This window comes from Bidens hawaiensis, unplaced genomic scaffold (assembly GCF_021521415.1).
Source record: "Bidens hawaiensis isolate Kalapana, Puna unplaced genomic scaffold, B.hawaiensis_p1.1 tig00012782_1, whole genome shotgun sequence".
In the NCBI taxonomy this organism is placed as follows: Eukaryota; Viridiplantae; Streptophyta; class Magnoliopsida; order Asterales; family Asteraceae; genus Bidens; species Bidens hawaiensis.
Genome location: NW_027492059.1, coordinates 367,303 through 439,391, shown reverse-complemented (window position 1 = coordinate 439,391; position 72,089 = coordinate 367,303).

Here is a 72,089-nt window from a genome sequence, read left to right as displayed (position 1 = left end):
GAAGGAAGAGGGATCAGACCCTAATAATATCTAAGATAGAGAAGAAAGGGATCAGACCCTAATAATATCTAAGATAGAGAAGTAAAAAGGGATCGAACCCTAATAATATATGAGATAGACAAGAAAGGGATCAGACCATAATAAGATCTGAGATAGACAAGAAAGGGATCAGACCCTAATAATATCTGAGATAGACAAGGAAAGAGGGGTCAGACCTTAATAATATCTGAGATAGAAAAGTAAGGGATCAGACCCTAATAATATCTGAGATAGAAAGGACAGTAGTTATACAGTATGAAAGTAATAAAGTATGAATGTACGTATGAAATTATGTACTGAAAGTAAATTAGTAAAGTGATTATTATGCGTCTTCGGATGCATAATTGAAGGTAAGCGTATGTATTGTATGATATGTGATTAACTAGAACTCACTCAGCGTAGCTGACTTTTAGTATGCACGCATGTGGTGCCACAAGACGAGACGATGCAAGAGACGTAACCCGAGAAGGTGACACAGCCCGGTTCGAGCAAACTAAAATAGTTGGGCAAGCGTGCTCACATAAAAAGAAAGACGTGGGCAAAACTCGGACTAAAAAATAACTTTGTCGTGGATACAAGACGAGTATTACACGCTTGCCTGTCGTGGACCGCGATCTCAGAAGATCCCGAATGTGCTAGGTGTTTAAAATTAATTTTTTTATCTTATTAGTTTTTCCTTTAAAAATAATATTGATCGTTACTAATATGTTTTCTAACCTTTTATTACAGCCAACTTTCAAGAATTAAGTATAAATTTGGGCCAAAGTTCGGGAAATATTTTTCCAACTAATGGGCAAAGGGGATGAATACTGAAAGAATGATTCTATATCGGGAAAATGGTCCGATATAAACGCCAAATTCCAACTCCTTCAACAGGTTTACCAACGAATTTTTAGTGGGTGGGTTAGTGGTATGAATGATGCAGACATTATTGCGACGACGTTGGTAGAGTACCAGAGTAATTTAGGCTCTTTATTTACATGAAATGTTGGCAACATCTTCGTGATCACCCTAAGTGGGGAGTCGTATTCCCCATCGGGTCTGGAAGTAACGGCGACCAAAAGGTTCAAAACCTCGTCCTCGATTGATCCAGAAACACTGAAATCCGATGCTCAAAACTTCGACTTAAACGATGATGATTTCGGTGATATCAAGGATATCACAATCCACCGGTATCCTTGCACTCTTGGATTTCCATTACCCATTACGCTACAAACGGAAAACTGTTTGCTATAGCTGACCCAACAAAACTATATGAGATTACAATCATCACCAATCAGTTGGGATGTGCCTACCTAATGTATTAGTTTACCAATGAAAATGGGGCAATCTTCCCTAAGACCCTTGTCTCTCCTACTATATTAGTTTAACAATGTCGTATGGTTTTCTGAATTCCCATCACATTCCTACTTGTCAGTTTGTAATGCCCCCAATATTTTTTTTCTGCAAGTTCAGTACCAATCACTTTAAAACCCCACTAATATGCATGTTTTAACATCCTACTTTTGGTTATAATAATAAAATAAATTTCGTTTATTTTATATTGTGTCGTTTATTGGTTTAGATAATAAACTGTACATGGTTGGGCTTGGACTTTAGAAGATAGAATAAAAGATGTAATGAGCCTTAGGTCCATGGGCTTAAGGGAGTATAAATACCCCTTAAACCCTAATCCTTTCCATTTTATCCATCTCTACACCATAGCCTACACCTTGGAAAACACACACAAACACTATCGTTTAACCCGAACCAAGATCTGAAGGAGAAAACCCGAGCTTGTTGGTGCTAGATCGTTGTGAAGAACCAAAACAACATCAAAGACCAGCTCGTGTTCGTAGTTCAACTCGTTTAAGGTACGTTTATAACTAGAAATCGTTCATTTAGGTTCGGATTCATTTAGATAATCACAGATCTGTGTTAGTATGTTGAAAATGAATCTAACCAAACAAACATTACTGAAATGGATTAACATTTGATAGGTTAATTGATAACCTAAAAGAACCCGTAATCTATAGACCTAAATCGCACCCCTTAAACATTGATGTTTGGCAGGTTTGATGGTTAGGGTTTGTAGGCGCTGCAATTCCGAATCCGTTGATACCTAAATCGGGTTATTTGGTTAAGAAACGAAGGTTTAATTGCAGATTGGGTAACTGTTGACCAATTCGTGTTCTTGAAAATTTTGACTTTGACTCTACGTCAAAGCCTTGATAAGAACAGGGATGATTCGTTAAGATTGATGCAGTTCGTCATGTCCAGGTAGCGAATTAGCTCACCCAGTTCGTTACCTCAAGTTAACGAAGTAGACTAACGAACTAGGATAGCGAACCAGGTAACGAATCAGATGATTCGTTACTCACCAGTTCGCTAAGCTCCAATAACGAATTAGACCACGAATCAAGTCATGTCCAGATAGCGAATTGGAATAACGAATCAGAGGATGAGATGACGAATCTGGATAACGAACCAAGGAAGATTATATAACGAATTAGACAGTGTTGTGATAACGAATTAGGCTTAATTCGTTATAGCAAACAAGTGGGCGAATTAAATAATAAAATAAAATCGTTGTGGAAAATGTGATAAGACAGTGAATGGAAATAAAATTTTTCCAAGCTGACCTGGCAGCTCGACCCAAGCCAGGGGCTCTGCTGCTTGGACCTTGCTAGGGGCTGCCGCCCCTAGACCTCGCTGCCAGAGGCGCTGCCCCCGGACCCCCGTTCGTTGTGGGTTACATATAAGATAGAAATGTGATATGAATAGTATAGTTAATTGATACATGTAAATATTATACAGTTAGCCGTGCACATCTTAAGAAGGGAATAACTATTAACGGTGAACGTGACCGCATTCAGGTGTGTTTCTAGCCCCATTTCCTTTTTATGTTTTCAGGGCTGTGTGCATACTCGATGTGATAGTTAATACACTTACCTTAACTGGTAAGTGTATGACTTGCGTGGTTTATATGTTATGTATGCATATCTTAAATGTGAATGAAAGCTTGTCGGTACGTGAACGATCTTCGGATATTGCTCGTGCTATCAAGGGAGGTAGTTATATGATAGATGAATGTGTATGATAGATATATGTACAATATATGAATATGTATGAATGATTAAAGAAAGTATTTATTTTATGGGTATGTAAAGACAGTATGCACGAAGATGAAGAAAGAGGGATCAGACCCTAATAATATCTGTGACACTCGTCAATTTCAGGTTAACTCCGTTAATCCAAACTCCGTCAATTCAAACTTAAGATCACTTGATCTATAACGCGCATCTCATTACATTTAAACTAGGGTTTTAAATGACGCTTGACAATCACTACACATGTAGTCTTTCGGGATTGCACCGAAACGCAAACGAGTTGACGCCAACCATTGGTGAATAAACGAAAAACATCCAAACAATAATTATTTGATAATTATGTGTTAGGCTTATGTGTTATGTGATAATATTGTGTAGAACATTAACTCAAGATGCAAAAAGCTACTTTATGCTAGAAAAGTAATAACTAAAAGTTGAGGGGCCTTTGTGTAACATATTATTATTAATAATAATAAAAACCCTAATCCCCACCCCTCGCTCCTCAAACCCGATCGGCCCTCACCCCCCCTTGCGACGGCAGCCACCACCAACACCATATTACTTCCGTTTTGGCCTTGTTTTTCATAATCGGAGCATCCCGCACTTGTTTCTAGGCATCTCTCACTTTCCTCTTGCTCGTTTATGCGTTTTTAAGGTATAAACATAAAACCCTAATTTTGTAAATCATGTGTTAAGTGTTCATATGCTTTGTTTTGATTAGATGATGCTTGATTATGCTTCGGTTATTGATTTAGATGATCATGTGTGATTTTGAACGGTGAAAGATTGTTAGATCATTGATTGTTCGTAAACCCTAGAGGGTTTACTACTGATTTTTATGGATAATTATGTTTATTGCATGATTGGAGATATGTCGTATGCTTAGGATGCATGCTAAACGATTGTGTGTGCTTGCTGATTTTTGACAGCAGTGATAGTTAAACTTGAACGAGGCGTAACTTGTTAAATATAAAACCAAACTGGAATATTTATGAGTCTAAAAGGTAGTGCTCTGAGTCTAGTTTTCAGAAAACCCAACCACGCCTGATTTGGAGGTGTTTTGGTTGCTCAAACGATTTAAATGTGATCAAAGGTCAAAACTGGTACTGGACAGATTGTAAGTTATGTTTAGACAACTGTAACTGAATGTTAATGTGGTAATTGGTAGATATTGTTAACACTAAAGTGTACTAGGTAGAGTCTAGTTTCTATAAAGTCCAAGTTTGTAACTTTTGGACGGGTAAAAGTTAACTTTTATTATTTTACAAAACTGAAGTGCAAGTCTGAATTGTGAGACCTGCTGTTAGGCTGTTTTGTAATTATCATATCTCATGAACTACAAGACCAAATGGGTTGGTTCCACTTCTGGAAGTTAACATGTTGAGTTAAGAACCTAACCTAATTGGTCTTGAATTAATTAGAATTACCATTTAACGGGAATAACAAATATCATTCTGTTGCGCATGATTTTGACTGCCGTGAGTTTACTGTAATGTTTTGGTATTTGTGAGTAAACTATGTGGAATAAAAATACAATAAAAATAGTTCTGGAAACCTAACTCATGTGTGCTTTTGTAACGATTTTTGGTGAATTAATAGATATGTTGTGATCTGTTGAATAGAGTAATCTTTCAAGTAGAAATCTGTCTTGATAAAACTAGCTGTTGAATTATGCGAAAATACATGAAACGTACTTGTTGTTAGATAATTGCCATGATTTTGACTAAATTTCCCTTGTGGGGAATAATTGCTAGTAATATACAATATTAATACTTGACACGTAAGTAGTTGTTCACACATGTAACGTATCACCAATGTGTTTGTTGAGTCACACACAATTCACAAACGAAACACGAAACGTATCTCACGCATAGGTATTATGTGCCGAGTCTAGAGACTCAATAATAGTTCCAACACTTAGAAAATCTCATTCTTGTTATAGAACGCTAGTGAGGATTTTCTGTGAAGCGCATCTCTTGGTTGACTTGTTTTTGAATTCTTCGCAAACAGTGAGTTTCATGTTCCCCTTTTACTCTTTTAAACGCTTTTTACTTGGAGGAGATAACATACTCCAAAACGCTTTAGATTTTGTTATTAGTTATATATCACTTGTAAAGGCAAAGTGGCAAACGAAACAACTAAAGTCCTTTATAACATCGCACCGTTTAGTATTTGTATAATAGCGAGTCATTGTTGAGTAGTATTACTGGGTTTGACAAACCCCACCCAACGCTAAACTCGACTGGAGGTCGAGTGGGTGTATTTTTGGCTAACACATTTTCCATGGCCATGGTAGACATGGTGGCAAGGCAATTGATAAACAGTCAGCTTCGGTGTCGAACACTTAGTAATACTTTTTGTATAGGATAGCTACCTACCGATATATAATTGACATAACATTATCTGGTAACGCAAAACGCAAACGCAAACGCAAAACGCAAACGCATAACGCAAACACTTAAACGCAAACATTTTCTTTATTTATATATGTGAACTCACCAACCCTGTGTTGACACTTTTAGTATGTTATTCTCAGGTAGCCGAGGCGGGCGCGCGGTATAGGAACATGCATTACATTGAACTCTATTGTTTTTGCAAACTCGTTTTTAAACTATTATTAATTGGGTTTTAAGTCGTCCTGCGTGACGCAACACTTGGTTTATGATTTTACGCTTTCGCACTTATTTACACTTAAATGTTTCGTGGTTTGAAAACTTTACTTATGATGTTTGATTATAACTAATGATTCCGATCCTGTTAGTTCACACCTTCTGACGGTAAAACTCCGTTAGTGGATTTTGAGGGTGTAACAGATTGGTATCAGAGCCATTGGTTATAGCGAACTAGAACTGCATGCATACTAGACTATAACCGCAACGACCCATTAGTTATAATTATACGCACTGCATATATATTTTGTTTAGTCTTTCGTTATCTTATCTCTTTACCTTATCCACTCATACGCGCGCATACACGACTTATCCTGTAGGGATGTCGACGCCAACATCATCATCATCCGACCAGATGACTCATGCTCATGGAAAGGAACCGCAACTACCTACCTCATCGCCACCCCGAGTAGTCCCGGCACTAGCAGCCCCCGCACCGAAGAGGTATCGCCCATCTGGAGACGTGTACGAGGACAATGGTCACTGGAGTTGGTACCTCGAGTCTAGTCAAGCGGATCGTTTACTGTGTGCAAGTTCCACCACTACCTCTCCCAGGTTGTCTTACATCCTTCAAAACGCTACCACCCCTGACACTCCTGATGGAGCGCGCTTTCGCAGCCCTCGTTTCTTGTTTAGAGCGTGAGGTTGACATTATGCACTCGACTAGAGCAAACGTGAGAGAATTGAAAGAGAATCTAATCGATGTCCGAGAGAGAATTTCCTTCCTGACCGAAGCCATGAAGGAAGTTCAGGATCTCATGTTCAGCAAATGGAGATAATGAATAAAATGCAAGCAGAGATGATAGATTTGCGTGACCAAATTTTTAGTGCAAGAGCCCTTGCAGCGACAGCTCTAGCCCGCTGCGACACACTAGGGGTGCAGATTGCCCCGGATGCAGAAGAACCTGAGGAAGAACCCGAGGAAGATACTTAGGAGAATGCACACTCGGACGTGTTCTCAGGCGACGACATCTCAGGATGATAACACCTAGATGTCTGGAAGAAACGCTGGTCATGGTTGCGGTAACATTAACCTAACCGCAGCAGAACTCCAAACCCTACTGAATGACCATGCGGCGGCAGCTCTAGCTGCGCACGTTCAGAATCAAGCCAGAGGTCAAGCCGGAGCCTGTACCTTCAAGAACTACCTGGATTGCAAGCCCAATTCGTTTAAGGGAACTGAGGGAGCCATAGGTTTCCTGCGTTGGGCTGAGAAGGCAGAGTCAGCTTTCGAGGTGTGTAACTGTCCACCCGCCAGTAGGATCAAATTTGCTGCTGGAACACTGGAAGATTCTGCTCTCACTTGGTGGAACTCCAATGTGCAAATTATTGGGTTGGAATTGGCGAACGCTATGAACTGGGAAGAGTTCAAGAATATGATGCGGGAAGAGTATTGTCATAGAGAGGAAATCGCGAAGTTGGAATCTGAGTTTTGGTTGTTGAAAATGGTGGGTTCCGAGATTGAAGCCTACACCACCCGTTCCTACGAGCTAGCAGTAATGTGTCCACGGATGGTAGACCGGCCGAGTAAGAGAATCGAGATGTATATCGATGGGCTGGTACCACAAATTCAGGGTTTGGTGACGTCTTCCAAACCGGCTACAATTCAAAAAGCGATCCGGTTAGCTTACAAACTGACGGACCAGGCAGTGACACAAGGTGCGTTACCACCTAGAGGTTCAACCTCTAAAACCCGTGACAACCCGAGCACTGACAACAACAACAACAACAACCCGAGCAATGGAAAAAGGAAATTCGACAACACCAGGTCCTCATCATCGAACCCCCAACATCAACAACACCACCGTAAACCCGAACTCGCTCGGAACTTCAATAATATAGGTTCCAACAATAACAAAAATGGTGGCGGGCAAGGTTTCGAGTGGCTATGCTGGGAAGTACCCGAAATGCAACAAGTGCAACTATCACCATGCTGGGCCATGCAACCGTATCAAATGTCTGAGATGCGGAAAAATGGGTCATCGGACTAAGGAATGTAGGGGAGACCTAGCGGCAAGGGGTGCTCCTAAACAACCTACGACGACTAAAGGGTGTTTCGAGTGTGGTCAAGAGGGTCATTTCAAGAAGGATTTCCCCAAACTAAAGCAGAATGAGAACAATGGAGGCAGCAGCGGTGGCGGAAACAATGGTAAAGGTAGAGCTTTCGTCATTGCGTCGGGCCAGGCCCGCAACGATCCGAATGTGGTTACTGGTAAGTTTCCTGTGAACGACTGTTTTGCTTCTGTTTTGTTTGACACTGGAGCTGATAGGAGTTTTGTATCAAAAGCCTTTAGTAAACTCTTAGACTTAACTCCAACCCCGTTAGATGCTAAGTTTCCTGTCGAATTAGCTGACGGTAAGTCTATAGAAACAACTCATGTACTTGCGGGATGTAAGTTGAAACTGTCGGGTCATACTTTTGATATCGACCTCATACCTTTTACACTTGGTAGTTTTGATGTCGTTGTCGGCATGGACTGGCTATCCGAGAACCGGGCGGAGATTATATGTCACGACAAGATAGTCCACATCACTACCCCTTCCGGCGAGATCATTTCGATCCAGGGCGAGAAGAGCGGCATGACCACCAGCGTCATCACCCTCATTAAGGCGCAAAAATATTTACGAAAGGGTCATCCGGCAATTTTAGCCCATATTGTCGAGAAACCCGCGGAGGAGAAGCGAATCGAAGACATACCGATTGTGCGAGATTTTCCGGAAGTCTTCCCGGAGGATTTGCCTGGACTCCCACCTATTCAACAAGTCGAGTTCCAAATCGAATTGACCCCCGGTGCAGCACCCATAGCACGAGCCCCGTATCGGCTCGCACCGGCAGAGCTTTAGGAGTTGTCCACTCAATTGCAAGATTTGTTGGATAAAGGTTTTATCCGACCTAGCTCATCACCATGGGGAGCCCCTGTCTTATTTGTCTGAAAGAAGGACGGGACTTTCCGCATGTGCATCGACTACCGTGAGCTGAACAAGGTGACGATCAAGAACCGTTATCCCTTACCCCGAATTGATGATCTGTTCGACCAACTCCAAGGATCGAGTTACTACTCGAAGATCGATCTGAGATCTGGTTACCATCAATTAAGAGTGCGCGAAGAAGATATTTCAAAGACGGCATTCAGAACTCAGTCGGTCACTATGAGTTTTCGGTTATGCCTTTTGGCTTAACCAACACACCAGCCGTATTTATGGATCTCATGAACAGAGTATGCAAGGTTTACCTCGACAAGTTTGTGATTGTTTTCATTGATGATATCCTCGTCTACTCCAAGAACAAGACCGACCACGAAGAACACCTGAGATTGATCTTAGAATTGCTAAAGAAGGAACAAATGTACGCTAAACTCTCGAAATGCGAATTTTGGCTTCGCGAGGTTCACTTCTTAGGACATGTGATCAATGAGAATGGTATCCTTGTCGATCCCGGTAAAGTTGAGGGCATAAAAAACTGGGAAGCACCTAAGACTCCGACTGAGGTGTGACAATTCCTAGGACTGGCCGGCTACTACCGGCGTTTTATGGAGGGATTATCAAAGATTGCTCAACCCCTCACCGCTTTGACTCACAAGGGTACTAAGTACAATTGGGGTGACGCGCAAGAATCCGCTTTCCAACTGTTGAAAACCAAACTCTATAGCGCCCCTATCCTAGCCCTTCCCGAGGGAACAGAAAATTTTTAGGTACATTGTGACGCATCGATACAAGGTCTCGGTTGCGTGCTGATGCAACTCGAGAAAGTTATAGCCTATGCCTCTCGACAACTACGGATTCACGAGAAGAATTACACGACCCATGACTTGGAACTCGGAGTTGTGGTGTTTGCTCTTAAGATATGGAGGCATTACTTGTACGGTACCAAGTTTACCATTTACACCGACCACAAAAGTCTCCAACATATCTACGATCAGAAGGAGCTGAACATGCGACAGCGTCGTTGGGTCGAGCTGCTTAAGGATTATGATTGTGCCATCAAGTACCACCCTGGCAAGGCCAATGTAGTGGCCAATGCTCTCAGCAGGAAAGAAACCGATAAACCTAGGCGAGTGCGAGCATTACAACTCACGATTCACGCCAACTTACCCGATCAGATTCGCGATGCGCAAATCGAAGCCTTGAAAGACGATAATCTCCCATCAGAACTCATGCGAGGCATGAACAAGCAACTTGAAACCAAATCGGACGGGGTCCGATATTTCGAAAACCGGATTTGGGTCTCTCGATACGAAGAGTTGAGAACTCTAGTGATGGACGAAGCACACAAGTCCCGATATTCCATCCACCCTGGCTCAGATAAAATGTACCATGACCTCAAAGCACTTTACTGGTGGCCAAACATAAAAGCCGACATTGCCACCTACGTGAGCAAATGCTTGACTTGTGAAAGAGTCAAAGTGGAATATCAGAAACCATCTGGTCTGCTACAGCAACCGGAACTCCCAACGTGAAAATGGGAACACATTTCCATGGATTTCATCACGGAATTACCCAAAACACCGACGGGATGCGATACCATCTGGGTGATCGTTGACCGGTTGACTAAGTCTGCACACTTCTTAGCAATCAAGGAATCGGACAAGATGGAAAGACTGACTCGCATCTACATGAAAGAAGTAGTGTCTAGACACGAAGTGCCTGTCTCAATCATATCTGATCGAGATTCCCGTTTCACTTCGCACTTCTGGAAGTCACTACAGAGCGCACTAGGAACCCGCCTTGATATGAGCACAGCATACCATCCTCAGACGGATGGGCAAAGTGAGCGCACCATTCAGACCTTGGAGGACATGTTGCGTGCATGCGTGTTGGATTTCAGAAAAGGTTGGGAACCTCACTTACCTTTGGTAGAGTTTTCGTATAATAATAGCTACCACGCAAGCATTAAAGCAGCGCCGTTTGAAGCGTTGTACGGACGGAAGTGTCGATCACCTCTTTGCTGGGCAGAGGTGGGTGATAGCCAAATCACCGGTCCAGAACTAGTACTTGAAACCTCTGAAAAGATTGTCCAAATCCGAAACCGCATGGCAGCAGCACGAGATCGCCAAAAGAGTTACGCCGACAAGCGCCAAAAGCCTCTTGAATTTCAATGAACGACCAAGTATTACTCAAAGTCTCATCTTGGAAAGGTGTGGTTCGCTTCGGAAAGCAAAACAAACTCAATCCACGATACGTTGGCCCCTACCGGATAACTGAGCGCATTGGTCCGATGGCGTACCGACTGGATCTACCAACGGAACTCAGTAGCGTACACAATGTATTCCATGGATCCAATTTGAAGAAATGCCTTTCCGATGAAACCCAAGCAGTTCCTTTGGACGAGTTGCAGGTTGATGAACAGCTACGCTTCATAGAAGAACCAGTCGAAGTTTTGGATTGGGAAACCAAAACACTCAAGCACAACAAAATTCCAATTGTTAAGGTTCATTGGAACTCGAAACGTGGACCGGAGTTAACGTGGGAACGCGAGGATCAAATGATGAAAAAGTATCCTCACCTTTTTAAAGGGTTGACCAAAAACCGAAAACCGTGAAAGCAGTCAAACCGTCAGAAATCACCAGAGGTATGAATTAAATTTCGGGACGAAATTTCTTTCTACTAGGGGATGATATGACAAACTGAAAAAAAAATTTTCTTGCTTTTTCAGACACCCATCGCGACTTAACTCAAATTTTCGGGACGAAAATTCTTCCAACATGGGAATGATGTGACACTCGTCAATTTCAGGTTAACTCCGTTAATCCAAACTCCGTTAATTCAAACTTAAGATCACTTGATCTATAACGCGCATCTCATTACATTTAAACTAGGGTTTTAAATTAGGCTTGACAATCACTACACATGTAGTCTTTCGGGATTGCACCGAAACGCAAACGAGTTGACGCGAACCATTGGTGAATAAACGACAAACATCCAAACAATAATTATTTGATAATTATGTGTTAGGCTTATGTGTTATGTGATAATATTGTGTAGAACATTAACTCAAGATGCAAAAAGCTACTTTATGCTAGAAAAGTAATAACTAAAAGTTGAGGGGCCTTTGTGTAACAAATTATTATTAATAATAATAAAAACCCTAATCCCCACCCCTCGCTCCTCAAACCCGATCGGCCCTCACCCCCCCTTGCGACGGCAGCCACCACCAACACCATATTACTTCCGTTTTGGCCTTGTTTTTCATAATCGGAGCATCCCGCACTTGTTTCTAGGCATCTCTCACTTTCCTCTTGCTCGTTTATGCGTTTTTAAGGTATAAACATAAAACCCTAATTTTGTAAATCATGTGTTAAGTGTTCATATGCTTTGTTTTGATTAGATGATGCTTGATTATGCTTTGGTTATTGATTTAGATGATCATGTGTGATTTTGAACGGTGAAAGATTGTTAGATCATTGATTGTTCGTAAACCCTAGAGGGTTTACTACTGATTTTTATGGATAATTATGTTTATTGCATGATTGGAGATATGTCGTATGCTTAGGATGCATGCTAGACGATTGTGTGTGCTTGCTGATTTTTGACAGCAGTGATAGTTAAACTTGAACGAGGCGTAACTTGTTAAATATAAAACCAAACTGGAATATTTATGAGTCTAAAAGGTAGTGCTCTGAGTCTAGTTTTCAGAAAACCCAACCACTCTTGATTTGGAGGTGTTTTGGTTGCTCAAACGATTTAAATGTGATCAAAGGTCAAAACTGGTACTGGACAGATTGTAAGTTATGTTTAGACAACTGTAACTGAATGTTAATGTGGTAATTGGTCGATATTGTTAACACTAAAGTGTACTAGGTTGAGTCTAGTTTCTATAAAGTCCAAGTTTGTAACTTTTGGACGGGTAAAAGTTAACTTTTATTATTTTATAAAACTGAAGTGCAAGTCTGAATTGTGAGACCTGCTGTTAGGCTGTTTTGTAATTATCATATCTCATGAACTACAAGACCAAATGGGTTGGTTCCACTTCTGGAAGTTAAAATGTTGAGATAAGAACCTAACCCAATTGGTCTTGAATTAATTAGAATTACCATTTAACGGGAATAACAAATATCATTATGTTGCGCATGATTTTGACTGCTGTGAGTTTACTGTAATGTTTTGGTATTTGTGAGTAAACTATGTGGAATAAAAATACAATAAAAATAGTTCTGGAAACATAACTCATGTGTGCTTTTGTGACGATTTTTGGTGAATTAATAGATATGTTGTGATCTGTTGAATAGAGTAATCTTTCAAGTAGAAATCTGTATTGATAAAACTAGCTGCTGAATTATGCGAAAATACATGAAACGTACTTGTTGTTAGATAATTGCCATGATTTTGACTAAATTGCCCTTGTGGGGAATAATTGCTAGTAATATACAATATTAATACTTGACACGTAAGTAGTTGTTCACACATGTAACGTATCACCAATGTGTTTGTTGAGTCACACACAATTCACAAACGAAACACGAAACGTATCTCACGCATAGGTATTATGTGCCGAGTCTAGAGACTCAATAATAGTTCCAACACTTAGAAAATCTCATTCTTGTTTTAGAACGCTAGTGAGGATTTTCAGTGACGCGCATCTCTTGGTTGACTTGTTTTTGAATTCTTCGCAAACAGTGAGTTTCATGTTCCCCTTTTACTCTTTTAAACGCTTTTTACTTGGGGGAGATAACATACTCCAAAACGCCTTAGATTTTGTTAGTAGTTATATATCACTTGTAAAGGCTAAGTGGCAAACGAAACAACTAAAGTCCTTTATAACATCGCACCGTTTAGTATTTGTATAATAGCGAGTCATTGTTGAGTAGTACTACTGGGTTTGACAAACCCCACCCAACGCTAAACTCGACTGGAGGTCGAGTGGGTGTAATTTTGGCTAACACATTTTCCATAGCCGTGGTAGACATGGTGGCAAGGCAATTGATAAACAGTCAGCTTCGGTGTCGAACACTTAGTAATACTTGTTGTATAGGCTAGCTACCTATCGATATATAATTGACATAACATTATCTGGTAATGCTAAACGCAAACGCAAAACACAAACGCATAACGCATAACGCAAACATTTTCTTTATTTATATATGTGAACTCACCAACCCCGTGTTGACACTTTTAGTATGTTATTCTCAGGTAGCCGAGGCGGGCGCGCGGTATAGGAACATGCATTACATTGAACTCTATCGTTTTTGCAAACTCGTTTTTAAACTGTTATTAATTGGGTTTTAAGTCGTTCTGCGTGACGCAACACTTGGTTTATGATTTTACGCTTCCGCACTTATTTACACTTAAATGTTTCGTGGTTTGAAAACTTTACTTATGATGTTTGATTATAACTAATGATTCCGATCCTGTTAGTTCACACCTTCTGACGGTAAAACTCCGTTAGTAGATTTTGAGGGTGTGACAATATCTCAGACAGAGAAGAAAGAGATCAGACCCTAATAATATCTGAGATAGAAAAGTAAAAAGGGATCAGACCCTATAATATCTGAGATAGACAAGAAAGGGATCAGACCCTAATAATCTCTGAGATAGACAAAGGAAAGAGGGATCAGACCCTAATAATATATGAGATAGAAAAAGAAGGGATCAGATCTTAATAATATCTGAGATAGAAAAGGACAGTAATTTATATAGTATGAAAGTAATAAAGTATGAACGTATGTATGAACTTTCAATGTAAGTAAATTAGTAAAGTAATGATTATGTGTCTTCGGATTCATAATTGAAGGCAAGTGAATGTATGGTATAATGTGTGATTAACTAGAACTCACTCAGCGTAGCTGACTTTTTGTATACACGCAGGTTAACAGATTGAGACAACTGGTTTGAGATGGACACATGGCAGGATTGAAGAGGCTGGCATCTGAAGATTGTCATGATGTTTTGAACGATATAATTTATGTTATGTTTTAAAAGACAAATTATGGATAATTGTAATGAATGGTTGATGTTTTATATTATTCCGCGAAAGTTTTAATTAACTCTGATATTTAGAACTGCGTTTATGAGTAAATCCAACACCAAATGTAGGGCACCGGTAACGGGGCCTTACAAGTTGGTATCAGAGAAAAGTTCGAGAGATTTAAGCACCCTACATGCTTAGACTCGAACAGCGAATGGGATTTAAGTAAGAAAATAAAGAAGATGCCAGTTCAAGATAGCCATGTGTCACTCAAGCAAGCATAGCAAAGGTAAAGTGTATGGTTAAATATGTATGTTAACGTTAGCTTAATTGCTAAATAAAGGATACGTGATTGTTAGGGATAGGATTAATTGATTGCTTGATTGATTAACTGTTTAAGGTAGAACCAGCACAAATAGACTCATAAGGGGAAGTGTGTAGGATACGGAAAGTAACGTGATCAGCTAATCACAACTGGCCACTGTTATGACCTGTTAGCATTACTATCCTTGTACTAAATAGTTCCTTAAGTTATGACGCTTTTGTTTTCCTTTCCATAATACGATGGCTGGATCTAGGGTAGTTGTTGGAGCAGGAGGCCGCACTGGACGTCGTGGCAGGCCTCGTCGCGTCCAACGACCTTCGGTAGAAACAGCTTCCAACACCGAAGAAGAAGGAAGTGCAGTTGGAGGAAACCTTAACAACAATGAAGGGGTTCAGCTAGATCCCTTAATCCAAGCAGCTATTGTACAAGCTGTAGCCACTGCAGTGAAGAACATGAACCCAGAGGGATCTGCTGGAGGCCGTGAAAGAACTGCTGAAGGAGCGGGAGGAGGCGGTAGGAAGGATGATGAAGGAGAAAGGGAGGCTTCTAGTGTGGTAAGGTCTGTTAAAGTTGATGAGAGGAAGAGGGGCCGAGGTGGCTGCAACTATAAGTCCTTTAAGGGTTGTGACCTGCCGAAGCTGACTGGTTTGGGAGACGCAATCGCTACCCTTCAATGGATAACCGCCATGGATAAAATTATCCGCATTAGCGTGTGTCGTCCCGATCAAGCTGTCGGTTATGCCACCCAATCGTTTGAAGAGGAGGCGATGTATTGGTGGGAAAGTGTGGAGCAGAGGAAGACTCGGGACGAGATTAAGGCCATGAAGTAGGAGGATCGGAAGGAGTTAGTGATGAAGAGGTTCTGTGCTGATGCCGAGGTTGAGAGGGCGGAGATGAAGTTTCTGAACTTGAAAGCTGGAATGATGACACATCGTGAGTATACCACTGAGTTTAACTGAATGTCTAGGTTGGTACCCGATATGGTTAACACTGAGGCTAAAAGGATCAAGTGCTATGTGAGAGGATTGTCACAGAGAGTCCGCACGCTATTCAGGACGAGTAAACCTGCTACCTTTGACTCTGCTGTCGAGCTCGCAGAGATGGTTTATGCAGACCTGGCTGCGGATGATGTTGTGGTGGAAGAAGAGAAGAAAGATAAGAAGTGGGTCAATCATGCTAAGCGACCCGGTACTCAGTTATGGAACTCCAAAGACAAGAAACAGAAGGTGTGGGAAAAGAGGTCGTGTAAGATCTACGGAAAGATGCACAGTGGTGAGTGCAAGTGGGGTAAAGGATCTGATGTTTGTCATAAGTGTGGTAAGGCTCATGGTGGGGAATGCAGGCTAGGATCGAATGCCTGTTAGAAGTGTGGAAAAGTGGGACATTATGCTCCCGATTGTACTACAAAACCTGCATGCTACAAGTGCGGAAAGCCTAGCCATTTTGCCAAGGAATGCACCGATGGTGGAGCTGGAGGGAGTGGAAAGAATGATGCCGATCAGACTAGGCCGAGGACCACAGCTTACATGTTAACCCAGGAACAAGCCAAGCAGATTCCAGATGTTGTCACAGGTACGTTTCTAGTAAACTGTATATCCGCTTCAGTATTATTCGATTCAGGTGCGAACAAAATTTTCGTAGCCACGTCATTTAGTAAGCTAGCTAAAATGAAATGTTGCCGAGTGTCAGAAACTTTTATAGTAGAAACCGCTAGTGACGCCCCGGTTAAAATAATGAGAATGGTTAAGGACTGTAAGGTAGAGTTAGAGGGACATGAGTTCCCTGTTACATTGTATGTTATAACCTTAGGAGGGTTCGATGTAGTTTTGGGAATGGATTGGTTGTCTGAGTATGAAGCTCAGATAGTGTGTAAGAGTTGGATAATAAGGTTAAATTCCTTGGATGGTAGTGCAGTGACGGTTTATGGTGATAAGGAGAGTTCTAGGCTTAACGTCATTTCGATGATAAAAGCCGAGGGTTTGTTAAGGCGAGGGTGGGGTGCCTACCTGGCGTATGTTGTCAACGCTATGGCTGAAACAAAAGAAATGAAAGATGTTCCTATTGTGCGCGACTACCCAGAAGTATTCCCAGAGGATCTTCCGGGGTTGCCACCGGAGCGAGAGATAGAATTCTAGATAGATTTAGTACCAGGAGCCCATCCCGTCGCGAAAGCGCCTTACCGTCTAGCACCGTCTGAGATGAAAGAATTGATGTCCCACCAGCAAGAAGTCCTCGATAAGGGTTTTATTAGACCAAGTGTTTCCCCGTGGGGCGCACCAATGTTATTCGTGAAGAAGAAGGATGGAAGCATGAGAATGTGCATAGACTATCGCGAGTTGAATAAGCTTACGATAAAGAATAAATATCCTTTGCCAAGGATTGATGATCTGTTCGACCAACTGCAAGGTTCAAGTTGGTTCTCACGAATAGATCTTTGATCAGGCTATCATCAATTGAAGGTGAAGGAGGCAGAAAACCCTAAGACAGCGTTCCGAACGCGGTATGGACACTACGAGTTCCTCGTGATGTCATTCGGTCTAACAAATGCTCCTGCAGCATTTATGGACATGATGAATAGGGTGTGTCGTCCAATGTTGGATTAATCGGTTATTGTCTTCATCGACGATATATTGATTTATTCAAAGAGCGAGTTTGATCATGTTGAGCACCTGAAAGAGGTATTGCAGACTCTTAAGAAAGAGAATTTGTATGCTAAGTTTTCGAAATGCGCGTTCTGGTTACGAGAAGTGCAATTTCTAGGTCACGTGATTAATCCTGAAGGGATTACCGTTGACCCAGCTAAGATTGAAGCGATAACAAATTGGAAGACTCCACAGAATCCGACTGATATACGAAGCTTCCTAGGGTTAGCTGGCTACTATAGGAGATTAATCGAAGGTTTCTCCAAGATAGCCGCACCGTTAACCGGTATGACCCGAAAGTCGATAGTATTCAGTTGGGGTAAGTTTCAAGAAGAGGCTTTCCAGGAGTTAAAGAAGAGACTCACGCAAGCTCCAATCCTTGCTTTACCCGATGGTGACGAGGATTTGGTCGTTTGTACTGATGCTTCGCATCGTGGGTTAGGTTGCGTTTTGATGCAACGAGGAAGGGTGATAGCTTACGAGTCTAGACAGTTGAAAGTCCATGAGAGTACTTATCCGACGCATGATTTAGAGCTAGCAGCAGTAGTGCATGCTCTCAAGATATGGAGACATTATCTGTATGGTACTAAGTGTACCATTTACACGGATCATAAGAGTTTAAAGTACTTCTTCGAGCAGAAGGAATTGAACATGAGACAGAGGAGATGGTTGGAGTTGATTAAGGATTACGACTGCGACATTAAGTACTATCCTGGTAAAGCTAATGTGGTCACCGACGCGCTAAGTCGTAAGAACGAGGAAGTCATTGCAACAGTGAAGTCATAGCAGTTGATTATGAATTCAAGTCTGTTTGATGAAATCATCAAAGTACAGTCGGAAGTGTTGGTAGATGAAGGGCTAGTGAAGAAAGAAAGGATTTTCGGTCAGAAAGACGAGTTTATGGAAAACACTCATGGTGTTAAGACTAGGTTTGACCGTATGTGGATCCCACGCCATGGAGATTTCAGAGGTCGAATCTTAGATGAAGCTCATAAGTCAAGGTATTCGATTCATCCAGGAGCTACGAAGATGTACCAAGATTTGAAAAGAGATTACCGGTGGCCAGGCATGAAGAATGATGTAGTAGATTATGTCAGTAAGTGCCTAACTTGCTTGCAAGTCAAGGCAGAGCACCAGAAACTTTATGGAAAGATGCAGCCTCTAGAGATACCAGAATGGAAATGGGAACACATCACCATGGATTTCATAACTAAGCTACCTCGTACAGCTAAGCATCATGATACCATCTGGGTGATAGTGGACCGTTTTACCAAAAGTGCTCACTTTCTGCCCATACGAGAGGCCATCTCGTCAGAAACGTTAGCGAATTTGTTCATAAAAGAGGTTGTGGCCAAGCATGGAGTGTCGTTATCGATCGTGTCTGATAGAGATACTCGATTCACTTCGAGGTTTTGGAAGCAGTTTCATGAAGCTATGGGAACGAGATTGAACATCAGTACGGCGTATCATCCTCAAACCGATGGACAATCTGAAAGGACGATCCAAACCCTTGAGGATATGCTACGTGCTTGTGTTTTAGACTTTGGTGGAAGTTGGGATGATCACCTGCATCTAGCAGAGTTCTCATATAACAACAATTACCATTCAAGTATTGGTATGCCACCATTTGAAATGCTTTATGGTAGACGATGTAGAACCCCGGTGTGTTGGGGGGAGATTGGTCAGAAAGAAATGGGAAGCCTAGAAGTGGTTCAAGAAACGTCTTCAAAGTTCGATCAGATTAAGGCTAGGATGAAAGCTGCTCAAGACAGACAGAAGTCGTATGCTGATAGCGGCGACGACCGATTGAGTTTAACGTTGGTGACAATGTGATGCTCAAGGTCTCGCCTTGGAAGGGAATTATCCGTTTTAGGAAAAGAGGAAAGTTGAGTCCAAGGTTCATTGGACCATTTAAGATTATAGATCGTGTAGGTGAAGTGGCTTATAAGCTGGATTTGCCAGAAGAGTTAGATTTCATTCAACCTTCCATGTTTCTCATCTCAGAAAATGTCTAGCCGAAGACACGTCTCACGTGCCATTAATGGATATTGAGGTTGATGAACAGTTGAACTACATTGAGCAACCGATTGAGATAGTTAACCACATGGAAAAGCAACTCCGTCACAAGGTTATACCTTTAGTGAAAGTGATATGGAAGCATCACAAGGGTTCAGATGCTACTTGGGAAGCTGAGGATGAGATGCGCAAATTTTACCCGAATTTGTTTATGTAATAGTTAGGTTTCGGGGACGAAATCTCTTTAAGGAGGGAAGACTTGTAACATCCTACTTTTGGTTATAATAATAAAATAAATTTCGTTTATTTTATATTGTGTCGTTTATCGGTTTAGATAATAAACTGTACACGGTTGGGCTTGGACTTTAGAAGATAGAATAAAAGATGGAATGGGCCTTAGGTCCATGGGCTTAAGGGAGTATAAATACCCCTTAAACCCTAATCATTTCCATTTTATCCATCTCTACACCATAGCCTACACATTGGAAAACACACACAAACACTATCGTTTAACCCGAACCAAGATCCGAATGCGAAACCCGAGCTTGTTGGTGCTAGATCGTTGTGAAGAACGAAAACAACATCAAAGACCAGCTCGTGTTCGTAGTTCGACTCGTTTAAGGTACATTTATAACTAGAAATTGTTCATTTAGGTTCGGATTCATTTAGATAATCACATATCTGTGTTAGTATGTTGAAAACGAATCTAACCAAACAAACATTGCTGAAATGGATTAGCATTTGATAGGTTAATTGATAACCTAAAAGAACCCGTAACCTATAGAACTAAATCGCACCCCTTAAACATTGATGTTTGGCCGGTTTGATGGTTAGGGTTTGTAGGCGCTGCAATTCCGAATCCGTTGATACCTAAATCGGGTTATTTGGTTAAGAAACGAAGGTTTAATTGCAGATTGGGTAACTGTTGACCAATTCGTGTTCTTGGAAATTTTGACTTTGACTCTACGTCAAAGCCTTGATAAGAACAGGGATGATTCGTTAAGATTGATGCAATTCGTCATGTCCAGGTAGCGAATTAGCTCACCCAGTTCGTTACCTCAAGTTAACGAAGTAGACTAACGAACTAGGATAGCGAACCAGGTAACGAATCAGGTGATTCATTACTCACCAGTTCGCTAAGCTCCAATAACGAATTAGACCACGAATCAATTCATGTCCAGATAGCGAATTGGAATAACGAATTAGAGGATGAGATGACGAATCTGGATAACAAACCAAGGAAGATTATATAACAAATTAGACAGTGTTGTGATAACGAATTAGGCTTAATTCGTTATAGCAAACAAGTGGGCGAATTAAATAATAATTTAAAATCGTAGTGGAAAATGTGATAAGACAGTTAATGTAAATAAATTTTTTCCAAGCTGACCTGGCAGCTCGACCCAAGCCAGGGGCTCTGCCCCTTGGACCCTGCTAGGGGCTGCCGCCCCTAGACCTCGCTGCCAGAGGCGCTGCCCCCGGACCCCCGTTCGTTGTGGGTTACATATAAGATAGAAATGCGATATGAATAGTATAGTTAATTGATACATGTAAATATTACACAGTTAGCCGTGCACATCTTAAAAAGGGAATAACTATTAACGGTGAACGTTACCGCATTCAGGTGAGTTTCTAGCCCCATTTCCTTGTTATGCTTTCAGGGCTGTGTGCATACTCGATGTGATAGTTAATACACTTACCTTAACTGGTAAGTGTATGCCTTGCATGGTTTATATGTTATGTATGCATATCTTAAATGTGAATGAAAGCTTGTCGGTACGTGAACGATCTTCGGATATTGCACGTGCTGTCAAGGGAGGTAGTTATATGATAGATGAATGTGTATGATAGATATATGTACAATATATGAATATGTATGAATGATTAAAGAAAGTATTTATGTTATGGGTATGTAAAGACAATATGCACGAAGATGAAGAAAGAGGGATCAAACCCTAATAATACCTGAGATAGAGAAGAAATGGATCAGACCCTAATAATATCTGAGATAGAGAAGTAAAAAGGGATCAGACCCTAATAATATATGAGATAGACAAGAAAGGGATCAGACCCTAATAATCTCTGAGATAGACAAAGGAAAGAGGGATCAGACCCTAATAATATCTGAGATAGAAAAGGAAGGGATCGGACCCTAATAATACCCGAGATAGAAAAGGACAGTAATTTATATAGTATGAAAGTAATAAAGTATGAACGTATGTATGAACTTGCAACGTAAGTAAATTAGTAAAGTAATGACTATGTGTCTTCGGATGCATAACTGAAGGCAAGTGAATGCATGGTATAATGTGTGATTAACTAGAACTCACTCAGCGTAGCTGACTTTTAGTATGCACGCAGGTTAACAGATTGAGATAACTGGTTTGAGATGGACACATGGCAGGATTGAAGAGGCTGGCATCTGAATATTGTCATGATGTTTTGAACAATATAATTTATGTTATGTTTTAAAAGACAAATTATGGATAATTGTAATGAATGGTTAATGTTTTATATTATTCCGCGAAAGTTTTAATTAACTCTGATATTTAGAACTGCATTTATGAGTAAATCCAACACCAAATATAGGGCACCGGTAACGGGGCCTTACACATGTGGACAATCAAATCACGTGTACCAATTACTTTTCCCTTTTTACAATTCGTTGACCGACAACTTTGTGCATTTGAGTATTTTTTTTCATCTCCTAATTGAATTTCATCTCTAATTACTCACTTGTTAGCATACATTTATTCCTTTATGTTAATTAAAAAAAATACAAAACTCATAAATCTACTTAATTAATAAATATTTCACAAAACACGATGTGTCCAATATATATGCACAATATTTTAGTAAGAACCCCTAAAAAAACTACTCAACAAACCATATGCATATGTTGCAGCACGCTCTCACTGATAACTCATTACACACCACACCAAACACTACAAGCCAATAAGAAGGGATATAATAACCCGCAGCAATGCGCGGGCAATGCGCGGACACTTTTGCTAGTAATAAATGAAGGGCTGAAAAACATATATTTAAATGAATAAATTTATTAACCATTAATAGTTTAATACCTAAAAATGCCATGCATAATGTAGAAATAAATTAAGAAGCGTTGTTTAATACTTTTAAAAATAAAAAATGGTTTTAAAAAAGGTTTGTTTATTTTTATATGAAAATATTGTTAACGTCGTAAAAGTGATTCCAGTTGTGAAGTTGAGACTATCTATTTAGATTGAAGTAGTGATTGTAACACTACAGTCGATTGTGGATGCCTAGTGCGGCTCTCAATGACTTTCGATTGTTGAACGCATAACAAACTCAAGGAATTTAATTTAAGTTGCAGTGGGTCGTAACATCCACGATGATATGAGAGGTGAGTGAAAGGTACCATGTTAGAATATGGTTGGTGGTTTTGAATATGTGTGGAAGGCGATTAGATTATATGGGAGAGTGCATTTTCTTACTGAAAACGTAAAACAAATAAAAGGGAATTAATGGTAGAAAACGGATTCTCTTCATTAGAGAGCCATTAAAAGAACTAGACGTTTTTAAAGAAAATGACAATTTTAGCGTGACTTGTTTGACCATGTTACAAGAACTAACCATTTTTAAAAATTAAATGCTATGCCCCTCTTTTTATAATGACAGTTTGGATCATTAACGGATTACTGGCACACCCGATCTATCTTCTTTCTTATTAAATTACAAAAATATTAAAACATGATTTCTGAAGCCAGTTTTCTAGAAAACTAATATACAAATTTAAAAAAAAAATATAATTAAATAAATATAATGCTCAAAAGTCAAAACTAGTTAGTTTGGGTTCACCGGCTCCAGGTAGTTTTTGCCTCATGCAAACACTGAATTGAGTCCCTCCGGCCCATTATGTGTAACAAATTTTGGCCCAATAAATACCACAATGTTGTTAGATGTGTACATTCCAGTTAACCGATAAGCGGTTAATTTTCTAACCAGTTAGTTATTTGGCGGGAAATAATATTGGGTCGGGTACTAACCGGTTTTGAGACAAAAAAACCCCTCCCCAGTATAACCGGTTTCAAATATAACCAAATCGATTAACCAGAAAAAAGCCGGTTTTTATGGAAAAAAATCGGTTAACCGGTTTATAACCGGTTTCGAAATTCAATAATATAAACCGGTTAGTGGTGGACCAGTTACTAACCAGTTAGGCTTTCGGTTAGAAACTGGTTAGAAATTGGTTAACTGGTTAGCTTGTGCACCTCTAGTGTTGTTAGTTTATCTGGTTTTATCTATTTTACTTGTTCATAACTCGTAAATATTGGTATTATGATAGGGTTATGCTTTGTTTTGTTTAAAAAGGTAATGTAAACCCGGTTATGAATGCGTAAAGTTATTGTTAATAGAGAAAACATGATTTAAAACATGTTTAATCATATAGCTTGTGATATAAAATCAGTTTTACTGATCGTATAGTTTGTGGTATAAAATCAATTTGTACTACAAGCTTTACAATTGAAAACATGATATCTATCTCCGTATGATTGTAAAATTAAATTTGAAGTAAATAAAAATGCTAATTTTGTGAGGTCATCTTTATTTCAGTATCGCAAGAACCTAGTGGAGGATAAGAGGAGTACAATGGTTGACTATTATTGTTAGATTAAAATATCTAACATTCTAATTAAATATAGATTAATATAATTAGTTTTCTTTCTTTTTTTTTTTTGAATGGTTAATTTGGATTGCTAATGGTTCATTTGCTCTCTTGATCATCTTTATTTCTCTGAATACCGGATAAAATTAAATCTAAAAAGAACAATACTGTAACACCACAAATGAGATCAAACAGCCTTTATTTTGTTTTGTTCGAGGGTACAAGTACAACCAACAGGCGGAGGCTGATTCCTTGCAATTTGCATGCATCTTCATTATTTGTTTCATAAAATTATTAATATATTATAATCGACGGTCACCGTCAAGAGTTCCAACTACAAACGAAAAAGAAATACTTATAAATTACAAGGAAATTCTATAGTATTTTCTTTGTGGAAAAGCATATTCAATACATTTAATTAGTTATACACCTTACTATAATTGACGCAAGCTTTTATAAACCCAACTATCTAATAGTTTATGGTTTAGAGACGAAAGAATCGATGAATATAATTATAAAATACATTAAGCGGCTCTCATTTCTATTGGTATGTTAATAGAAGGTTTGGATTGGGATACATGGTGCACGTTCTTGTTCCGAGTGTATGTAACTTAGTGTGTATTTATGTTGGCGTGTTATATTTGACTTGACGTTTGTAATTTGAAAGGATAGCTACTTGCTACTTTGTTTTTGTTAATGAAATTTAGTTGTTAAAAAAAATCAAATGGTTTATGGGATAAAGCGATAATATTAAAGAAATGACACTCATTTTTGTCACTTGGCGATTTATATTGTTAGGTTTGTGAAGGCTTTCAGGCGGGTTTAGGTTTAAATTGGTGACAAGGAGAACATGGGCCCGGGCCCATAATTGTTTCTTATAAATTAAGATGTTAACCCTAATTTTATATCTTTATACACCATTAGGGTGGAGCGTGTGGAGCTCGAGTAGTGATGACGTGTATGGTAGGTTCACAGGGAACACCGGCGCCAGCCCCATGAAATACCCGGAGGGTAGTTGAGACGGGTAGTAGTCACCTATTCTCGCTCCCTCTTCTATTTTGTGATAATTACCCTTCGTTTTTGTTTTTATTTTCCTTCTCATTTAATTAAAAAGAAGAGAAGAGTGGGTTGAGATGAAGAAGATAGGTAGAATAGAAAAGGTGGATTTTGTTTGTTTGTTTGTTTGTTGATATTTATCTTTTTTCTACTTCTACAGTATTTTTTTCTTTAAATATGTAATTTATTAAATAAATATTTTATAATTTAGTATTACTAACTAACTAAACTAAGTAAATGTATAACTTAAGTTCAGTTAAGAAAAATAATAATAATAATTTTTTAATTTATGTTTTTCAGTTTATATTTTGTAAATATTTATTTATGTTTAATTATATAATTAATTTTAAAATTAAAATCAAATTTTTTTGGGTAGTTCGGAATGTGCCATAAGCCCTTAAGGTAGTCAGTGTAACAATTAAATGGCAGTACAGTATTGGTCGAGGTTTACGCCTTGTTTTTGAGCTTTTTAACTAAGGGAAGAAAATGAAATGAGAGGGAATGATAAGAAAGGGAAGAGAAGAAATTTTTTTTTAATTAGGTATGCTCTTGAGTTGGAAGGAAATTAGAGGAAAGGAAATTAGAGGAAAGGAAATGATAACTATGTTATCCTTAGTAATCAGCCCATTTTATAGAGGATAATTTATTGGAAAGAAACATCAATTTAATCTCTCCTAACTCCTCCTACTCCTTTCCTTTCCATCCTAAAAAAACTCAAGAACACCCATTTTTTAACTATCCTTAGTTTCCCTTTCTTTTCCTTTCATTAAAAAAACTCAAGAACATGGTGTAAGGGTTGTACATCCAACACCCTTACTATGTGTCACACCCCGATCAAAGGCGGTGGAACATGCCGGGGTACAACGATTGTCTATAAGCGCATGACACTATTTAAAGCCCTAACCCTAACATAAACATACTAGCCACCCCATCTTCTTCCTATCTTTTTCCGGGCGCCGGCAGGGGTCCGGCCACCACCTCCGACGCACCACCACCACTTCCCTCCTCTCTCTCGGTTTCTGGGCGGTCCGCGAGCCTTGACGCACCACCACCCACCACCGACCCCCGATTCCCCCTCTCCTCTCCCCTGCGTTTTTCTGGCGAACCCCTCACCCTCAGCCACCTCTCTTTCCCTCCACAGTCGCTTTTCAGCGACCGAAAAACCATCTCTCTCTGCCTCTCTCTCTCACGGTCTCTCTCTCTCTCATAGTCTTCCCCTCTCTCTCTCTCACCGTCTCACTCACTCTCTCCCACGGTCTCTCTCTGGTGGGAACAGTTTCTCCGATGACCTTTGTTCGGCTCCGACAATTGTTCCCGGCCAAGCATCATATGGTAAGGAGATTTAGAGTTTTAATCGTATTTATATCTAACAATTAACCGGTAATCGAGTCACAAGTCTGATTCCCCCTTAAGCCGACTTTAGAGTGTATTTTTGGTATCATTATTATCAATAGCATAAATCATTATAAAACTTATTAGTGTTATTATTATTATTATGTTATTATTATTATAATTATTATTATAAATATTAAAGTTGTTAATATTATTATTAAAGATCATATTATGATTATTTATTAAAATTATATTTTTATCATTGACGTGGAGAAGTAGACCTAAACCTCTCCGAGGACGACCTAAATTGACGTGGGATGAGAGGATTAAGCATGATTTGATAGACCTGAACCTCTTCGAGGACATGGTTGAGGATAGGAATTCGTGGAGAAGTAGAATTAAAGTTAAGGATTTTTAAGAGAAAAGAATACCTTAGGGCTTCTATTGACTGTATTTTGGTCACACACCATAATAGTATATTGTTTCCATATATTATTATTATTATTATTATTGTTGTTGTTGTTGTTATTATTGTTGTTGTTGTTGTTGTTGTTGTTATTATTATTATTATTATACAGTTGAACTTTGATTTTCTTTGTATTACTTCATACATATGTATTTTAGAGCTGAGGGTCTCTCTGAAAGCCACCTCTTTATCCCTTTAGATAGAGGTACGGTGTGCCTACATCCCACCCTCCCCAAACCCTACATATAGCTTTGCTTTTGGTGGGACTTCACTGGATATGATTGATTGGTTGATTTATTGATATTTTTATCATTTATTATTAGCAATAATATTATTATATTTATTTTGTGAACTCGTTTAGAAATCGAACCCACGTCGAGTATGATATCATTATTACTACCTGTTAGTGTACAGAAATTTGACACTGTGGATATGTTATCCTGGCAAATAATATTGATCGATTATCCTTAGAATATGTTGCAGACCCATTCAGGATCAATGATCCTCAGCACTTATTATTTATTAACGATTTTCCTTTGTTATCTTGATATTTTGGTAGGTATAAAGGCTAGTTACTAAGTCTAACCCATAATCTCACAATCAAGTCAACAAACCGCGTGGATAATTAAGGAAACAATTACAATTAAGGAATGGCTTGATTGGCGGCTTAAATTAGGGATATTTGTTATTATTTTTTTGTATATAATGAAGATATGATCAGCTAGGTAAAAAACATGTATTCTCACACACACTAATGCAGAACCATATATCTCTCTACACACTAGTTTACTTTGTAATCTCGATCATATACTCCACAACACTTGTAATCACCTTTTATTATCAATATAATGGGACGGTGATAGTTTTCACCGTCCGGGGGTTTTTTGTGCCGGAGACCACGATAATCATATACTTATCGACCAAATGTTACCTTGTTGATCATTGACTAAAGTAATTCGACCAAAGATTATCTTATTAATCCTTGACCGAAGTTATTTTACCAAAGATTACCTTGATAAGTTTTGACCGAAGTAAGACTATTTTGTTTAAGGGCTTTTTCCCTCGTGATCAAATCATTGTGTACATCAAGATTTCGATTACATATTCGTTATTATCAACATAGCACTATACCTCACTTTTACATATTTGGATACTTGATCCTTAGCTGATTTTTATCCAAAACAATTTGGCGCCCACCGTGGGGCAATTGGTTCTATAATCCAGAAAATACCTTATCAATATTCAACCTTTCTTACCCATATTACTATCAATGGCCTCTCAATCAACTTCTGCTTCATCAACCATGCCATCTTCGGTTTCTCTCTCATCAAAGACTTTGTCGCCGATGCCTCCTCCAATCACGGGAGCATCACGGGCTGCTGCTGCTGGTAACAAGACCCAAATTCCAGTCTTCCAGAGCTCAAAGACCACTACTGCCACATCGGTGGTTAACTCTAACAATGATGTTTCTGCTATGTTTTCACAGGTTAAAGCATACATGGAGCAGCAGAACAAGACTAATCAGAAGATCCTTCGTGAAATTGAAGATCTCAAGAAAAGAAAGAGGCCACAGGAGGATGAGACTCCTTTGATGCAAAGGATTCTGGATTTCACTACTACATGATCTGTGGCTCAACAGACTCAAGGATCCTCCATCTACCAGCAAGGATCATCTATCCTTCAACTAGGATCTATGGGTCAGAAAACTCAAGGATCCTCGTTCCTTCAACAAGGATCATCTATCCTTCAACAGGGATCCATGGGTCAGCAAACTCAAGGATCCTCGTTCCTTCAACAAGGATCCTTTGGGATGTATCACCAAGGATTCTTCAGCTCCCAACCTCAAGGATCCTTATGGCAAAATCAAGGATCCTCAGGGGTGCAACATTAAAGATCCTCAGAGGTTTATGAAGAAGATATAATCCCCATGCAAACCATTGCCTCTGGTGGACCAGCTACCATGTAGATGCTTCTTACATTGGCTACACTTCTGGGATGCCAACGTTCAATCAACCGAGAGGTAACATGTATAATCATATATCCTTAGACACTAACCTTGGCTCTATGCAGGATACAGGTATCAACCAGGCTATGGCTAAGGAACTTCAGAAGCTTAAGGATATGATATCCAGCGTGCCAGGAGTGGTCCGTCCGATTCCTGAAATACCAGAAGGAAACCACAAGTTGTCCAGATTTGCTCCACCTATTTGTGATGCTGAAGTCCCAAAACGATTTCAGACCCTCAATATGAAGGTGTATGATGGAACAACTGATCCTGAAGAGCATGTGGCTCAATACAGGGAGAGAATGAAAATCAATCCATTTCCCGAAAAACTCAAGGAGGCTTGTCTATGCAAGGGTTTTGGATCCACACTAACAGGATCTGCATTGAAATGGCTGCTAAGTCTTCCTCCCTTTTCTGTTACTTCTTTTTCACATTTAGTTAACTTGTTCAACAGCCAATTTTCTTGTAGTAGGAAATTTGAGAAGTTAACTAGTGATTTGTATAGAGTTGTCCAACCTTATAATGAATCCCTTAGGGATTTTGTTACAAGGTTTGGCAGGGAGGACCTAAAGATCCCTATTCTTGATATGGCTACGGCTGTTGAAGCATTCAAGATGGGACTTCAAATGGGCTCCCCATTTTATGACGATCTTGTGATGACCCCATGCAGGACTTTAGATGAAGTCAGAAACAGGGCACTCAGATTTATAAGGCTAGAAGATGACAAGAAGATCCAAGAATGGTTAGGAGCTCCAACGAAACAAGAGTCACCTAACCAGAAACAAGGATCCTCATTCAGGAACAACGAATCAAAGCCGTACTCCAAATTCAACAATCAAAATGTTCAGGCAGTTGAAGAAGGAGAAGATGATGAGGACTACCCAAGTATTTCCGAGTATTGCTTCTCTGTTGATACCCATGGTTTGATTTGTGCCATGAAGGATCTTGGAGAGAAAGCAAGGTGGCCTCGAAAAAATGAGAAAACAACATCCTTCAAAGACAAGTCCAAGTGGTGTGCATTCCATGAAGACTTTGGCCATCAGACAGAAGGTTGTATTGGTTTAAGGAGGGAAATTGGATACCTCCTAAGCAAGGGTCATTTCAAAGAGCTCTTGGGAAGAAAAAAGTCTAGGATCCAAGATCCTGAAGATATACCACAGAAAGCAACTCCGCCCGCACCAGACGCACAAGTAATCAACTTCATCTTCGGTGGCTCAGATATATGCGGTACTTTTTTCTCCTCAGCAAAAGACACGCCAAAGAAACAAAGTTGGAGAACGGAGAACGACCAGTCATATCCACTACTTTGACGACTGACAAAAGAATCTTCTTTGACGAAGAAGATAAGACAAGCATCCAGGATCCTCACCACGACGGTTTGATTATAACTTTATTTATTGCTAACCATTATGTGCGTAAGATCCTAGTCGATGGTGGAAGCTCGGTCAATATCATCCAGCATGACGTACTACAGAAAATGAACATCCCGAACTAGGAAATCATCCCGAGAACGTCGGTGATAGTGGGTTTCAGCGGTGAAACTAAGAAAACATTGGGGGACATCAAACTCCCAATATACATCGAAGGGTTAAACTCTTACCAAAAGTTTTGTGTTATTGACAGTCTTTCTTGTTGCAATGTTATTCTTGGCAGGCCTTGGATACATGGAATGAAGGCTGTAGCCTCTACATACCATCAGTGCATCAAACTACCAACTCCTTCGGAGTAGTAAGGATAGATGGTGACCAAGTGGAAGCCAAGAATTATTATTCTTCATCAATGAAGCCGACAGCTAAACAAACGGTAGCATAGCAATTACAGCAACATCCTAGGGACGTGCTGGAAGCTCGGGAGCGAGGTGTAAAAGAAGTGTCTTTTGATCCTGAAGATCCAGATATGAAGGTGTTCCTAGGATCCTGTATCCCTGACGAGATCAAGGAGGATATGGTATCCTTCCTAAAGCGACAAAAATCCACATTTGCTTCAGACATTCAGACATGACAAGTATTTCTAAGGAGGTAATTACTCATAAATTGGGCCTTGATCATTTTATTAAACTCGTACATCAGAAGCGAAGGAAATTCGCTCCTGAAAGGAACGCGATCATACAAGAAGAAGTTGAAAAACTTCTTAAGGCCGGTATGATCAGAGAGGTTAAGTATCCTCGATGGTTAGCTAATATGGTTGTTGTTTCTAAAAAGAATGGAAAGTGGAGGGTGTGTGTCGATTTTACTAATTTCAACAAGGCATGCCCCAAGGATCCTTTCTCGTTACCACATATAGACTCCATGGTGGATGCAACGGCAGGACATGAAATGCTTACCTTTATGGATGCTTCATCTGGATTTCAACAAATTCATATGGAACCATCTGATCAAGAGGATACTGCATTCATGACTCCTACCGGCATATATTGTTATATTGCTATGTCGTTCGGACTAAGAAATGCAGGGGCAACATATCAAAGATTGGTCAACATGATGTTCAAGGATCAGTTAGGCAAAACCATGGAAGTCTACATAGATGATATGGTGGTGAAGTCAAAGAGAGCTGAGGATCACCTCAGAGATCTTGAAGAAGCATTCAATATCCTTGACCAATATAACATGAAACTGAATCCGTCAAAATGCCATTTTGGTGTTAAGGCTGGAAAGTTTCTAGGATATATGGTGACCAAAAGAGGGATAGAAGCAAGCCCCGAGCAGATAGAAGCCATTATCAACTTAAAGTCTTCTGTGAATGCTAAAGATGTCCAAAGACTAACAGGAAGAATAGCTGCTCTCAACAGATTCATTTCAAGATCCTCAGAAAAGTGCAAAGACTTCTATGATATCTTGAGAAAAAATAAAAAGTTTGAATGGACTCAAAGGCACGAAGATGCACTAAAGGCTCTTAAGGATTATCTATCCTCAGCGCCTGCTTTGATGAAGCCAATAGATGGTGAGCCGCTGTCCCTGTACTTAGCTGTGTCAGGGAATGCAATCAGTGCTGTTCTGGCCAAGGACCATGAAGGACAACAACACCCGGTATATTATGTAAGTAAAAGCCTGTTAAATGCAGAGGTCAGGTATTCTCACCTTGAAAAATTAATTCTCACCGTAATTCTGCCAAACAGAGGAAGGATCGAATTTCCATGGGAGTCGTTAGAGTTTTCCAATCCTTAAGGGCCTCAATTTTAGCGGGATCAACATGAATACCTTTGTCGTTTACGATGTGTCCTAAAAATTGAACTTCCTCGAGCCAAAATTCACATTTGGAGAATTTGGCTTAGAGTCGTTTGTTTTTAAGGAGTTCGAGAATGGAACGCAAATGATGTTCATGTTCGCCTTTGGTTTTGGAAAAGATAAGGATGTCATCAATAAAGACAATAACGAATTTGTCAAGAATGGTTTGCAAACGTGGTTCATGAGGTCCATAAATACCGCGGGTGTATTTGTTAACCCGAACGGCATAACCAACAATTCGAAATGTCTATATCGAGTACGGAAAGCGGTTTTCGGAATGTCTTCTTCGTGAACACGCAATTGATGGTAACCCGATCGAAAATCGATTTTGGAGAAACAAGTTGCTCCTTGAAGTTGTTCGAATAAATCGTCGATTTTAATAGTTAGTTTGTTAAGTTCTCGATAATCAGTGCACATACAAAACGAACCATCCTTCTTTTTCCCGTAGAGAACGGGAGCGCCCCAAGGAGAAGAGCTTGGATGATTGAAACCCTTATCAGAAAGTTCTTCGAGTTGGTTTGATAATTCTTGCATTTCCGACGGGGCTAAACGATAAGGAGCCTTGGCCACGGGCATCGCGTCGGGCACCAGATTGATACGAAATTCAATCGGACGAACGGGAGGAAGACCGGTGACATCATCGGGAAAGACATCAAGGAAGTCACGAACAATGAAAATATCTTGGATTTTCCTTTCCTTGTCTTTTATTACCGCGAGAGTTAAAAACGGAACGTAATTTTGGCGTAAGTACTTTTGCGTTTGTGCACACGACATGAGATTTAACCTTCGAGAAATAGTGTTGCCGAAGACCTTGAGATTTTTTCGTTGACAAGCGGAATGCGAATGAATTTATCGAAACAAACGACTTCGATACGGTGCAAAGATAACCAATCCATGCCTACTATGACATCGAAACTTTGCATTTGCATCTGTATGAGACGGTGGAGAATTTATGCTTGGAAAGGATGAGAGTACAATCGCGGACGACGGAACTGATGGTAATAGAGTTGCCATTGGAGACTTCAACGGAGAACGGCCGGGGAAGCTTAGTTCGAGGCATCGCAAGTTTCGACTCAAATTTCAAAGAAATAAAACTTCTATCGGAACCGGTATCAAATAAAATAGAATCCAAATGATAGTTCACCAAAAACATACCGTTGACGACATCGTTTGCCACTTGAGCTTGATTTGCATTCATCATGAAAGCTCGCCCTTGTTGGGGATGTGGAGGTGGTGCTTGGATTGCTTGGATAGGTTGGATGGCTTGCACGGGTTGGATGAGGGGTGCATTGAGTTAGGGAAGTTGGGGTTGGTAGGTTTGGACTTGGTAAGCTTGGGTTTGGTAGTAGGGTACTGTCATGGTTTGGGCTCGGTTACCAAAGGTCAAGCGAGGACAATTTTTGCGGAAATGATTAAGATCACCACAATTAAAGCAAGCTCTTGGTTGTTGGGGTTGGTTTGGTGGGTAGGGTGAATAACGGTTTTGGGCATTTTGGGGAGCGGTTCTTGGTTGGTTGGCTTGGGTTAGTTGTGCGGATCGACATGAGGTATTGAGATGACTAAAACGGTTACAAATTGTGCATTGGCGACATGGCAAATGTGATGGATGATGACGTTGGCAATTGTTGCAAAGTGGAAAGGTACCGGTGTAGGGTTTTCGGATTTGAGGTGGGGCTTGGTTTGTTGTTGTGGTTCGGTTACGGCAAAGTTTCGGTAGTTGGATTTGGGTTTCTTGTTGTTGTTGTTGTGACGGATGAGTTGGAGTAGTTAATGGCTTGTGGTGCGGGTTCAACCTTGGCTTGAGGTGCGAGCTTGGGCTTGGCTTTCTCACTCGGTTTCTTGAGGGTTAGAGTACCCGCCTTCACATGATTTTCTGATAGCGCACCGGCTAAAGTGATGGCGTCCTCAAGATTCACGGGTTTGCTACTCATGACGGAGTCACGTATTTGCATCGGTAAACCCCCTATGTATTTATCAATTTCACGTTCGGTTGGGGTAACCAAATGAGGAACAAGGATGCTCAACTCATGGAAGCGGAGTGAGTAAGCGGCGTTATCACCACTTTCTTGTTTTAGGTTCCAAAATTCTTCCTCAAGCTTTTGGAGCTCATGTTTGGGACAAAATTTCTTCATCATAAGCGCCTTGAAATCGGTCCATGGAAGAGCCATAGCCGTATCCGAACCTTGGAGGTTCATAACACTACCCCAATATGTTAGAGCGGTTTCTCAAAACATGCTTGACGCGAAATTTGTCTTTTTCGCGTCGGGGCATTCGCTGTGTCGGAACACACTCTCGGTTGATTCGAACCATTGTAACAAGGTAGTCGCACAATTGGTTCCATGGAACTCGGACGGGTTGGCACTAGTAAATTGCTTGTACAAGTAAGCTGCGGGTTGAGTGGCTTGGATTCGGGTTATAAGTTCGGGAATCACAGCGGCCATTTGTTTGGCGACGAGAGAGGCCATACGTCGGGTGGAGTTCTTGCGCGGTTGGCGTCTTAGCGGAGGCATGCTAAAATTTATAAAGAAAATGGGATAAGTTTTGGGTAAAAGAAATGAATATAAAGGTGTACAAAATAAAATAAGGTTTTGTTTTTGATTTGATTGTGAATTCTAGAGTTAGTGAGGAGAAGATGTTGGTGTTAGATAAAATATAAAACTTTGTATATAAATGACAATCCAAAAACAAAACGTACATGATTTTGAGAAGTTATAACTTGAAAATTGAGATTTTGAGGTTTGTAGAGTCGGAAAAATCGTACATGAACCACCATAATTTTGATATTCCGACACTAAAAAGTTTTATAGCGTACCACGTTGGAGTCTAAACATGTGCACGAACCACCGCGATTTTTTCATGTTTTTTACTCAAATAACGATAATAACACAATAAATCGAGATACAACGTCATGTCAAAACCCTAGTCCACAAACCACCGTAGTTCTATTGTTTTAACACCGAAAATAAGGATGGCGATCGGAACGCTCGCATTCGACTACTTAAAGTATTGACAAGTATAACAGGGTTTGTAGCTTAGAAAACAAGCACTATGATGTGCGAAAATATATATATAAATAAAACACGAATCGCAACTAAGCTTTAAAAAAAACCAAACAATCTATCCTAGTTCACACAAACGGCAAGTGTACCGGTCGCGTATAGCAAAGATGAGGAAAGCCCGGATATCGAACTCGAAGACACGTGAGAACGGCTCAGATTATAAATCCAAATACAAGTCCTACCTTAAAATATTTAATTGATTTTATTATTATTTTTTTTATATTTTATTTTAATTACTTTACTAACTTACTTAAATTAATGAAACTGACAAGAAAAAATTAACGGCACTAACGGAGCTCTGAAATATGATGAAGGTGAACCACCTAGGGAAGGTATCTTGACGAATATCAACGACGCTCGGGTGACAACGAACACACAAAACTGGGTTCAAAAGATAATCTAACTAGACAATAATAAGGGAAAATAGGTCCTCACGGTCAGTTTTACTAAAGACCCCCAAAAACGTTTAGAAAGAATAATAAAGCACGGTTGATTTTCTAAGTACCCAATTGATTTATTACTTGGTCTGTATCAAAATCACAAATTCCTCTAAAGCTCGTAATCGTAACAAACCTCGGGAATAAGGGGTAATACAATATTAAAGATTAAATAATTTGGCTTACAAATTAACCTAATCAACGGCTAGAAAACCGCACGTGGTCACGCAACGGCAAACTAAATGTAACATCCCGAAATTTCTAAAGTAATATTTATTATATTATTTTGTCGGGTGAAATAAACGAGTTAGTGGAACGATAATAATAATAGCAAAATATGAAGACTTAGTAGGATAATTAGATGGGATTAGATATGGACCAAAAGGAAATATGGGCCTTCGGTCCATGGGCTTATGGGAGTATAAATACCCCCTTAAACCCCAATCCTTTCCATTCCATCCATTTATCCATCCTAATCTCTACACACTCCAAAACACACACAACCCGAACCAAGATCCAAAGGCGAGGACCCGAGCTCGTTGGTGCTAGATCGTCGTGACGAACCAAAGCAACAAGACCAGCTCGTGTTCGTAGTTCGACTCATTTACGGTACGTTTATATCGAGAACTTGTTCGTTTAGGTTTGGATTAGTATAGAAATGATAGATCTGTGTTTGTATGGTAAAAACGAATCCAACAAAGCTAAACTTACTGAAAATGGATATGATTTGATGGGTTAATCGATTGATAAAAGAACCCATAACCTATATGCCTAAATCGCACCCTTTAAACATCGATGTTAGGTCGATTTGATGGTTGGGGTTTGTAGGCGCTGGTCAGACGATTCCGTGGATACCTAAATCGAGTTATTTGGTTAAGAAACGAAGATGATTAAGGAATTTAAGGACGAACAATACCTGCAGCTGGACAACTTCGCCTGCAAGCTAAGTTCGCCTGATGACAACTTCGCCTGCAGGCTAAGTTCGCCTGATGAACTTCGCCTGCAAAGCTAAGTTCGCCTGATGACAACTTCGCTGCAAAGCTAAGTTCGCCTGATGACAACTTCGCCTGCAAAGCTAAGTTCGCCTGATGAACTTCGCCTGCAAAGCTAAGTTCGCCTGATGACAACTTCGCCTGCAAAGCTAAGTTCGCCTAAGGTTTAACTTCACCTAAAGTCAAGTTCGATTAGAAAATAAATTAAAAACGATAAGTAAAAGTAAGCTAATACTAGGCCACCAGATTAAATCAGGCGAGTATTGATACGTGTAACTTATACAGTCAGCCGAGCTCAGTTAAAGAAGGGATTTACAACTATCAGAGGAAGAAGCAGAGTTCAGGTGAGTTCTAGCCCCATTTATGTGTTATGTTTTCGGGGCTGTGTGCATACTCGATATGTTTGTTAATACGCATATCCTAAGAGATAAGTGTATGCCTTATGTGAATGATGTGATATGTATGAATGATTGCTTGATGGTACGTGAACGATCTTCGGATATTGCATGTACTGTCAGGTTGTAACGCTATGTATAAGGTAAGTATGATATGTATGCTTATGTGTATGAACGTGATAAAGTTAATAAAAGAAGGAAATGATGGTTGTATGGTTGTATGGTTACGAAAAGGGTACCGAGCCCTAATAATACTCGAGGTATGATGTATGGTTGTATGGTAACGAAGAGGGAATCGAACCCTACTAATATTCGAGAACTAGGGAACCGAACCCTACTAATATTCGAGGAAAGAGGGTACCGAGCCTTAATAATACTCGAGGAAAGAGGGTACTGAGCCCTAATAATACTCGAGGAAGGAGGGTACCGAGCCCTAATAATACTCGAGGTATGATGTATGGTTGTATGGTAACGAAGAGGGAATCGAACCCTACTAATATTCGAGAACTAGGGAACCGAACCCTACTAATATTCGAGGAAAGAGGGTACCGAGCCCTAATAATACTCGAGGAAAGAGGGTACCGAGCCCTAATAATACTCGAGGAAGGAGGGTACCGAGCCCTAATAATACTCGAGGAATGTAGGGCGTAATGCTCTTTATAACGTAAGATATGAAAGTAAGTTAATACAAAAGAAAGTATGAAAGTATGAATGAAAGAATATAAGTTTATGTGTATTGTATAGTGTATGATTAACTAGAACTCACTCAGCGTAGCTGACTTTTAGTATGCACGCAGGTGAGTAGAATGAGACAGCTAGCTTGAGCGGGCACATGGTTGGCGAATAGGAGACTGGCATCTGAAGACTCAAGATGTTTTAATGTAATTGACGTTTATTTTGAAAGACAAGAATGTTTAATTGAGGCAAGTTTTGGATTGCTGTAACGTTTCATGAAAGTTTTTATATTCCGCGAAAGTTTTAATGAACTCTGATTTGTACGAACTGTGTTTATGAGTAAATCCGACGCTAAAGTAGGGCTACCGGGTTCGGGGCCTTACACTAAATTGAATAGACCAAAGAGACAAACCAACTCCTAATGTCTTGGTCCAACTAAAAGGAGATGAACCATCGAGATGAACAACTTTAACCAATCAAACCCTATGGTGACGTCTACCACAAATAACCAAAAACACCAAGTAATTAGTCTAACATGCAATCCTAAACAAAACACGAAACTAATTCATGTAAAGATAAAATCACACAGGGTTTAATTAATATAAAATTGAACAACTCACTAGCAATCATAGAATAAAATCATAATAATATGAACTTGACAATAGAAAATCAATTATATGTTCGTTAATGAACCCAAAACAATCGTCAAAACATCGTTAATCAACCAAACCTAGGTAGTTCTAATAAATTTAGCTACTCATATTCAATGGAAAACAATAAAATAATAATATGCAAATCATGTTTTTTTTATTCTTCGAAAATAATAAAAACCTGAAACAATAATAATAATACGAGTCGCCTGTTACTTTGTTTCTTGATTCTGTGCTGCTGCTACCTTGCAATTAGTTCTGCTCTCTGCCACAAAAATCCGCCGCCACTGTGCACTAATAATATAATATATATGTTGTTCTTTTATTGTGCTGCTGTGCTCCACCCAATTTTCTCCTAGAGTTCTTGTCCTTTTTATTTGTTTGGTGAAAGTCGGTTCAAACTCCCAGACCATTATCATGTGGACTTCAAAAAATAACAATAATATAAGTCCAACAAATTAGTTTAGTAGCCCCTGCCTCCTCTCGTTTTTCTCCATTTTCTTTTAGAATGATGGGCCCTACCAATCTTTCTAACTCCAACATCTTGAACAAGCCAAATTAATAATTGTTAGAATTCATTTAAACACCTGTTTATAATTAATATTACATAGTAATAATTATACTACATTATAACTATTAATTCAAATAAGCTTCAATATCAATTTTAAATATTAAGTACGAGCCAACTAGGTTGTATAATTCAATAAAAAGTATCCCAAACTAATAAAAAAATATAGGAAATATTAATATAAAATATGTATATTTTACACCATATCAAATATCCTCACACTTAAACATTTTTCGTCCCTGAAAAAGAAAATCTACACAGGATCATAACCAAGTGAAAACAAAAAACTCACAGATTATTTATCATTATTAATGTACAAGAAACAGCTCGACATATTGAAAGCGATTGCCGGTATTGTTGTCCACTTAAACCCAGCCACTAACCTATCAAGCCCCCCTTTTGCATTAAACGTTTTAAGTCCAAAATCAAGGCTACGCCTACCCCATCTCAGACAAAGAGTGCTAAAAGAACTAGAGTCGAAGCAAGCTGGCTCGACAAATCACCATAAGCCAAAGACTCGTTGATGGTATTAATTAGATGCACTCGGTGAATTTTGATGGATGAATGGTCATGTGGAGGTCGTACGAGCTATTCCTAAATATTATTGGACTTTTTCCTATAAATTCCTAATTTGATATTTATTGACTAAGAACCTTCGAGCCCCAATAGTGTATCCTCAGAGTCACCATCCCCAAGGTAACTCGTAAACTCTAAGTCCCGTCTAGTATGTGCATCTTTGGCCTCTTTTACTAACTTTAAAGAATGATTCTTTGGCATTTTACAATACATAACTTTCTTCACAAGCATTTTGCTTTTTCTTGAACAACTTTTGAGAATATACAAACATAACTTTCAATACATACTTTTTTTCTTTTTCTTTTCTTTTTTTTCTTTTCTTTTTCTTTTCTCTTTTTTCTTTATTTTTCGATCTTTTATATCACCCTAAAATATATAACTATTTCTAAGCTCGTAAAAAGATGGACATGTGATGGTGTGTGCTGGTTTTGAGTACATCTAAGTATAACCATCTCAAAGTTTTCATATTATGGTAATCCTCCCTAAGCATCGAAATTCGGTTTCACCGTTTTTCAAATTATTATATATATAAAAACTGCAAAACTGGACTATTAAAGCTAGTTGGGCCTACCGACACATCCCTAATCAGATATGCAAACCATCCCTTCTTTTATTATTATATTACATATTTCAAAAGTTCTGAGAGTTCGTTAGCACATTGGTAGTAATATCATTTCATGTTTAACGTAGAACAAAAACAATTTTCAAGGGACATTTTTCTTTAAAACTTGTTTTTTTTTCATATTCAGTCGCCCCAACCACTTTCAGTTTTCGGGTTAATGGCTATCCCATATGTCTACAGGTAGATAACAGGACCAAACATATACAAGTATATGTCCCTCGAACTTATGTAGCCGACATAATTTTCAGCGAAAGAACAAAACAACTTTTTTTATTTTTTTATTATATATATTTATTTTATATTTTTTAATTTTTTTTCTACAACTAAGTAAAATAAATTATCATCCCCACACTTAGAACGAAATAGTCCTCGATGAGAACAAGGAAAAGAAATAAAAATAGAATTAAAACTTAAAATAGCAAAAAGTAAAACAGAGAACGGGTTACTCCCCTGGTTTATATGCAGAATCTTCATCAGCTGTGTATCAATCAAGCGATCGTATAACATTTCATTCGCGGCCGCAACCCCGGGAGAACCAGTTCCAAAACGTCATCAGATCTACCATGCGAATAATAATACCTGGAATAACTCAAACTCGCTCGCATGTAGCGGCGTACACAACAGAATACAAAAAACATAAGAAATAAACATATTTTTGTGTTTTTGTATTTTTTTTATATTTTTTTGGATTTTGTTGGTTTTATATATTTTTTTATTTTTTATTTTTTTATTTATAAATGAAAAGACAAACAGAATACCCACAAAATCAGCTGCTCGATTGGAGATTGAGTATGAGCGGCTTCAATCGGGAGGATCCTTAAAAACAAAAATAAAAACAGATAAACAAAACTCGGGCTGCCTCTCGAGAGCGCTTGGTTTAACGGGTCCTCAGCCTGACCTCTCTCTCACTTCTAACCCAAATATACTGTAAGGCGCAAAACCTCGCCTTCCTCCATGCTCACATTCTCACCAATGTAGTGCTTCAGACGGTGACCATTAACTTTGAAGCTCCCATTCTTGTCTTCAATTTCTATCGCTCCATACGGGAAGACTTCCTTGATCGTGTACGGTCCATACCATCGGGACTTAAGCTTTCCCGGAAATAATTTGAGTCGGGAATTAAACAAGAGTACGACGTCCCCGCACTTGAACTTTTTGTCACCTCTCAACTTCCTATCATGCAGCTCTTTGGTCTTCAGCTTATAATTATACGAATGTGCATAGGCATGATCGTGGAGCTCCTCTAACTCATGTATCTGATGGAAACGATGCTCCAACTCAACAGGCAAATGGCAGTCTTTCCCATAAATCATCCGAAACGGTGTGGAACCGGTTGGAGTTTTATACGCTGTACGGAAAGCCCACAAAGCATCATCTAATTTGTCGGACCAATCCTTTCGGTTCAGCCCAACCGTCTTCTCAAGAATGCGTTTAATGCCCCGATTACTCACCTCCACCTGTCCGCTAGTCTATGGGTGGTAGGCAGTCGCAAGCCAATGGGTGACCCCATAGCGTTGCAACTCCTTCTCCATCTGCGCGTTGCAGAAGTGAGTACCTCGATCGCTGTTCAAGGCTTTCGGTACACCAAAACGAGAGAAAAGATTTTTTAGAAATCTCACTACAACTCGGGCGTCGTTAGTGGGCAAGGCCTTGGCTTCGACCCACTTGGAGACGTAATCAACCGCCACGAGTATGTACTTGTTCCCTCTTGAAGACGGGAACGGGCCCATAAAATCAATACCCCAAATGTCAAAAACCTCGCAAACCTGAATAGCAGTTTTGGGCATCTCATTTCGGGATGAGATGTTACCGACACGCTGGCATCGGTCATAGCTTTTAACAAACGCATGAGCATCTTTGAAAATCGAAGGCCAATAGAATCCTGAATCGAAGACCTTCTTAGCAGTAAGAACAGCACCATGGTGACCTCCTGTCGGTCCCTCATGACAGTGGCTCAAAATCCGCCACCCCTCATCAACATCCACACATCTCCTCACCAGCTGATCAGCACCTATACGAAAAATAAACGGGTCGTCCCAGATGTAGAACTTTACGTCAGCAAAGAATTTCTTCTTTTGCTGGTGAGACATCCTCCTAGGGAGGGAACCATCGACGAGAAAGTTAGTGAAATCGGCAAACCACGGGTAGCCGTCATCCTGGGCTTTAACAAACGTAAGATTCTCTATCGGGAAATGGTCATTGATGATGACCCCAACATCTCCAATCTCGGCTCTCTCAAGACGTGACAAGTGATCGGCCGCTACATTCTTGGCCCCCTTTTTATCACGGATTTCAATGTCAAACCCCTGAAGCAGAAGAATCCATTGGATGAGACGTGGTTTAGCATCCTGCTTGCTGAAAAGATAACGAATGGCAGCATGATCCGTGTAGACGACTGCTTTGGACAGAAAAAGATAGGACCTAAACTTATCGAATTCAAACACTACAGCTAACAATTCTTTCTCTGTGGTAGTGTAATTCTCCTGAGCACTGTATAGGGTCCGGCTCGCATAGTATATTGGGTGGAAATGCTTCTCCTTACGCTGTCCAAGCACGGCTCCAACGACATAGTCGCTCGCGTCGCACATCAATTCGAATGGCACAGACCAGTCGGGAGCAATCATGATCGGGGCATTAACGAGTTTGTCTTTTAAAAGATCAAACGCCTCGATACACTGTTCAGAGAAGACGAATGGAGTGTCTTTCTCTAGTAGCTTCGTCATCGGTCTCGCAATTTTTGAGAAATCTTTGATGAACCGGCGATAGAAACCAGCATGACCTAAAAAGCTACGTATGGATCTCACAGAAGTGGGCGGGGGAAGATTAGAAATGGTTTCAATTTTAGCTCGATCTACCTCGATCCCCGCACTCGAGATCCTATGTCCTAAAACAATGCCCTCGCGTACCATGAAGTGACACTTCTCCCAGTTTAGGACAAGGTTGGTGTCGACGCAACGAGCCATCATCCTATCAAGGTTGGAGAGACAATGATCGACAGAATTCCCGAAGACAGAAAAATCGTCCATGAAGACCTCCATGGAATCCTCGATCATGTCATGAAAGATCGCAACCATACATCGCTGGAAAGTAGCTGGAGCGTTACAGAGTCCAAAGGGCATGCGTTTATAGGAAAACGTGCCGTAGGGGCAGGTGAAAGTGGTTTTCTCCTGATTATCGGGAGAGATCAGGATTTGGAAATACCCGGAGAAACCATCCAGAAAACATTAGTACTGCTGACCTGCCAAATGCTAAAGCATCTGATCAATGAAGGGTAAAGGAAAGTGATCTTTCCTAGTGGAATCATTCAGTCTGCGGTAGTCGATGCAGACTCTCCAACCGGTCACGGTCCTAGTGGGAATAAGCTCGTTCCTTTCATTGGTGACGACAGTCATGCCACCCTTCTTGGGAACCACTTGGACCGGACTCACCCAGGCGCTATCAGAAATGGGAAAAATGATTCCCGCATCAAGGAGTTTAATGATTTCTTTCTTAACAACCTCTAGCATTTTCGGATTAAGCCTCCATTGAGGCTGAACGACGGATTTGAAATTATCCTCCATGAGGATTTTATAAGTACCGAACGAGGGATTAATCCCTTTTATGTCGATAATCTTCCATGCTATTGCCTCCTTATGCGCTTTCAGCACCTTCAACAACTTCAACTTCTCGACCTCCGTTAAGGCAGACGCGATGATGACGGGTAGCTTCCTCTCTTCGTCTAGAAATGCATACTCCAGATGATCGGGTAGATCCTTAAGTTCTAAGGAAGGAGGAGGGCTCTCAACGGAAAGTCGGTCTCTCGGATCGTCTCGCACGATCTCAACAGCTAACTCTGAATCTAGGGGTGGTGACACGGTGTCATCCATCAATGGTGGAGTGGTCATAGCAACCATCTCTACCTCTGAAATCTCCTTATCGAGAATCTGTGGGTCCAAGGTAGGTCCTCCACAGATGTCAGTGAAAAACTCCCGCACATGCGATACGATGGTGTTAACAAAATACAGGGAGTTGTTCGCCGACTTGGGGTGCTTAAGTGATTGTCTTACGTCAAAGGTGGCGTTATCATCCCCAACTTTTAGAATCAATTTGCCCTCACGGACGTCGATCAACGCCTGTGCGGTGGCAAGGAATGGTCGGCCTAAAATGAGTGGGACACTATCATCCTCATTCATATCTAGAATGACAAAGTCCACCGGGAAGATGAACTTGTCGATAAGAACAAGCATGTTCTTGACCACCCCTCGCGGGTATTTCACGGAACGATCAGCAAGCTGGATACTCATTCGGGTTGGCCTCGGGTTGCCAAGACCCAACTTACTGAACACAGAATACGGCATGAGATTGATGCTGGCCCCAAGGTCGGCCAAAGCATGTCGAACCGTATCGTCACCTAAGATGCAGGGAATTGTGAAACTCCCAGGATCGGCCATCTTTTCAGGCAACTTGCTCTGCAAAACTGCAGAGCACCCAACACTTAACGGAATAGAAGAGACCTCAGCTAGCTTCTCCTTATTGGAAAGAATGTCCTTAAGGAATTTGGCATATTTAGGCATTTGAGTAAGCCTTAAGGAAAGGAATGTTCAGGTGAAGCTGTTTGAGAAGTTCAAGGAACTTGGAGTTTTGCTCCTCGTCTCTGTCCGGTCGGAGTCTCCCAGGGTAAGGCAGTTTGGGTTTATAGACTCTCAGAGATGGGTTTGATGATGATGAAGGTTTATTGGACGGCTTCGTACTCGCTGAAATAGTCTGCTGGTGTGCCTCGGTCGGAGGAGGCTCCATCTGGATCTCCTCGTCCACCTGCTCTTCTTCATCAACCGCAGGTGTGACAACTCTTGAAGGACCAGCCTCTCTTTCTCTTCTAGCAACGCTCCTAGTAGTCACTGCTTTGGCGAACCCTCTTGGTTTTTTCTTAGTATTACTTGGTAGTGAACCTGGAGCTCTCTCGGATAACTGGCTGGCAATCTCTCCGACGTGACGCTCAAGATTAGCTAGAGATGTGGCTTGGTTCTTCAGCATAGCATCGTGTTCCGCAAATTTTGCCTCATTTGTCTCTCGGTTCCTCTCATCTCGCTTCAACAGCTCAGCCATCATCTCCTCCAGTGAGGCTTTCTTCTCCTCACGCCCCACTTGTTCCAAACTTTCCTGACCTGAACTCCCCTGCCCAAATAAATTCTCTCGACGCTGGTTTTGGTATTGGGCTTGGTAGCCACTCGCTTGTCCCCCTCGATAGTTATTCTGATTTCTCCAGCCAGTATTCCCGCCAAAGGCGGGGTTTTGATATCTCAAGGGGTTGTTGACGAAGTCAACTTCCTCCTGATTGCTACCCGGCTTAACAGGACAGTCAATGGTGTCGTGACCCCCTCGGAAAACCTCACACTTCGCGACGCTCTTAACAGTAAGATCTATAACGTGTTTGTTCAAAGAATCAATCTGCGCCTGCATGCTAGTGTTTGAATCGACCTGAAGTACTCCTCTCGATGACGTGGAAGAATTTCTGCCCCCGTGGCCCTCGTAGCTCGCTGCTAGATCATCAAAAAGGACGACACACACATCGGGATCTTCATTCTTAAGGAGGTTCCCATTAGCAGTCTGGTTTAACATATCTCTCACGTGTTGTGTGGCTCCATTGTAGAATTTCTCGATGAGCATCCACTTGTCTAAACCGTGGTGAGGACAACTAAGAAGGAGATCCTTGAATCTTTCCCAAACTTCTCCGAAAGACTCGTCGGACCTCATGCAGAAGGAACAAATCTCCTCACGGAGTCGAACGGATTTAGATGGCGGAAAGAATTTGGTCATGAATTTCTCTTGAAGGCCCGCCCAAGTGGTGATGGATCCAGCAGGTAGTGACTTCAGCCATTTGTAGGCTTTGCCAGTGAGTGAGAAGGGAAAAAGACGGAGATAGATGGCTTCATCGTTCATGTTGCCAATATTGAAAGTTTCGCAGATTTGTACAAACATGTCGATGTGGTTTGAAGGATCTTCACTCTCTAGCCCTTCGAATTGGAGTGCGGTTTTGATGAGTTGCATGACGTGGGCAGGAATGGACCAGTTGACAGCGGCGGCACCGTTCGGTAAAGTGATGCTTGAATGAGGATTCGTTGTCGGCCTACCATAGTCAGCTACTACTCTCCTAGGCGGTTGGTCACCCATGTTCCTATCCCTAGAAGAAGTGGAAGAAACAGAAGAAGAGGAATCAGAACCTGTCGGTGAAACAGAACGCTCTCTCTCGGGCTGGACTTTCTCGATATCGTCAGACGTTTCAAGCTTCGGCGGTCCTTGTGAGCGGGTATGACGCATACGACTAAACAGAAAAACTAAAATTAACTAGGCTAAAATTAAACTAAAAAGAAATAAAAATAAATAAACAAGTAAAAAGAAAGAAACAGGGTAAGTTCCCAAACTCGGGTCGTTCTCTAATCGCCTCAAACCGTGTCCCCGGCAGCGGCGCCAAAAACTTGATGTGCGAAAAAATATATATAAATAAAACACGAATCGCAACTAAGCTTTAAAAAAACCAAACAATCTATCCTAGTTCACACAAACGGCAAGTGTACCGGTCGCGTATAGCAAAGATGAGGAAAGCCCGGATATCGAACTCGAAGACACGTGAGAACGGCTCAGATTATAAACCCCAATACAAGTCCTACCTTAAAATATTTAATTGATTTTATTATTATTTTTTTTATATTTTATTTTAATTACTTTACTAACTTACTTAAATTAACAAAACTGACAAGAAAAATTTAACGGCACTAACGGAGCTCTCAAATATGATGAAGGTGAACCACCTAGGGAAAGTATCTTGACGAATATCAACGACGCTCGGGTGACAACGAACACATAAAACCGGGTTCAAAAGATAATCTAACTAGACAATAATAAGGGAAAATAGGTCCCCACGGTCAGTTTTACTAAAGATCCCCAAAAACGTTTAGAAAGAATAATAAAGCACGGTTGATTTTCTAAGTACCCAATTGATTTATTACTTGGTCCGTATCAAAATCACAAATTCCTCTAAAGATCATAATCGTAACAAACCTCGGGAATAAGGGGTAATTCAATATTAAAGATTAAATAATTCGGCTTACAAATTAACCTAATCAACAGCTAGAAAACCGCACGTGGTCACGCAACGGCAAACTAAATTGAATAGACCAAAGAGACAAACCAACTCCTAATGTCTTGGTCCAACTAAAAGGAGATGAACCATCGAGATGAACAACTTTAACCAATCAAACCCTATGGTGACGTCTACCACAAATAACCAAAAACACCAAGTAATTAGTCTAACATGCAATCCTAAACAATACACGAAACTAATTCATGTAAAGATAAAATCACTGGGTTTAATTAATATAAAATTGAACAACTCACTAGCAATCATAGAATAAAATCATAATAATATGAACTTGACAATAGAAAATCAATTATATGTTCGTTAATGAACCCAAAACAATCGTCAAAACATCGTTAATCAACCAAACCTAGCTAGTTCTAATAAATTTAGCTACTCATATTCAATGGAAAACAATAAAATAATAATATGCAAATCATGTTTTTTTAATCTTCGAAATTAAGAAAAACCTGAAACAATAATAATGATACGAGCCGCTTGTTACTTTGTTTCTTGATTCTGTGCGGCTGCTACCTTGTAATTAGTTCTGCCCTCCGCCACAAAAATCCGCCGCCACTATGCACTAATAAGATAATATATATGTTGTTCTTTTATTGTGCTGCTGTGCTCCACCCAATTTTCTCCTAGGGTTCTTGTCCTTTGTATTTGTTTGGTGAATGTCGGTTCAAACTCCCAGACCATTATCATGTGGGCTTCAAAAAATAACAATAATATAAGGCTGAGGGGTGTGGGCCGCTAACCGGGGCGCTAGAGCCCCTCCGCTCGCACCCCGGGGCGCTAACCCCACACCACCGGGGCGCGAGCAGGGGCGCGAGCGGGGCGCGAGCGCAGAAATCCAGGCAGGCGTGAGGCTGGTCGCGGGAGAAGAGAGAGAAAATGGACGTTGGGAAGGTAAAAAGAGCCGTTGGGAAGGGATTAAATTAAAAAAAAAATATTTTTTCCCTAAATAATACCCCATTTCATCTATAAAATACCTCATTTCACCCATATCAATCACCACAACTTCAAAATAAAACCCAAAATCAACCCATCTTCCCAACTTTTTTTTTAAAAAAAATGTCGTCGTACTCGATGATCTTGTATTAGATTAGTGTTATTATTAAGTATTATTGTTTGTTTAATTTTTAGTATGTTTTTTTTTGTAATTTGAATTTTAAAAAAATGTGTGTTTTTTTAATAATTTATAGGTTTTTTTAATAATACGTTGTTTGAATATATTTATAAAAAAATAAAAAAAAATTCGCTGGAGCCCCTGCTGGAGCCCCTCCACACCAGGGCCAGGGGCTCCAACGGGGGCTCCAACACACCCCTTATCCAGTTTCTCTCTCTGCCACACGTCATAATATTATTGGCTGGAGCCCCCACTGGAGCCCCCATTAGAGCCCCCCACACCCCTTAGCCTAAGTCCAACAAATTAGTTTAGTAGCCCCTGCCTCCTCTCGTTTTTCTCCATTTTCTTTTAGAATAATGGGCCCCACCAATCTTTCTAACTCCAACATCTTGAACAAGCCAAATTAATAATTGTTAGAATTCATTTAAACACCTGTTTATAATTAATATTACATAGTAATAATTATACTACATTATAACTATTAATTCAAATAAGCTTCAATATCAATTTTAAATATTAAGTACGAGCCAACTAGGTGTATAATTCAATAAAAAGTATCCCAAACTAATCAAAAAAATGTAGGAAATATTAATATAAAAATATGTATATTTTACACCATATCACACTATAATCCAACCATCCCAGGTAAGTATATCACCTTCGATTCTTGGAATCTTTTTGTCAAAAGGTCATTTTATAATGTCTCGTTTCCTATGATGACTACAAACCCGATATAAACGCAACCTTTAAGGGATTTGAAATAACGGGATCCAAGTTAATCTTGTAATCCATAAAATACAATGAAAATCTACTTTTTGCGTTTTGAGGTAAGGATACCTCGAGTATACTATAAAAGTGTGTGTATGTGAACAATTAGGATATTGGTGAATTTTAAACAAGTTTATAAATAACATGCGATATGAACAATCAATTATAGAGTAAACACGTATAAGCACACGTATGGGACCCTAAGCATAACAATACTAGGTCGTTACGTCTAACCACCTATCCTATTGAGAAGGCTCTGATACCAATCTGTCACACCCTGACCAAAGGCGGCGGAACATGCCGGGGTGCAACGATTGCCCATATGCGCATGACACTATTTAAAGCGACAATATTTAACAAACTCATTTCATTTCACAACATCGAAAATGTCACATAACCAAATATTCATAAGTCATATACAACAACATATAACAAAATATAGCAAATCAAATATTGTTCGTTTTGGTAATATCCTAGAGGTATTTGGGACGTTTTCTTCTCGTAACTCCATAATCAACCTAGATGCAAACCTGTAACATTTCATAAAATAAAGTTTATCAACACAAAGGTTGGCGAGCAATTCATAGGTTTTGAATAATATGTATACAATAAGAAAAGCCACAATCTTGTATACAAAACAACAAATAAATAACAATAATTTGGATAATATGAGGTCGCTAATAAGAATACATTAGCGGCACCGTCTATAAGAGAATACCAAATAGATTCGGATTTCATGAGGTCGTTAATAAGAATACAATAATGGCACCGTGCTATAAGAGAATACCATATAGTTCACGAATTTAAGATTTCAACCCTCCAAAAGCGGTAAACACATAAGCATATAATCATGTAAGCATAGAACATCAAATCGAACATTTATTTAAGTATAGTATACAATAACGTTTGTGGTTTAAGACTCAACTATAAAGCATTTAATTTGAATAAATATGAAATGTCACCCCCAAAACAGAAGATGGGAATGTACTCACGTTCAAGTAATAAACTTGAAAGGTTGGTAATTTGAAGATTTGCCGGAACGACGGGTTTAACGTATGAAGCCTAAATAAGGGAAAGTCTTGGATTTAGAAAGGTTGTCTTGAAGATCTTTAAATAAAATAATTGTTGCAAAAAGTAAACAATTAAAGTTCAAGGTTTAAAATGTAACTATTTGAGAATTTATAACAATAACTCTTTAAAAATGTAAGTTTGCTCAAAACCGGGTTAAAGTATCGAACCTTAATATATACTTAACCAATGTTAAGTAATAAGGTGAGAAAATGCTAAATGAAAGTTCATTTGGGTCAAAGATACTTAAACGGGTCTTTAATGAGTGTTCGGGTTGTTGGTTCGGGTCTTGATAATTGGTCAAACCCAAAGTCAACTTTCAAAAATAATGAATGTATGAGATATCTCAATAAAACTATATAAAACATAACCAAGTATGTAGATCTATTGTTTTAGAACTAACAACGTACGTTAAGCGAGTGTTCGGTTTTGTAGGTCCAAACTATGTCATGATTTCAAGTTGGATCCAACATTTCCAAGTACTTAAGAAAATAATTAAAATAGTTTGTAAACTATTTTTAAGGAAATATACAAATCTTGATAACTAAAAACACACTTGTGTGTCTTAAGCGAGTAAAAATCGGATTGGTTCGGTTTCCATCTCACAATACGTTCCTTGATGGTTTCCATATACCCAAATAACCAAGAGCTTGTATAATAATGTACAAATGAAAATTGTGACATTTGTCAAATCGGGTATCGAGTTGTATTAGTTTTATAAACTTTTATTTTGTAAAACCGACTCAACACTTTTTTATAACCTTATTTAATTATTATATAATATTATTATAGACCTAGATCTTCAATAAATCGATGTTTGTCATATTATATTGTCGTTAGGAAAAATATAAAGGGTTCAAACTGATTTTCGTAAATACGTTATAAGTTTTAGGAACCTTTAAACTCCTTTTAAACTTTGATTGAAACTTAGAGGGGGTGTTTTCAAAATATGTAACATGTATATATAGGCCAAAAACCCACCCTAACCCTAACCCTAACATAAACATACTAGCCGCCCCATCTTCTTCCTCTCTTTTTCCGGCCGCCGCCGCCACCCCTGTCGGCGCCACCTCCGACGCACCACCACCATTGCCCTCCTCTCTCTCGGTTTCTTCGACGGTCCGGCGAGCCCTGACGCACCACCACCGACCCCCGATTCCCCCTCTCCACTCCCCTGCATTTTTTCCGGCGAACCCCTCACCCTCAGCCTAGTCTCTTTCCTTCTCCGGTCGCTCTTCCGGCGACCGGAAAACCATCTCTCTTTGCCTCTCTCTCTATCTCTCACCGTCTCACTCTCTCTCTCACGGTCTCTCTCTCTCTATCTCTCTGGTGGGAACAGTTTCTCCGACGACCTTTGTTCGGCTCCGACAATTGTTCTCGGCCAAGCATCATATGGCAAGGAGATTTAGAGTTTTAATCGTCTTTATATCTAACAATTAACCGGTAATCGAGTCACAAGTCCGATTCCCCCATAAACCGACTTTGGAGTGTATTTTTGGTATCATTATTATTAATAACATAAATCATTATAAAACTCATTAGTGTTATTATTATTATTATTAATGTTATTATTATTATCATTATTATTATTATAAATATTAAAGTTGTTAATATTGTTATTAAAGAACATATTATGATTATTTATTAAAGTTATATTTTTATCATTTATTATTAGCAATAATATTATTATATTTATTTTGTGAACTCGTTTAGAAATCAAACCCACATCGAGTATGATATCATTATTACTACCAATATTATTTACTATTATTATCATTTTTATCAACAACACTTTAATTAATACCAAGATTTTTATTCTATAACTATGAATATTAGTATTATTAATAATAATTATTGTTATAATTATTATACTATATTAGTATTATTAAAAATAATAATTGTTATTATTATCATTATTATATATTCATTTTTATAAAACCGAACTCTTGAATTAAACCGTCTTGTTTCTATTTAATATTGGTTTAGTTATTTAAAAGTCCAATAAAATAATATTATTTTATTTTAAATTATCAATTAGGTATGAGTCCCTAATCGTTAGAAAATTAATCGGTAACATGACTAACAACTGAACCTTCTCATTCAATGTTTCAAATGTAGTTTCAACTAAAGTTCAAGTTCACTAATATATTTTATTTATTCGATTTCAATTAACTTTCAAGTCGATTCGTTCGTTTCGTTCACAAGCTTTCTATATGTCGATCAGTTTTTAGTTCTCAATTCGTCAATCGAGGTGAGTACTTTCAACCCCGTTTTCCATCTTTCGTTTTGGGGTGACATTTCATACTTATCAAACTAAATGCTTTATTTACTTGAATCTTAAATCCACAAACGTGATTGTATAGATTACTTAAATACTTGCTCGATTTGGTGTTCTATGATTATATGCTTACGTGTTTATCGCTTTTGGTTGGTGGAAGTCTATAAATCCGTGAACTATCTGGTATTCTCTTATAGCACAGTGTCGTTAACATAATGCAATTAACGATAACTATAAAATCCTAGACTACTTGGAAACCCCTTGTAGCTAGGTGGCGCTAATGTGTTTAGCGATTGTCTATTTATCCAAATCTAGTGCTTTTATCTATTGTTTTGTATAGAAGTTTTGTGGCTTTTCTTACTATATACTATTATTGCTCAAACTTATGAATTGCTCACCAACCTTTGTGTTGACAAACTGAATTTTATGAAATGTTACAGGTTTGACTTTTGTTGATTCGAGGACTTGACGAAAAACGTTACCAAGACCATTAGGGTATTAGTAAAACAAATAATATAAATGTTACTTGTATTCAATTTGTTTGCGTGAACGAGATGTGTTGATTATTGATTTATAAAATTAATGAGCTGATTAAATATTGTCATTTTAAATAGTGTCTTGTGTTTTTGGGCAATCCGTTGCACCCCGGCATGTTCCGCCGCCTTTGGTCGGGGTGTGACAAAAATTCTTAAGTTTTAGAACTAAAAATTTAACAAACAAGTCTTTTAAACGAAAGTTCTGTTTGGTTCGGATTCCATCTCAAAATATGTTCCTTGATGGGTTCCACATGCCCAAATATTAAACAACTTGTAAAAATGATTTTTGAAACTCAAATCTAACATAAAGCATGTTTAAAACAATTATTTAACAAAAACTAGTAAACAAGTTCGGTTCACGGTTTGGACAATTTACGGTTAAACCGAGGTTAGTCTCTACAAACCCCCACCATGGAACTTCATAAATATGACAAACAAACTAAAAAAGAGCATAAGTTAAACAAGATTAATATGTGCAACAAGTTATATAAGTGTATATATATCAAGGACCACGAAAGTCCTACATGAAGCCTTGCCTTACGAAGTCCGAAGCTTAACCAACCGGAGTCGGTGAAGCAACTACCAAAGGTAACAAGGGGTGTGTATTATATATATGTTGAACCACCATAAACAAGTATTAATAATACTACATAAGCTAAATAGAATGAAAGATTAAACTTGGTTTGACATTTGGAAGTCAAACCTTCAAGAACACAAAGAAATAACAACCTTGAATCTATGGAGTTTTAAGAGAGAATTGAAGTAAGAGCAAGTGTAAAAATGAAGGAGATGGGTGTGTATATATAGGTAGGTCAAGGATTTTTTACAAGGTTCTCTTTTATGTTTGCATGAGAATAGGTTGGTTAAACAAACAAGCAAAGCACAAAACAACAAACAAAAAACGAAATAGTGTGTAGATGCCAGGAGGTGCCGCGAGCTCTCCTTGGCCCTTGGTCGCGCGGCGTGTAACACCCTGGCTAAAGCAGAAACGCCTGAGTGTGACGTAAAGATTGCTCAAAACACATGTGACACTATTAAGTGACAATATTATCATTAATTAATTTAAGCATCAAGTACACAAATTTGCAGCAAGAAATACAAGGGAATATACAAAAACAATTAATACTTGTCCATTTAATAATATAACCTAAGTTCTGGTGTCTTCGTCACGGCAGCATACTCTACATATGGTACCTGTAGCATATATATAAAATAAAGGTCAACCATATGAATAGTTGGTGAGTTCACACAAGTTCTGATATAAGTACATAAAAATCTACAATTCCATGAACAAGTGAAAAACACAGAAGGGTTCTTTACACTAGAATCAATGGTCCATGAGTGTAAGGAATAAATGAAGGTCTTTTCCAGTTGGGATTGTGCACCAACGTACTAAGATCGGAGTCCCTTTTCCACTAGAAACAATGGTCCTGAGTGCAAAGGGGGGCGTATGATCATACTTATCAAAGAAATCCATGCACGTAATATTTGAGCAAGTAGAAAGTAAACACACAAGTCAATGATGCGAATTGTAGTTTGTAAATAATAAATAAACAAAATTGAATTTTGATAGGATATATATGCTACCCCCAAAATAGTAAAAACGTAAAAAGGGGGTGTGAGAAACTCACCTTGAAGTTGAAGACAAACTTGAAATAAAACTGAAAGCGCGTAAATGAAACCGAAGCAATTGAACTTCACGAACTAGAATTAAAAGTACAAAATCACATATTAACTAACGACTTAAATAAATAAATCGGTTTGACAGATTTTAGAAATGTTGAATGTATCATTCTATTTTTATTGTATCTTTTATAGCAATTGGTATTATAGTATTATTTAAAGTTGTAACAGTAATTTAACGATTGCATTTATTTTAATATTATCTAAATATTAATTTAACACGAGATTGAGGATTATAAAGTTTGTGGAATATTGTTTTTAGTGGGAACTATAACTTCAAAACTATTGCATTAGCGTGTTATAAAGTTAACGAAATGATAGTTAATAATATAGTTTTTAATAGGATATTCACAAAACTTTAATGAAAAAAAAAGTCGGTTTTTTAGGTGAAAAGTGGTGCATATAATTACAACTTATTTTATTTAACATAAAATGATATTATTTAATTTATAATGATTTTTAATATATTTATTTGATTTATAAGAAAATAAAAGAAATGTTTAAAAATAAAATACCAAAAATATGCTCTGACCCGGGTTCGAACCCGGGTCCTTCTGTCTGTACTCAATTGTTTTAACCACTAGGCCAAATGGATATTTGATTAACTATTGAAAACAGTTAATTATATAGAATATGTTTAAAGTTCATCATCATCACACAAACCCTAGAAATTCAAAAGTGTTAATATGATTCTTGTTTGCTATAATTGAGTTAGGGATTTTGTTAGACGGCTCAAGGTGATTCAAATCCATATAAACATTACCTGGTATGGTGCCGGAAAGGGTATTAACGATGGTTGGCCGGAATCGTACTTTGATGAACAAGACGAGATCATGGAGAGTATATTAGTGTAGAGATGAAGGTGTGAGCGAGTTTAGATGAAGGTTTAGGTCCTATTTATACTAATAATTGGAGCGTTTAGGGGTTAAATGCATCGTTAATGGTGTTGACGGAAATCCGGCGGTTACCCGGTTTTTAATCCGCGAGTTAAGGTTGTTATAACACATTATTGAACTTGATTACGCGTCCTAATTAGTGAAGAAACGTTTTTAAACGGGATATATGGGTCAAAGAACGAGTTTTTATGGTGTTAAAAAGGTCGCCGAAATATTTTTTGGGTCGCCTGCGGCGAGCCTCGCCGGAAAAACGTGGCTGGGTGGGGGAAGAGGGCTGGTTATTATTTAATATTAATTTAAATTCAGATTTTACACATTCAGCCCCTATACTTTCATATTTCTTTTAAATCATAATTAAACTATCTTTACCATTTGAACCTTGAACTTTAGAATATATTTAATAAATGGATTACAAGTTAGTATGTTTTGGATTATTTGCATATTATACTTTGATAGCTCGAGATTCGTTTATGTAAAACTTTAATTTCCGGAGTTTTGTAGTTTAAACGAAACGTATAGGAAACGATTGAATTATAAGTTGAGTTATCGAAAAATATTGTATAGATAATAAACAAAAAACTACGAATACATCAAAACTTGTCGGTTGACGAACATAATAGAAATACATAAGATGAAACTTGAAATATATATTTATATTTATACATATATTCATAAATAAAACCGAAAATTTAAAACGGGCCGGGTTTTCGGATTTGAAAAGTAACGAATGTTACAGGACTTACAACTTTTGGAAATTTCGTCCCGAAATTAAAATAAAAATAAAATTTTAAAATAGAACAACTAATATACGGAGTTGTTATAAGTTTAAATAATTTTATACATACAAAATAAAAAAAATATAATACCGCCGATCTTTTAATTACCCAAGAGAACACCACAAATATAAATATGACAAGGATACTTATATATAGGATGTACCAGCGGCGTATCTACCATGCCCTTATCATATTGTATTTGTCCCGTTCCCCAAATCATTTCAAGTTCCGAGTTATTTCACACAACCGGACTTATTGCGAGGACTTTGATAATTACGTGTCGACCCATAATTACCTCTATCGTCGGATGCTCCATATAACTTGCTCTATTGTGTGGTTTTAAGACATAGACTTTAGATAAATAAATAAAATTCTCATCTAGAACGTTGAAAATCAAGAATAATGAATTAAAGGGGTAAAACATTACAAAACACATTGGTAGACTATTCAGGCCACGGACAACGCGAAAATGCCAAGTCAAGTAGGTAAAATCATCTAGTCTAAACCAAGTAAACGATGTTAAAAACGAAATAAACGAGGTAATGAAGTTAAAGAATGAAGCATTTTGAATTATGAACATCGTAACATGTAGTTGAAATAATGGGGTCGAGAATAACGTGGTAAGTAAACGTAGAATTTAACCAACGAAGTATGAACATGTAAATTGATAACGCATTGGGTTCAAGAATAGCTTAGATAAACGAAACTTTTAAGTATCAAAATACCATGATGTTTAACAAATGGAAATCTCCGAAAGAATACATCACAATTAACGGTAACATGGAGGTGAAATGAAGTGAACATTACAACATATAAATTAATAATTTGAAATAAAACGGATAAACGAAATTCTACATTATTAAAATTCATCAAAGTTTGTGAAAGAAAAGTTCCAATAGCAACCTTGAGTTTATCAAAGTAAACAATTGACATTTCAAAATCAAAATAAAGCATTGATTCCAGATTGATGAAGTTAAGAACAACATAATGATTTTAAATAAAACATCAAGTAAAAAAGAAATATAAGAACAAAAAAATTTGTGTAAAAGACAACAATACATAAACTTAGCATGTACATGGGATCCAATTCCGGTTCAAAGTAAACGAATTTATTAAGAGAGAGTCGGCCATAGATATTCAAATGTAAAAATATCATGAAAACACGGTTTCTATTAGGTAGCTATGTACACATAAATGTTCATAGTCTCAATTTTCACTTAACGGGTATTTTTAAGAGAAAAGCAAATGGGTCATAGACCACGAGATTTGCAATAACAACGTAAACCGATTTAATAAAGCGAATAAGAATGATGTACGAATTCACATTTCGTAAAAAAAATACAAACGAATATGGATCAAAGGTCAATAAACAATCAAAATAAACTTCGTAACCAATATTAAAAAAAATCACTTTGGGTACGTTCGAAAAAAATACGTGAAGAAGAAGTTAAAGAAAAGAAAATATAGCTTGCGATGCTTGTCTTCTCGAATGTCGATTTATTTGGGGTAGGAGAGGTTGACGTGGGAGATGGTGCCATGATTTCTTACCCGAAACTCATTGGCGTTAACGAAGGGGAAAGAAAGGAGAACTTTAATATACGAAAATCGGTTGTAAATCGTGATGCTTTTAAATCTAATGGTGAAATAAAATTTATTTAGACAAAAAGTTTTTAGCTATCGCAAGGACTTTGCAAATTTTATGAAACTTTCACATAAAAACAAAAGTTTTCTTTTGGCCCGCGGCCTAGGTAGAAAGGAAAGAAATGATTGTTAAGGTATCCGACTCGTTGAATGAGACAAAAAGGTTTACTTTAAATATGGTTTGAAACTATTATTAGTGGTGACGATAATACTAGTAATAATAATATTACTAATCATAATAATAAAAATATTATTAAATGAAAAATAGTTTCAAAATGACTCAAAACTTGTTTGAAGCAAATATTTTACTTTAAATATTGTTATATTACTAGTGATGACGATGATACTAGAAATAATAATATTAATAATAACAATAATAATAAAAACATTAACATTAATAATAATAATAATAATATTGATAATTACCGTAATAATAATAATGATGGTGACGGTGATGGTACTAATAACAATAGTAGTAGTAATATTAGTAGTGATGATACTATTAGTAACTTTAATAATAATAATAATAATAATGAAGATAATAAATTCTTTTTTTAAATAAAATTCATTTTAACTGAATGTTAAAAATAACTGAGGATTTGGGATTAGGCGCGAGGTGTTAGTAAAAGAAATAAAATGTAGGAAAATATGCAAAAGAAAATATAGACGAGTTTGACGAGTTTTGTAAAATCTAAATGTTGAAACTGTAAAATCGAATAGAATAAACGAGCGATGCGGGGTAAGGTATTGCATAACGGGAACAAATTAGGCCTTTAAAAGTATGACGGATGTGCTAGGGTCACCACAATGATAGTAGGCTTGAAGCATGGGGTCAAACATGTGATTGAGACAAATGGTTAAGTACAGGTCTTGTAGATAAATGGGTGGCGTTGAGTTTGGGTAGACTTTAGCAATAGTGGATATCGAATTTACCACAGATTGAAGTATATCAACGTTTCAGGGAAGTAAAGTTGTAACACCCCGGCTAAAGCGGAAACGCCTGAGTGTGACGTACAGATTGCTCAAAACACATGTGACACTATTAAGTGACAATATTATCATTAATTAATTTAAACACCAAGTACACAAGTTTGTAACATGAAATACATGAAAAAAATATAAGAACAATTTAACAACTTGTCCATTTATTGAAATACCCTAAGTTCTAATGTCTTCTTCTTGTTTCAACTTCGAATAAATGTACCTGTATCATATATATAAAATAATGTCAACTAAATGAATAGTTGGTGAGTTCACACAAATTTTGATATAAGTACATAAAAATCTACAATTCCATGAACATGTGTAAATGAGCAAGTAAGGTCCTTTCCAACTGGGATTGTGCACCAGCGTACTCAGATAAGCGCAAGTAAGGTCCTTTCCAGTTGGGATTGTGCACCAACGTACTCGGATAATGAGGTCATTTTCCACTCATAACAACAAATGTATTGAGCGCAAAGGGGGCGCATGATCATACTATATTGAAGTAATCCATGTGTAAGTAATTTTGAGCAAGTAACAAGTAAACACACAATTCCATGTAGCGAATTGTAGTTTGCAAATAATGAATAAACGAAATTGTAATTTGTATAGGATATAAATGCTACCCCCAAAATTAGTAGAGTAAAAAAGTGGGTGTGAGAAACTCACCTTGAAGTTGAAGACAAACTTAAAATAAAACCGAAAGTGCGTAAATGAAACCGAAGCAATTGAACTTCACGAACTAGAATTAAAAGTACAAAATAAATATTAACAAACAACTTATAAAAAGTAGATAAATCGGGTTGTCGGGATTTTAGAAATGTTGAATGTATATTTTATCATTTTATGGCATTGGACATGATAATATTATTTTAAGCTTTAACGGGATTTTAACAATCTATTATTTTAATATTACTTTAAGTTACTAGATTAATATCAAGTTTGAATATTATAACATTACGAAATTTTGGGTGTTATTAGTATATTTTATTTTGAAAAGAATATGTTAACGAATTTTTAAATTTAACGAACTATAAATTGATATACAAATGTTTTATGAGTTTAAACGAGCCTTGACAAGTTTGAAAGATTGGTTTTTAGGTGACAATTGATAAATATGGTTTAAAACTAATTTAATATAATTTTATTTGATTTAAATAATTTTTATATATTTTAGTTTGTGTAAGGCCCGTTACCGGTTGCCCTACTTTGGTGTTGGATTAATAGATGAACACAGTTCTAAATCAGAGTTAATTAAAACTTTATGCGGAATATAAACTTCAACCATAATATCTTACCTAACTTCCAAATCTTGTCTTATAAAACATTCATAGTCAATTAAAACAAAACATAGTCTTTAAAACATTACAACATTTCTTCGAGATGCCAGTATCTTCGATTCCATGCCATGTGTCTTCAATCACGCGAGCTGCCTCAATCTATTTGCCTGCGTGCATACTAAAAGTCAGATATGCTGAGTGAGTTCTAGTTAATCACTTAACTTACTTTACATACACATATACGTGCCCGAAGGTACGCATTACATATTTAACCTGTCCATTAATCTTTCATACACATACATAACTAACCTTATGTTATAAAGAGCATTCGCCCTACATACCTCGGATATTATTAGGGTCTGGTACCCTCCATCCTTGGATATTATTAGGGTCTGGTCACCCTTCATCCTCGGATACTATTAGGGTCCGGTCATCCTTCATCCTCGGATACTATTAGGGTCCGGTCACCCTTCATCCTTGGATATTATTAGGGTCCGGTACCCTCCATCCTCGGATATTATTAGGGTCCGGTACCCTTTCTTCCATACATCCATAGCATACTTTCTATATACATATCCGTAAAGTTTCGTATGTACATACATCATTCATTCTTCATCTTACAACATACATATAACATCAAACCATTTCCTGGCAGTACATGCAATTCCGAAGATCGTTCATTTACCGACAAGAAATCATTCATACATTTCACATAATACATATATGGCATACACTTATCACTTAGGATAAGTATATTAACTAATCACATCGAGTATGCACACAGCCCCGAAAACATAACAAGGAATGGGGCTAGAAACTCACCTGAATGCGGTTACGTTCACCGTTTATGGTTATTCCTTTCTTGAGCTGTGCACGACTAACTGTATAACAATTACACGTATCAATTAACTATGACTACTCGTTTCGTCTTTCTAGTCTTACTTATTACCCTCAACGAACGGGGGTCCGGGGGCAGCGCCCCTGGCAGCGGGGTCTAGGGGCGGCAGCCCCGTAACACATTTTCCATTAGGATTTTAAATCATTATTTAATTCGCTAACTTGAAAGTTCGATGGCTTCTTTGTAATTAATTAATTATTTTCTAAGTTCAGGGACCATTCTGCCCATTTGTTAAACTTCTAATTCGTTATATTAACGAATTGGCTTATCTTAGCGAACTGGTCCATGTAGCGAATTGAACCCTTTAACGAACTGGTTATTAAGCGAACTGGACCTTATAACGAACTGGTCCTTGACGAATCAGTTCATGTAGCGAATCAGTTCATGTAACGAACAGGACCTTCCAATTCGTCATCTCTTTTAACGAATGACTATAACGAATCAAGGGTGATTCGTTATCTTTTCCCTTAACGAATTGAACACGAACTGAAGCTAGTTCGCTATGCTTTCTTTAACGAATTACTTGGCGAATCGCCCCTAATTTGTTAACGAATTAGGGTTAGGGTTTGTCAGAGAATGTCAGGAACATTCCCTGACATCCTTAAATACATGCACCGCCTTTCCGGTGCCGCCGTGCAGGAAAACCGGGCGGTGGCCGGGAAAACGCGGTTTACCCCGTTTTACACCGTTTTTCATCGTTTTTCGTCCCGTTTGATCCGGATCTGAGCTAGGGTTGTCCCTAAGCTCATCTTAGGTTCGGTTTATACCCGATTCCATCCGGATCTCGTGATTTAAATGGTTTAACGGTGTCGGCTCGTCGTTTCGTGACCATATCTAACGGGTTTAAGTTCATACAACATCATACTATCATTACCTCGGGTCGGTGCTCGGTTTCCTTCTTGGTTTCAGCTTAGAGAAATGAATAATTAGAGAGAAAGCTTAAGTGTGTGTTTTGGGTGGTGTATGGAATATGTGAGAAATGAATGATTAAATGGGTAATTAAGGCTTATATAATTATGGATCATGGGCTTAAGCCCATGGTCTTTCCTTCTTTCTACTATAACCCAAGTCCATAACCCATATCCATTTAACCCAACACTAGCCTAACTCGTATTCTATTTATCTAAACCGATAACGACCCACTATAATATAGACGAAATTTATTTTATTATTATAACCAAAAGTAGGATGTTACAGGTTGGTTATTATATAAAAGAAAATGATTTAAAATAAAAACAAAGAAAATGATCCTCACCCAGCTTCGAACCCGGGTCTTGGTGGCCAAACAAATGTGATAAACCAACTGAGCTGCCTGTTTGTTTGTTAATTTAGCCAGAAAAGACAAATAAATATAATACATGGAGTTCATCTTCTCCTTTAGAAAATCCTAGATTTCAATCTGCTAATCCTTTCATTGTTGGTTAAAACTGAGTTAGGGGTTTCATTAGTCGGGTAAAAACAATGATAATACATGTATTAATTACCTCATATGGTTTCGGACTGACGGAGAACGAACCTCGCCAGTAAAACAGACTTACGTGAACGGATTAGAGGTTAGGGAGAGTTTGTTTGTGATATTTTCTGTTTGTAAAAGGTTTAAACGAAGATTCGCGTTCTACTTATAGCCTCAATTGGATGATTTGGTGTTTAATACGAGTTATTGCGATTTGATTATAATCCGTCCGGCTAGAGATTAAATACGATTTAATGGATTGATAAATGATGAATTAAAGCTCATAGTAATGTCTATCAATGATGGAGAGGTCGTTTGGGATTATTTAACGTATCAAAAGAAGGTTTCGTAGCTCTTATGGGTTGCTGCCGCCGGATTCCGGCGGCCGGACTTTTCGGTCGGAAAAACAAGGGGCAGGGATGGGCTGGGGTTGGGTTATTATTTAATAATAATAATAATATATTATTTTAATATAATAATTTGAAATACTTACATTTTGGCCCTCAATGTTTCCAGTTATTTTAAAACTTAATATAAACTATAAATTACAAAATGAACGTTGCACTTTATAATGCTTTAGAAATAAAAGTTTATAACTTGGATTCTTTTCGTATTAAACTTGAATATTTTGGGATTCGATTAAATAACATGTTAGAACTTGGAATTTCGTTAGTGAATCACACAAGATAGAACTTTAATAAATAATGATAATAAAACGTCGTAATTATTATTAAACCAATGAAAGATAATGACGAATACGTTGAAGCATCAAAATGTGTCGGTTAACAAACATAATAAAATTGCATAAGACGAATCTGAAATATTTATATATATATATATAGAACAAAACCGAAAATTTAAAATGGGTCGGGTTTTCGGGTTTGAAAAGTAACGAATGTTACAGGATTTACAACTTTTAGAAATTTCGTTCCGAAATTAAAATATAAATAAAAATAAAATTTTAAAAGAGAACAACTAATATACGGAGTTGTTTGGAGTTTTAACACATCTATACATGCATAATTAAAATAAAATAACATCGATCTTTGAATGACCCGAAAGAACGCCACAAATAGGAAATATGACAAGGACACTTATATATAGGATGTATCAGCGGCCTATCCACCATGCTCTTATCATATTGTATTTGTCACGTTCCCCAAAAACCATTCCAAGTTCCGAGTTATTTCACACAACCGGACTTACTATATTTTCCATGCGAGGACTTTGATAATTATGTGTCGACCCATAATTACCTCTATCGTCGGATGGTCTATATAACTTGTTCTATTGTGTGGTTTTGGTACATAAACCTTAGATAAATAAATAAAACTTTCACATAGAACGTTGAAAAAAAAATAAATAAATTAACAAATAAATAAATAAAATAATGAGTTACAAGGGTAAAAACATTACAGAACCCACTGATTGACCATTCAGGCCAAGGACAACGCGAAAACACTAAGTCAAGTAAATAAAATCATCGTAGTCTGAACCAAGTAATCAATATTAAAAACAAAATAAAAGAGGTAATGAAATTAAAGAATGAAAACATTTGATTATGAACATCGTAACATGTAATTGAAATAATGGGGTCTAGAATAACGTGATATGTAAACGTAACATTTAACCAATGAAATATGAACATGTAAATCGATAACGCATTGGATTCGAGAATATCTTAGATAACGACACTTTTAAGTATCAAAATATCATGATGTTTACAAATGAAAATCTCCAATTAAACATCGACGTAACCAATGGCAACGTTGAGATGAATTAACAATTTTATCTTACCAACATGTAAATTGATAATAACTTGAAATGAAATGGATAAACGAAATTAAAATATTAAAACCGATTAAGTTTGTGAAAATAAACATTCCAGTAGTAACCTTGAGTTTATCAAAGTAAACAATTGAAATTTCGAAATCAAAATAAAGCATTTGTTCCAGATTAATGAAATCAAGAACAACAGAATGGTTTAAATAAAACATCGAGTGAAAGAGAAGTACACGAATAATCAAAACAATTGGTGTAAAAATATAACATAACATAAACTAGGCATGTACATGGGCCACAGTCCTGGTTCTAAGTAAACGAATTCGTTTGGAGAGAACCGGTCACCGGTAGTAAAATGTAGAAATAAAATGAAAATACGGTTTCTATTAGGTAACTATGTACACATACATGTTCATAGTCCCAATTTCCACTTAACGGTTACATTGATGGGAAATTTGTCATAGATCACGGGATTTGAAATAACAGACGTAAATCGATGTAATAAAGCGAATAAGAATGATGTACGAATTTATGTTTCGTAAAATACAAACAAATATGGATCAAAGATCAATGAACAATCCTAATAAACTTCGTAAACAATAATCCAAAGAAGTGGATATAAAAATCACTTGGGGTATGTCCGAAAAAATACGTGAAAGAGAAGTTAAAGAAAAATGTAGCTTGTGACGTTTGTCTTCTTGAGTGTTGTTTTGTGGTATGAAAGTTGACGTGGGAGCTGGTGCCATGATTTCTTAGCCGAAACTCATTGGCGTTAACTAATGGGGGATAAAAGAAGGGATCATTTTAATCTACGAAAATCGGTTGTAAATCGTGATGCTTTTAAATCTAATGGTGAAATAACATTTATTTAGACAAAAAGTTTTTAGCTATCGCAAAGAATTGCAAATTTTATGAAACTTTCACATAAAAACAAATGTTTTCTTTTGGCCCGCAGCCTAGGTAGAAAGGAAAGAAATGATTGTCAAGGTATCTGACTTGTTGAATGAAAAAAATAGCCTTAAATAGCCTTAATGGTGAAATAACATTTATTTAGACAAAAAGTTTTTAGCTATCGCAAAGAATTGCAAATTTTATGAAACTTTCACATAAAAACAAATGTTTTCTTTTGGCCCGCAGCCTAGGTAGAAAGGAAAGAAATGATTGTCAAGGTATCTGACTTGTTGAATGAAAAAAATAGCCTTAAAGAGCTTAAGACTTGTTTGGAATAAAAAGTTTACTTTAAATATGTTTTGAATAAATAATTACATTATTATTAGTGGTGACGATAATACTAATAATAATCATATTACTAATAATAATAAATAATATTAATAAATTTTATTTATAATAATATAGATAATGATGGTAATAAAAATAATGATGATGGTAATGGTACTAATAATAATGGTAATAGTAATATTAATATTAATATTATAGTAATCAGAAGATGTTTACGGTTGAATGATAATGATCATAATCATATTAATTTCAACACTGGTCACCTGATGAGAATCTTTGAAGAGACAATGGGTTATTAGGGAACTGTACATGATGGGCAGTTTCAAAAAGGGATGTTTCCAATGCTATATAGATTTCTCATTCACCATGTGATACAGGGGTTTGCTCCAAGGAAAGGATCATGGACCTTGATGAGTCGTGATCTAGCAAATGCCACTGTTGGAATCGTTTATGATTTGCCATTTAATTTCTCAAAGATGATCTTTGAGGGATTAGTTTCAAACTTGAAGAAGGCAGAGAAGGATAGGTTTTTGCAATACCCAAGGTTCTTATAGATAATCTTCAACAGAGAATTGCAAGATCTACCCACTATTGGTATAACCCACCTGCTGCAAAATGCAAACACTTATAAGAGAATTAAGAATCCAGGTGATGCTAACAGATTCAATTCTGAAGCTCCATTTGAAATTCTGCCATGGTTGTTGGATCATAATTTGGAAATAATGCCAGTGCCTGAGTTAAGCTCAGAGGAGGAAGGAGGAGATGATGATGAGAGTGATGATGATGATTCTGATAATGGAGATGATGATGTAGATGGAGATGAAGGAGGAGCTGGAGTAGCTATGCATATTGTTGCACCTGATCAGGGGGAGAAATTTGAGCAAATAGAACAACCTATTCCAACACCACCGCAGTCACCACCACACATTGACCAACCAATTATACCATCATCAACACATACATCTCCACCACCACAAACACCACCAACAACAAGCCCAATTCATACTGATCCATTCATTTCAAGCCCACCTCATACACAATCACCACCACCATCCATTTTCAAAACTCACACCACAAAACAACCTGAGTTTGAACCTTTTTCTACATCACCACCTACAACCTCACATACAGACACATTTCAAAGAAATATGGACTTAATGATAGAAAATGCTGAGTTGAGAAGAAGAATTGAGGAGGTGACTAATGAAAATGTGATGCTATTAGAGAAGTTGGTACAAGCAAACTTAAGAATTCAAGCCCTGGTGTAGGAGGTTGAGAAGACCTCAACTGCCCCAAAACAGGGGGAGAATGACTATATGCCAACTGTCTCTGGTGTGAATGTTGAAGAAACTGTAACAGTTGTGGAAACTGCAGACAGTTTAAAATTGATTATGATTGATTATGATGATGGAGAGGAAAGCAGTGAGGAGAAGAGGATTGAGGATGATGAGTATGATGGTGATAGATCAGATGTGGGATAACAGGACTATGATTACAATGAAGAAAGAAGTGATGAAGAAAATGTTGAGAAAGTGGATGAGATTGAAAAGACAAATGTTGAGGAAAATGTAGCTGCTACTGATATAGCAACTGATGTCTTAATTGACATTCAAACTGGAGTTGAGACTGAAGTGTTGAATGAAGGGAATACTGCTGGTGAGGAGCCCATCACTCATACTGAACAACCTGAAAGCTCCAAGAGAGTAGAGTATGACCTTGAGTTAGAGGCACTAGAAAAAGAGATTGATGACTATGTACAGTCTGAAGATGAAGAGGATGTAAGGAGAAGAATTGATAAGGGAAAAGCAAAAGTCACTGAAGAAGAGCCTGTAAAGGCATATCCTGAAAAGGATGTACTATTTAAAGATGATGCTATTGCTGCTGCTGATGCCTTAAGAGAACAAGAGAATATCTTGAGAGAAACAAGGGATAGGGAGATACTGGCTCAATCCATGACTCCTGAAGAAATGGCAGAACAGGAGATCTTGATCAAACAAGCCAAACTTGCAAAAGAAATTATTGATGATGTGGCTGATCAAGAAGCAATTGAAACATTGATTAATTTGAGCAGAGTTGAGGAAGCTGACAACTCTTTGGCTTTGGTGGTTAGCATGTTTCAACCACAGAGCCTACCTGAGAATGAATCTGAAGAAATGCCTCAAAAGGAACCTGAGAGGCCAACTGGTGAATCAGTAGAAGAAATGATGGCAAATATCACCAGAATCAGGATGGAAAGAGCCAAAATGTTTGAGAAAGTATATACAAGAAAAAAAAATTTGATGAACAGAAAAGGGATGATGAGAGAAAAACAAAGAGAGGGAAATGGGACGAAAAGAACAAATGTTATATTGAGACTTCTAATGATGAAGGTCATAACGAAGCTAGCCCTATCAGGGCAATCCCATTGCAGACACTACAACCGGGACAACAAATTCCAGGTGTTCCTAATGTGCTAGTTAGAAGTGAACCAGATCATCCACCCTCTGATGAACCAAAGATTGATGCTATGAATGACTTAACTGAAGGAGAGGATGAGTCTGAGGATTCTGATGATGATAATGATGATCCTGAGAATGATCAAGGGAAGAGTGTCAAAGATACCAATGTTGTGTCCCCACAAGTTGTAATGACTGATGACTAGAGGGCAAACATTGAGTTGAGTATGAGAAGCTAAAAAGAATAATCCACTGGTTGTAAAATTGAGAAGATATGTCATAAGTTTTGAATCTTTGGTTGATCTTGATGATGATCAGTTGCAAAGGAGACTTGATAAAGGGATAGATGTTTTGAAGAAAAAGATGGAAGAGAAAAACAAAGAAAGTCAGAAATTCAGGGAATATCTCAGAAGGCGCAACTATTCAGAGAAAGATCTGTCTCACTTCAACTTTGACAAACTTCAAGATCTGTATAACAGTGAGAGAGAAAAGGTAATTGAGAAGTGTGTTAAAGAAAATGAAAAACTTGAGAAGATTGAATCTTTGAAGAAAAAGTTTGGAGGTATGTGTGGATACCTGCTTGAGAGAGGTATGAAGCCTGAAATTGTTAAGCATCTGTCAAGAGAATCAGTGGTAGAACAATATAATAAATTGAAGAGAAAAGAAACGCTGAAAAGAGCTCAAACTGAAAGGTCTACCAGACAGACTGAACCAACTGATGAACCTCAAGCAAAAAAAGAGAAAAATCCAAACTTTGAAGGAGAAACAAAAGAAACAGGTGGAAAAGGAGAAATCAAAAGAAGTGCCTATTGTTGAAACATCCATCCCAGAGGAATCAAATTCTGAACCTGAAGATGAAAGAATAATTCCTTGGGAAAATGAAGAAATGATAAACATTTTGAGAAATGTTATGATTGATCAAAGGGGAATGAGTGAAGCATATTTCAATGCCTTGGAGAAACAACATTTAAAAGAACTTTTCTACATACAAAAGGCTGATTGGGAGAAAGCTTTGAGGGAAAGTGATAACCCAAGAACCTTTGTGGATGGAAGCTTTGTGCCGGCTGGATTGGAAAACACTCCTGGTATGGCAAGAATGTTGCTGGATCTGAAAAGACTAACAGGACAGAATGTTGTTGAATTAGCCAACCTTCCAACCGAAATGGTAGAGGCCATTTATATCAAAACTTTTAATTTGGGGCCTAGTAAACCAAAGAAGTCTATCCCTTTTAGGCCACCAATTTCAAGAAGGCATCCACATGGGGGAAGAAGTGAATCTAGTAGATCTATGCAAGAGAGGATAACAAGACCACAATCTAATGTGGATCTTCCAATAGACCTCTACTTTGATTTTGTTACTGAGTCTTTGAAAGTAATTATGGAAAGCCTATTGTTGAGGGATATAGTTGTGAGGAGTGATTTCTATGAATACACTCAAGAACAACTAGAAAGAATGGCCAGACTCAACCTGTATGATTACCGAAACAGAAGTAGGATGGCTGGAAGACAAATGAATAATCTGCCAAAGTTCTTACTGGATGAAGCTGAGAAGGGATTCCCATTCTTAAGTCAAAAGTGAAGTTGGAAGTTGATTCAGCTTCACAAGTCAAAGAGGTCAGAAAAATTGAAAAGGATGGACATTGCTGAGAGAGATTTTGTGATGAATGTCAGAGATAGGAATCCACTGTCAAATATGAACACATGCATAAGTCTTGAAAGAAGAATGACACGGCCCAACTACACAGTGCAAAGGAATGGTATCATTGCTGAAATTGAATACAAAGAAAATGCTGGTCACTATGTACTGAAAAATTCTGATGGAAAAGTTCTGGCTATAATCAAGAAAGATGCAGATTTAACCTACTTACATAATGAAGACTTGATGGATATAAGAGATTTGGTGATTCCAGAAGGGCACATTCACTACCAAATTCTCAATATCTTTAGGGAAAGAGCTGCATCTGTAATAGCAATGAGAAGACAAGCTGCCTACAATGAATGGAAAAGACAAAACTCCTAGAAGGCTTTGTTTTGTAATGTCTTCGGACAGCTTTTGAATATGTAATTTTTTTATGTTATTTGAATATGTAATTTGACTTTGGATTTGATGTGTATTTTGACTAAGTGTAAGTAATCTTAGAAATGTTTTGGGTCAGCTGAGGTGTTCCAATCTAGGGGGAGATTGTTGAGTCAAACAATTGACCAAAGGGGGAGATTGTTGAGTATAAGATTTGACCAAAATGAAGTACATGGAAGATTGGAATCTTCTCAACCTCCTCAGAATGTTCTAAATATGGATCCAGGCACACCTTAGACATCCGAGCAAGCTTTTACTTAGCCGGGTACGATATTTTGTCTATCGGGCAAGGTTATCTTCAAGTAGTCTTCTTTAGTGGATATCCGAGCAGGGTTTGCAAATTAATGCATTGCCGGGCAAGGTTCACTAGTTTATGTAAATCCGGGCAAGGTTCACTTTGTCAAGCAAGTCTGTTCTTCAAAGCCAAGTAAAGTTCACTCCCGAGTAAGCCTTTGGCTAACCAAGCTCAAGAAGCCAAGTGATTGGAAGATCGGGCAAGGTATTCATTAATAATAGTGGTCCGAACATGCTTGATGATTGAAATGAATGTCTTTAAGTAATATCGAGCAAGGTTCAACTCAAGCAAAGGAACAGTACTCCCGAGTACACTTTGCTAATAAGTTATGTTATAGCAAGGAGTTGAAATGGACCACTGAAGAACAAGGTTGCTCGTAAGAGTTTGTCGGGCAAAGTCTGGCAAAGTCAAGAAGATTGAAGTCCACTCGGAGAGTATTTTACTTGTTAAAATACTCTTCAAGTAAAGTCTACCCGGAAACTGATCCGAGCACACTTCTATGTTACCAAGTGCTGAAGGATGGCAGAGTACACAGCGTACTCGGAGAATGAAGATTAATGCAAAGCCTACCCGGAAGACTTGTTTTACACTTAGAATATTATCTGAATATGTATTTACGTTTGGGGTTTCTAGAAGGAATGACAGTTGTCCTAGGGTGGCAGGCCTATAAATAGAATGTTTTAGGGCACGCCGCCTAAGACGGAAGACGGATAAGGACAAGGCAGACAGACACATTAATTAAGAAAAGAATATTGTGTGTGTGACGGCTGTCCAAGGATACGTACGGATAAACCTTCCTTCAAGAAACCCTAAATCGATTATCCAATTTGTATGATGAATATTATATGAATGGAAATCTTTTGAGTGAATCTTGTTTGTGTTGGTTACCTTGAATATTGATTAAGCAACCATATGTTTGTTATTGATTCCGCCTTTAACAAACGGTCATCTTTCTAAATTTAGCAACCCGTCATTAACTCCCTTGTCGACACATCTATTTGTGTGAGTTATGACATGATTAAGTAAGATCTAGCTGAAATCGAGGGACCAGACAAGTGGTATCAGAGCTGATTTCTACTATTTTGGAAAGATTGTTGCTGATTGAAGATTTGAAGAAGAAAGACCACTGTTACATTGAAAAGTGACGTCAACAGCTCTGGTCTTCATTTTTCTTCCAGATCTACAATCTTTTGGTGTTTTCTCTTCCTTGTTCTATTTAAAGTTTTAATCTTTGTATCTAAATCTTGTTGTTATCAAATTAGACACCTCAGATCTGTACAATCGATTTTCAGATCTTAATATTTTTGAAACTCTGTTTTTATAAAGAAATTATTTTTTTTTACAAAAATGTCTGGTTATGAGGAACAAGA